General features: G+C 40.4%; 4 protein-coding genes across 10 annotated transcripts; 3 read left to right on the top strand and 1 right to left on the bottom strand.

Moving 5' to 3' along the window:
* Window positions 1-31,150: 31,150 nt before the first annotated feature.
* Window positions 31,151-35,989, top strand: LOC134843776 (cyclin-dependent kinase 8-like). Its single transcript, XM_063860047.1, has 2 exons — window positions 31,151-32,925; window positions 35,972-35,989. Exon 1 carries the CDS (start codon window positions 31,202-31,204, stop codon window positions 32,780-32,782), a length of 1,581 nt encoding a protein of 526 aa, XP_063716117.1. The 5' UTR covers window positions 31,151-31,201; the 3' UTR covers window positions 32,783-32,925; window positions 35,972-35,989.
* Window positions 35,990-39,318: 3,329 nt separating this feature from the next.
* On the bottom strand, window positions 39,319-57,068 carry LOC134844013 (uncharacterized). Of its 6 annotated transcripts, none has more exons than XM_063860464.1 (9): window positions 56,779-57,068; window positions 41,739-42,608; window positions 41,292-41,420; window positions 40,826-41,007; window positions 40,538-40,667; window positions 40,048-40,230; window positions 39,707-39,815; window positions 39,587-39,633; window positions 39,319-39,510 (listed from the first exon to the last, which is right to left on the bottom strand). In XM_063860464.1, the coding sequence occupies exons 2-9, from the start codon at window positions 42,532-42,534 to the stop codon at window positions 39,386-39,388; spliced, it is 1,701 nt and encodes a 566-aa protein (XP_063716534.1). In that variant the 5' UTR covers window positions 42,535-42,608; window positions 56,779-57,068; the 3' UTR covers window positions 39,319-39,385. The 6 variants fall into 6 exon arrangements, with proteins under 6 accessions (XP_063716534.1, XP_063716531.1, XP_063716528.1 ...); XM_063860461.1 differs by lacking the exon at window positions 56,779-57,068 and adding an exon at window positions 48,895-49,217; XM_063860458.1 differs by lacking the exon at window positions 56,779-57,068 and adding an exon at window positions 47,348-48,186 and having other exon boundaries at window positions 41,739-42,887.
* A 267-nt stretch (window positions 57,069-57,335) lies between these two features.
* LOC134843693 (phosphoglucomutase-1-like) lies at window positions 57,336-59,097 on the top strand. Its single transcript, XM_063859921.1, has one exon. The coding sequence runs from the start codon at window positions 57,337-57,339 to the stop codon at window positions 59,014-59,016; it is 1,680 nt and encodes a 559-aa protein (XP_063715991.1). The 5' UTR covers window position 57,336; the 3' UTR covers window positions 59,017-59,097.
* Window positions 59,098-62,264: 3,167 nt separating this feature from the next.
* Window positions 62,265-66,485, top strand: LOC134845164 (uncharacterized). 2 transcript variants are annotated; one of them, XM_063862047.1, is made up of 4 exons: window positions 62,265-63,399; window positions 64,093-64,302; window positions 65,070-65,163; window positions 65,322-66,485. In XM_063862047.1, exons 1-4 carry the CDS (start codon window positions 62,431-62,433, stop codon window positions 65,759-65,761), a joined length of 1,713 nt encoding a protein of 570 aa, XP_063718117.1. In that variant the 5' UTR covers window positions 62,265-62,430; the 3' UTR covers window positions 65,762-66,485. The 2 variants fall into 2 exon arrangements, with proteins under 2 accessions (XP_063718117.1, XP_063718116.1); XM_063862046.1 differs by having other exon boundaries at window positions 64,093-64,314.
* Window positions 66,486-70,834: the final 4,349 nt, after the last annotated feature.

The raw sequence follows: 70,834 nt of genomic DNA, 5'->3' as shown, positions 1-70,834 counted from the left end.
TTATTATGTCAGTTTGTGGAAAAAGCATAGACCTGCTGTGCTAGATCTTCGACTGAAAAGAAAGACGAGAGGTACGAAACGACAGCCAGTTTACTCGGAGGTAAGATACCATAACCTCCAGAACGGGCTGGTAGTGAAGCTTGCTGCTACACAGCAACATCTATCTTGATGTTTATGATGTTTTCCAAAACAGTGATAATTGTGTTCTCAAGCGTGAGAAGGAGGTCAGTTCTCCCATAGACTTCTGATGTTTGAAAGAAGTACATCAGCTTAGGAATGAGAAAACAATTCTTCAGCAGGAATAAAGCACAGTGAGAGAATACGTGTTTCAGCCGCTCTCTCATCAGTAGGATAGCTTTCAGCTTCTGGTTGAAAATAGTTTCAACCGAGATCGGTCCCAAGGCAGAGCCTAGAAGCTCAATTTCAGAGTACTGCACAGTCTTCATCCTGGGGCAGAGAAGCTTGACCTCGTTGGTATCCTTGGTGCGAAACTCATGATTAGAACTCAAGAAAACTATTTCACACTTTTCATCGTTCAAGGACCAGCCGACTTTGTTGATCTCAGCCATGACGAGGCGAAGATCTCCAATGACAAACTTCCAGTCGTCGCCTTTAGTGATGTCGTCAATGTAGGCAATTTTCAATCTGGCCTTCAATCTGACAAAAAATCTGTGGTTGGACAGACAGAAAAGGAAAACCGCTAGAATGTCTCCTTATTGGAACCCTTCCTCAGAGACAATGAGTCCTTCGCCGAAAGACAAGAAGCTTCCCTGTTCGTAGCAAATTCTGTAGAACGGAAGAAGTTCTAGCCTTTCTTCTGCAAGGAGTTTATTCTCTTCTATCGGTGTTGAACGCTGTGTCTTTCTGTGTCTTTCCTCTCTTTTTCAGTCAAAATGGCCGTTTTCTACATTTCCGGGAAATAATCTTTCGACAATCAAAATTTTACAATTTTAAAATTCCAGAACATTCTGACCCTCCTTTTATCACGAATTTGCCTTTCACGTCATTAACTTCCGTTTTCTTCTCGTCGGCAAGTTTGACCGCGCCAATCGGGCAGAATGGCACAAGTTATTTTTGAAATTTTTGTTTCCTCTTTCGATTTTCCGCCTGTATTGGCTTAACTTTTTTCATATCGACGTAGTTGCCTCATATTGAATCAATTGACGAGAAGTTTGACAAACAAGGGCCAAATATTGTTTGTGTTGACCAGTGCAGAAAGCTTGATTCTGCCTGTGTTTTGAGGTTGAGGTGGAGTTAATCGGTTTTTGTTAGTGTTAAAACTTTTGAATTTAATTTAGGCTTTTTTTCATTTTTTCCTTTTCATCATCCTAATTAGTGGCGGCCTTTTTTATATCGGCTTAGTGGCCTATACAAGTGGACTATAGGTTCGTATGAAGGGCAATTATAATTTTTTTTGTTTGTGTTGAGGGCGATGGGGTTTTTACATTAAGTTTTTATAAATCTGAAGTCTCGTTGATTTTGTTACGGCTTGAAGTTTCTGCTAAGGTATTTTTGTTGTTGTTGTTGTTGTTATTGTTGTTGTTGTTGTTGTGAATTTTCAGAAGGATACTGATGGGATGATATCCCCAAAGTTCTCAAAAATTTGTCCAGTTGTTTCGGCACACGGTCAAAAAACTTCCACATCATCTCTATCAATCCTCGCTTTAAGCCTCGCATTTCTCGAAATTCAATTTTCTGATTTAGTCGGTCTATTAGACGGCACGTCCTGAATGTATACTCTCCTCCAGCGTTTTCAGTTCTGGTCTTGTTTAGGTTGAAATATTCTTTCGTTCTTCCTGGATGTTCAATTTTTGCCTTAATGTGATCGTTTTCTTCATGCATGAATTTCGCCATCATCAGTAACTCGATCAGCTGGAGAAACAACGCCAGAGGCAGGATGTTTAACAATCGCAGCTGCTCTGTATAGTTAAAATCGTTTCCCGTGATCCATTTTAAGACTTTCTTTTGAAACCTTTCTAATCTCAATAAGTCGCTTCTTGAGATATTGCGAATAATTAGACCATACGGTAGAACAGGAAGTATAAAGGATTTGTACAGACCAAGTTTTATGCGCAATTTGACATTGAATTCTAAGTTTCTGCGGATGCAATAGAACGTTTTATTCGCTTTCGAAATTCTTGAGTCAATATGTGTTGTCCATGTTAAATGTTTGGACACATGTATTCCTAGATCCTCTATCACATTCGAGCTTTCCACTGCTGTTTCACGAAGAATGAATTCGTGTTGATTTACTCTAATTTCGACTTTAAAACATTTGTCCAGTGCCAGACTCATTTTGTTTTTGTCTACCCAGTTTTCAACGCTTTTTAGGTCCTGCTGGATGTCCTTTGTGTCTACATTCACTGCTAGTAATTTTAGGTCGTCTGCAAAGATATATGGGTCACTAAATTTTAATACTTCAGGAAGATCGTTTATGAAGATACAGAAGAATAGTGGACCAATCAACGATCCTTGTGGTACGTTGTAATTTCTAAAGTTTCTGATGAGAAATTGTCAGCACGAACAAATTGTTTCCTGTTGCTGAGATAGTCTGCGATTATTTCAAGGAAACAGACTCCAACTCCAATGTTGCTCATTTTCTTTAGTAGTTCGTTGTGCGGGACTTTGTCGAATGCCTTAGAGAAGTCGGTATAGAATGCGATCACATGGTTTTCAGCGTTCTTGTCAATTGGTTCGTAGATTTATTTCAAGAAAGATAACATGTTTGTAACAACTGAACGGTTTTTAAACAAAACCGTGCTGAGTTCTTGTGAGAAATTTGATGAAATGGTTATACAGCGCTGGATACATGCATTTTTCTAGGAGTTTACTGAAGATATTTAGGAGTGACATCGGCTGGTAGTTTTCCATTAGTCGTTTGTCATCTTTCCTGTAAATAGGCGACACAGCCCCAACTTTCCATTTATCTGGTATTTTCTTTACCCTCTTGATGTTTTTAAAAATGCACTGCAAAATTTTGGTCATTTCTCTGGTCGTTCGCTTGGAAGAAAATTGGTGGGCCCCGCAATTTTGTTATGCCCAGCTCTGATATAATTTGGTTTAAATAAGTTTTTGAGATGCTGAATTTACTCAATATCGTGTTTTCGCACTTCATGTCACTGAGGTTGAAGCTTGATTTGGGCAAAAAGACAGAGTGAAAACATTCATTCAAAAAGTTCACGTTTTCTTTGCCTTTGGAAACAGCTTTTTCGTCCTTGATCATAGTCTTTGGGAGTTTCTGATTTTTTCAGACTCTTAAAGTGTTTGAAAATTAATTGTGTGTTATGAGTGGACATCAAATTTTCCTGATAGGTTAATCTATCTTCCTTTACTGCTTCTTTCATCATTTTATCTAGAGATAGAATGAGATTTCTGCGGTAGCTTGTAGGTTTCAATTTGTATATTCTAGTTTGTGTTCGCAGTTTGTTCATGATGTTTGAGGTACTTGGCGTAATCCATGGCGGAAGTGATTGGCGACGTCTCGTTCTTCTGGGCACATGTTGGTTTACCAAGTTTTCCAAATAGTCGTAAAGTTCCTTGCACATTCTATTGATGTTTGTGTGTCATACTGATGAGAAAGGCTCACTTAGTATTGATTTCTTGATTTCGTTATAGTCCACGCTACCGAAGCTTCGAATGTGTTCAACAGCAACTTTTACCTCATGGTGAGGACATTCAATTAGAATGCTTATTGCTTTTTGGTCGGAGAGCAATTGTAAATTTTTGAGAAATTTTCGTCAGGAGTCGCATGAATGTGAAAATTTTTGAATTATGTAATGTCTAGGGTGTCTTGGCCCAAGTTGGAAAATCTATTGCCTGCTCGAACTGATGTTGTTCGATTAGTTTTCTTCATTTTCCGTGCTACTATAGTCAATCCAGTTTGCATTTGGAAAATTTGTATCTCCGCAAATAAGTGTTGCAGTTGATTGATTTGATTTCTCGATTTCGTTTAAAATTTGTGCTAAATCGCCTAGACAATAGCGATATTTGCTGCTCGAAGGTGGATTGTAAAAACAGCAGACAATAACTCGCTTATCGTTTATTTGGATGCTGCAAGTTAAACAACATTCAGGTTGCTTATTTGACAATAATTTAGATGAAAATATTTGTTTCACTGCCATTAGTACTCCACCGTGCAAATTTTGATCTTTGGCTGTTTGTCGTTCTGATCTATAAATACTGTTTTCATTTAGCATTAATTCAGATGATGCAATGTTTTCATTTAACCAAGTCTCGCAGAGACATATTATGCCATAGTTTAATGTTGCTATAGCATTTGCAAACTTCATTCGTCGTTCGAGATTTATGAGACTTCTTACATTCATTTGCAGGATGTTGAGAAAGCCTAGTCAAGCATCATCTGCCTGTTCTGCATCTATCATCTCTTTTTTCCCATCATTGAACAGCTCGAAATTCTTGATTTTGATTTTCTCCTTTGGAACTCTTTCGTCTAGAAGTTCTCTTCGTCTTGTTAGGCATAGGTTTTCCTTCCTCGCATCTTTTTTCGATAATGCTAGCAGAAGGTAAATTTCCTCATCTCGAAGTTCATCTCTTTTTTCGAAGCTCTTTGCCAGCATCAATTGTGCTTCATGTTCCGTTGACAGAGTTATTATTAAATTTCTTGACTTGATGCGCTCTTTGCTGAATTTCCCTAGCCTTTTTATTTCGTCAATTTATGGTTTAAATCCTACATTATTTAGTACCGCATGTACTTTTTCGGTTGTGAAGACAAAATTTTCGCCTTTTGATTTCTCGGGATCTTCTCTGATCTGTAACATTCGCCCAAATACTACACAGCGACGGAGCGTAGAAAAAGTACCTATTAACGACTGGCAGGCGTCAGTTACCTTAATCCTACTCGTTTTTCACCGTCTCGACCTTGCCAGTTGATTTTCTGGTCTGTTTAGGGCTAAGTAAAAAGTTACTATTTTTAGGCCATCAGTCAAACGACTTTTGATCAGCTTTCGTTTACATGCGAACACAACCACATAGCTGAGTCTCGGATCCTCAGACTACGTGATTGCCATTAAAAACACGGCTCGAACAACCTATTTTAATATGTTTTTGTGTGACAGTTCTATATTAAATCCGTTGGAGATGGATTCACCCTTTCCTCTTTCTAGCTACTCATATTCTAAAATATCAAACTATACCGGTGTTAATTCAGACTTCTACGACATCCAAGTAGCTACAAAGTTAGTTTTATATAGTCCCTTCACATAAAACAGTCTCTGGGGGACCAAGCCTCCGCTCCCGTAATTTTCCTGAGATAACGTTCTTATCTCTTCCAATTTGTGGCACGGGAGAGTTCCGTGGAATCTTCCTTCCCCACTGAAGCTTCCTTCTCCACTAATATCCACTGATAAGGGTCTTATCGTGTGTTGTTGCCACGATAAGAAGCTTCGTATTTCTCGTCTCTTGTGCGACTGTTTTTCACAATATTTGTCGTTGTTCTGTTTTTTCGTCGTTTTTCGTCAAAATGGCCTTCTTTTTTGTATTTCTGAGAAATATCCACAATTCAATCGAAATTTTGAAAATAAAAATTCCAGAATATTCCTACCCTCCTTCGCAATACTTTTTCGTTCATAAGGCCTTTATTTGTTTTATTTCGTGTCGCCGGAAGGTTGCGCTGTGTCAACCTGGCAGAATGGCACATACTCCCCGGACAGTCCCCATCAATGTCCCTATTGATCGCATAACACCGGGTTATCGTCAACTAGTTATCCAGTTTTCTGTAATCAATCTTACAAATCGCATAAGAAAATGAAATTTATCTACCCCACCTCAACTCACTACGTGTTCACAAATGGCATCGTACTACATCTCACTGCCTTTCAACATTTTCACAAAATTTGCACCATGAGGAGTGTCCTAGATAAAATTTCTTTTCTGACCACTTACGTCGTCTTGCCATAAAACTTCTTTTCGCTCTTTGTGATTAAAAAGTGGGACGTGGCACGGCCATGCACCCGTTAAAATTAACTTAACATCACTCACCAAGTATAATCAGTTATTTATGCGGTCCTTTCAATGTTAAAACTAAGAAACTCTGTGGCTAGGAAAGTTATTGAATTACCCACCCTTCTCGAGCGAGTTTACTCAAACTTACCATGTCGCCACACAGTGAAATGGTGTCTTACACAAGTTAAAAACTTCAGTCATGTTTAAATAGGTAAATATACTCACCTACGTTCTATATATATACATAAATAGTCATAACTAAAATTTTCTTTCAACAATTTTAACAATTGTAACAATTTTGAAAGTTTGGTTTGACCAAACTAAATCAAAACAAAAAGTTTAACAAGTTCATTAATCAAAACTTGGTTGATTGGTTCAAGTTTTAATACACAAAGACAATCTAGTTTTTTCTCCTTTTCTTCTCTTCTTTGCTCACGTCTTCACTTGTTCTCTTGATTCATAATTTTCATTCCATCGCTTCTCCATCCTGATCTTCAGCTTCGCTGTCTTCTAGGACTTTCTCCAGCATGTCCATGGAGTTGCGGGCCGTGCCATTAACATTTTGCTCCCGGTTCCTGCAAAAGCTGTTGTGAAGACATAGGCTCACATTTCGTTCTAGGTCAGCTCTTAAGACCTCTTTCTTCTCATCTTCAGTTACACAAGGCGCTCCAGCTACCCGCTTCACCGCCGTGGTGACCGCGTTTCTGTGCGTCAGGAATGCTCTCTTATAGAATCCTGGTCCTATATCTAGCTGGAAGGATTGATAGGCTTCCGTGTTCCTCGACATGTGACGCTTCGCGCGTTCATACATCCATGATGTCATCACTGCACGGAACCAAGGCATCAATCTTTGCCTTGACCATATTCTTTCAATGGCTTTGGGTATTCTCAGAACCTTGCAGGTGGTTCTGAAAAGATCTAGTTCACGACTCATCTTCACGTTTCTCAGCTGCTCAGGAGTCGGCACGGCCGTCTCCTGTTCACTTGTGTCCGCGTTAGCCTCCAACCATCTCACTGCCAGCATGGCACTAACCACCACGATTGACACCTGTTGATTCTGATCGGGCAACCCCGTAGAGTATAACTCCTCCACGTCCCATACTAGCATCAGATTCCCGCGTTTGGGGTACCACATCGTCTGCGCCAAGCAGTGGCAAGGATACTCCCCATGGGTTCTCACTATGTTCCTTCGGGTCCGATACCCTGAGGCTCCCAGCAACGGTTCCACCTCCATCAGAATTCTGTGTAAGTCGTCTTTCTCTTCTATGGTGGGGAATTCAGTGGGTAACGCTCCACTCGCTTTCTGCTTCTGGAACTCACTCACATTACCTTCGTTCAATCTCAGAAACTCTTCACCCACTACATCTTGCAACTCGCCTTCAGATCTCTTCGGGACTGCCCGAAAGATCTTTGCCAACAAATCATATGACCTCTCCGACATTCTGGCCAACCTCACGCACTTTGGCACGGAGAGAAGTTGGTCAATCAACACCTGCTGTGTCCTCGCATCCATCACCACCATGTGTGTAGGATACCTACTACTGCAATATGGTGCGGAGCTTGAACCCACCAGATATTTTGAACCAGTAGGTTTATGATAGGCTTCACTATCTTTCAGATTCATTTCGTTCTCCAGAGCTTCTCGCCAGCCTCCGATCTTCTGCTCCATCTGCAATGCTCCAGGGAATACTTCCACGCTGAGGGACGTCACTAGCTCATGGGCACGCTCCAGGCGCTCAAGCGATTCTATCGAACTCGTCATGCTACAAAATCCCAAGGCTGTGATCAAGTTTACATCCGTCACCCCATGACAGTCCGCGACCAACTCAATGCCACTCTTATCCGACATGCTCAATCTTCCGTACAATCGTGCCAGTTGTCGATGCTGCTCGCTCAGCGTAATCAGGCAGTGCCCCAAGTTACAAACATGTCCTTCCATCCCACTATGTTGAGCCAAGCATGTGCCTTGCTTCAACCAATTGCTCGATGGACCTTCCTCGGACAGCTCCGTGGATGGGTTGCTCTTCCGCTTCGTCAACCTCATGGCCAGCAGATGGTGTATCATGGCCAGATCATGTAAACTCGCGTCATCATCTAGGTCTAACGTGATATCCGCCGTCATGTCCCAGATTAAACCGGCGTTAGGATGAGGACACCAGGAAGGCTTCATGAGTTCCCACATCGTAACTAGACTGGTTTTCAAGGGACCGTCCCAAGAACCACAATCAAAACTCACTTGCCCCTTTAGCTCGGGAACCGAGGGTTCGACCACTCGTTCTTCTAAGATAATTCCCAGCTTGGGTTGTTCCACCATCAGCATTCCAGTTTCTTTAATCCGTTCAACCCAGAAATTGAGTACTATGACTTGCTCATAGTCGAAGTACGCTTCCCTGGCTTCTTCATTCACGAAGGGAATATACGCCATCCCCGGTATGCCAGACACATATTGGAACGACTTCAGTTTCCCTAGGGTTGCAAAGTCTTTTTGTCCCTTGACTGCTTCAATCAACTCCCGGCTCACTTTCAATTCTTTGTTGGAATATCTTCTCACTTCTTCCAACTTGCGATAGCTCTCCATGTCATTCGACTCCTTATTTGGTACAGTCAACGGCATGTCCTGATATAGTTCCAGGAGTGCCCTAAGGAAGTTCCTTTCGCAATCAACTCCCTTTTGCCGAATGATCTTTATACATTCTCCCAAAACAGGAGTGGGGATACGATCCACCACGAACCTGACAAAGCAAAGGACATCCTTACGCTTAGCCCATGCTATCGCAGAATCGTCTTTTGAAATCAACGCTCGCAGAGCTTCCATCAACTCCAGCTCCTGTTCCCGTGATTTCGAATCATTACTGGCTTCATATTCCGCCCTCTTGATGCCCATCAAGCACCAAGCCAACCGTACTTGCAGATCAGTTCTCATGCAAGGATGAGCCAGGTATGCTGCCACCGTCGCAGGTGCATGCATCGCCTCGTCGAAGTATCTCTGGAGGGCCGCCCTCCAGGAAATTTCTAGTAGTTTTTCCAATCCGATTTCGTTCGCTTCAGAGGACATTACCGTGCCGTATTCTCTTCGATTCAAGTTTGAATTCTCCGTAAGCTCTTTCAGATATTCCTGCATGGCTCGCTTCTCGCTCCAAGCCATCAGGTGCCCTCTCGCGGAGTTTCTCGCTTTCAACATCTCCACATAACCCCCTGCTGGATCTCCCATGTGGACCGATTCCGGAACAGTGACTCGACTGTACTCGACCACGTCGAGTTGTCCTTCCAGTTTCAACTTGGCCATGTTGGTCCGCGAGGGCCTGTAATCTTCAAGTCCTCCAGATCCACATTGACTGATAATCTCCATCTCTAATTTAGTGTCTGCCAGGGTTCGTGCTGTTTTCTTTGATCTCACGGCTGTCGTGGTCAGACCTGCCAAGAGCATAGGGGGTATCAGATTCTCTTTTTCTCCCCCTGCCAGTGTTGCACCATCTCCTTGCCCGCTCTCGCCTGAACGACCTGCGCTCGTTAAAGAGGCTACCACTGCGCTGGCTTTCGACTTCACCACTCTCTGGTTCACGGCTCGACTTCCTGTCTTCCCTTTTAGTCGCTTCAGCCCCTTTCTGGCTCGTCTAACAGGTAATTTCTTTGTGACCTGCTGATCATCGGCACTGTCTTCTGTAACTGACTCGGTCAGAACATCCGACTCCATGGAGTTCACTATTTTCTGCAGGACCTCACGCATGATGGGTTGGTTCAATCCCACCTTCATTATGGACTGCGTCCCATATCGTCGTATCATATCCCATGACCTTTCCATGAAGTTCACTCGGCTCCAGGTTGCCCCTGTCTTGCCTTCTAATTCACTTTGATATCTCTCCCATTCCTCTTCCGGTAGCGTACTCAGGAAGGATACCCTCATTGATTCCTCGATTTTTCTCCTCCTCGGTGACTCATGGAGCAATTTTTGCGGATCCCTGCTTCGGCATTCTCTCGCCTGGCTTATTGGGTCCATCGGGGATAAGTCGGCCGACGCCTCCTTTGTAGGGGACATGAAAGACGATGGCGTCATTAGCAATAGACTCCCATCGACTTTCCCATCGTCGTCTTCACTGAACCGGTATTCTAGCAAGTCTCTCTCCAACGCTCCTAGATCCGTCTCACCCGGTTTTCCCGTCTTTCCCTCGATGTCGTTATCGTTATCATCCTGATCCATCAATTCATCATCACCTGCGTCAGGTTTTGGCCTGGGTCCTGAAGGGCCTTGTCGTGTGTCTATGCCCAAGTCCGGCCGAGCCGGTACGGTCATGTCTCCTGCGTGATAAAACAATTCATCGTTCACCAGGAATTCTACGGACTCCTCGCCATGTGGTGCCAGATCCTCTATTTTTATGTATGAGCCTCCTCTGCTCTCCTTTGCCACTTCCAGCATCACTACTTTCACTTCTCCTGACCACTTCAATCTTGATAAACCATCTGTGGGAGAATACACTTCGTTCCACATTTCAGCCGAGACCTCTGGTCTCCTGGAAGGTAGTGCCTTGATCTTTTTCCTACTCCAAGCATCAGGAAATGAGAAGTCAAACGTGTGCGCGGCTGCAACATTCCAGCTGATGAAAGGCGGCTCCATCCCTTCACTCCACTTCAGCATTCTCTTCTCCGCATCACGAGCTGCTCCGATGCGAGGGGCAATGATGGGAGATGTGGCTCCCAACAACATCCTCCTTATCGGTGGATATCGAGGGCATTGGTCCGGCAGCGGCCTGGTCCCAGAAAGCCACGCTTGCTAGTTCTCTTTCGCGTGTGCATAGGCCTCTGGTAGGAGTGGGACTCCCATAGCCGCTCCTGTATCCTTCACTACTGGTCTCAAATTCCAAAGCTTCGGGTTAAACTGGATGTGAGAAAGGTCCTCTTGGCCCATTCGGCACTTGAAGTGGTTGTTGAAATCCATCAACACCCAACCTGGCTCCGCTATTCTTCCGAACAGCCTATCGTCACTGGCCAGCCCTCTCAACTCCCTCTGCTCTACCCAGTTCAGCACGGAACAGTCCACGACTGAGACCAGGTTGACATACAACACAGAATTCCTGTATGCCTTGGCCTGCACGTCCGGGAACGCGAAAGACATCACCGGTCCATACACCACCGTGACGAATTCCCGCAGTCCGTGAATCAGAGCCAACGGATCGACCCGCATCATTAAAGCCAAATCTGTCAGCAAGGGCATGCCACAATATTGCTTACACTCACCCGCATCCGTCGCCACCTTATCTTCTCCCGAAACGCTTCTGTTTTGTTGCAAGAGATATTGGAGCAGGAGAGTCCTCCAGTCTTTCATCTTCCTGAGCGAGGCGGTTTCCACCTGTGCATTGAACTCACGACTCGGTCCCTGTAGTTGTTCAGGGTAACGCAACAGCACAAGCAAATCACCCAGTCGACCGTAGGTCATGGAAATCAGAGTCAGGAGTCCATCCAATCTCAAATCTGCCAACGCTTGGGTGAAGAGATTCGCCGGTCCCTTCACGAAATTTTCATGACCAAATGTCACGTATAGGGCTAATATCAGGCCAATCGACAACTTCCTGATGTCCTTGACGAAACTCGCGATCAGGTTCCGGGATGCCCTAGGATAGCACGTCGACAGGAAGGATGGCGTCCATCCCACTCCCATTCCAACCAAGATGGCATCCGATCGTTCATACTGTGCCCTCGTGGCTAGCACGTCAGCTTGGAACTTGTCCAGTGACATCGTGTTTACGTCCTGCATCAATTTCAACATCATGCCCCCAGCTAACTCCCGGGCATCAAACAAGTTCTTCAGATACACGTGTATCTCTTTTATCACAGCCGGTGCATGCTCGAACGCGTCCTCACCCAAGGTGCACAGCCTTGGTGACAAGTACAACCATACGTTGTTGTGTGGCTTTGTGCGCAAAGCCATTGCCATGAGATCTTCTTCCGCTGACGTCATGTTCTTTCTGACTGTCCTGCCCTGCTCATTCTCGGCATGATCCATCTGTCTGAACCAGAGATCATCAGCCACCTGTTGTACTAACAGATGATCGTCATCTACCCCTGGTCTTAACTTCAGCAATCTGGCAAAGCTGGACAGCTCCAACCCCAGAACCTCATCCAGCACCAACCGAGTTGTGCTACAATTTTTGAGTCCCTGTATGGCATTGGAAATATCAGCCCAAACGGCGGGAAGCTCAGATCGGGACGGGTAGTAATTGTCTGGGTCTACCACTCTGTTCGGGGCAGGAATTATCACGTTGAACCTCCCCTCTGCTATCGTTATGACCATCGTGTACACAAACTGAAGAGGTTCTGGCAATGCAGCGTACCCTGGTGACAACACAAAGACCACCTTCGCTACATTTTGGGTGAAACGTTGTTTTGCTGCTGTTTCTACCTCAGCCATCGCCGAGAGCAGTGTCATTATCGCCTCCCCTATAACTTCGTTACTCGGGATCGATCCATCCGTCAGACGTGACAATAAGCCTCTGCTTTGTAGATGATCATTTGAGCCTGCAACCACTATTACCTGCGGCTCCATGCTGACCACTCTTCGTACACTTATCATCATGCCTATTGCTTGTCCCCAGTCCAATTTAGGCGCCGTCAAGAAAATCACGTCGGGCCAGAAGAGAGAACGGGGCGTATAGAGATAATCGGAACTGGTCACAATCAGATACTTTGCAGCTTTCATCTCTAAGGGATCGTAAGCTGCAAACAGGCCGTCGCCTATTGGGGCCTCCAGTTTCCCATATCTCTTGTCATCTCCATCCACCGTGGTCGTTCGGGGGTAGTCCCTTGAATACTCGCCAGGCGTCTGACCGGGTGGTTTAGCTAACTGCCTGTACATCTTGTGATGCTTGTTATTGGGCTTGTTCTCTGCCTGAAACTTGCCCTTGCGAGCAGGTGGCGTCAGTTCCCGGGCTCTCTGTCGGACGTCCGTAAGAGACCGGGTATTCAAAGGTCCAAAGGTATTGTCCTGAGGCAACCCATTCAAGTCTGCGTGCCGGAGCGTAGTCGTGGAACTGAACTGCTCCTGCTCTGCTAGCAGCCAATCCACGCCCGGTATCCGATATGGTCGCGACACTGTGGGACTTTCTCCGCCAATCATTTTCATTGCGTTCTCCCGACACGTCAGGGTATTCATGTTCAACTTCGCGGACATGTCCGTCTTGTACTGTCCCCAATGACTAGGGTCTGATCGGTTCCAAAGCAGCACGCTGCCTGGTTCAACTCCCTCCGCTGGCACGGCGCTCGTAGACGGTCCTGCTGCTGAAGCAGGGTTTGCCGTGGCGGGCGGATCGTTCCTCCTAGACACGGTCTGGGAGTTATTCCTGTTCTGAACCACTGATCTCCCGAGTCGGCTTTCGAGTGGTTGTGTTCTGGGAGGAGGAGCAGTCCCTAGCCTCTCTCTTACGTTTGAGCTCGGAGCGACGGGTGTGGCTGCAGCCGTCTCCATTGCCAAGGGCCCTAGGCGGTTGACGAGGTATTCGGGCACGCTTGCCTTTATTCTACTTCCTCCGGTCGAGCTGGTCCGAGCCAGAGAACTGGTCGCCCTCGACTCCTGCTCAATTTCCCTCAACTGCGTCTGAAATACATCATCGACCCAGTGTCTCCCTCGTTGGGTGTTGAAATGTATTCCATCTCTGGTAAGCGCGATGTGATCAATCATGCGCAGCATGTTCTCGAGATCCAGAAGTCGCAGCTCGTCAGGGTTGTTTCCCACCAGATTGCGGATCATTTCATTCCACCGTGTCACGTTGCCATTCATGAAATCTGCCACTGTGGTGCCCACCAGCGGGTTTTGTGGTATCGTGCACAGCACCACAAACCTGGGCCTGTACTTCTCCTTCAGTTCATTCAGGAGGCATACCAACAGAGGCTCCCACTTGCTCTCCGGAGTCACTGGGGCTCTCGAGACGTCGTTGGTTCCCAGCATTATCACCAGCGTATCCAGGTGATCCTCGCTCTGGAATTCCATCATCTTGGTGACCTGAGCCACTGAGGCTCCTCCAAAGGACAGAGTGGTAGTCTGACCATAGACAAAGATCTCATTCAGATCCCTCACCAAACTGTCTCCTATGATCAAGTGGCGACTCCCTGGGGGAATTACCTGGTCGCTCGTAGCGGGGTTCCAGCTCATGTCATTCAGGCAGGCTCGAGGATGCTCCGCAGCTACTTGCGTGAACTGGTGACGTGTCATCAGATTCTTCCTAATGTCTACCACGCGGGACTTTTGAAAGATTCTGCCATGCGCAGTCCCCGAGGACACTACCGTGCGGGGTGCTCACTCCGAGCTATTGGATGAATGATCACGACGTTGGGAAGGAACGATCCTACCCAATGTCCGTCCAGTGGTTCGGTTGATCTCATCCATTGTTGCTCTGGCCACTTGGTTGAACGATTCTTGGAACTGAGGAGCGAGGTATGTGTCAGAAGGGTCCGGTATCGTGTTCCTTTGACTGGAAGCAGACGGTTGAGTCTGCTGAGGAGCCTCGGGCCCTCTCGATGCACGTAAATCCAAAGCCTCGGGCCCTCTCGATGCACACAGCTCCTGTACTCTTGTCCTGGGGCATGTGTCGCTGGATCCCTCCGAGGATTTCATTGTCGCCAGAACTTCCTGTGACACTCGGCTCACCTTCGCCATACACAGCTCCTTCAGGTGCTTTATTTTATCCTCCTTGTAGGCCACCTGCAGATCTTCATACTTCTTCTTCCATTCGTCTCTTTCTCGAGCTATCGCCCTATACTCCTGGAGTTTGGCACACAGCTCGCTCTGATCTCTCTCCTTCTTCTCCAGCGTCTCGATCGTCTCGGACGTCCTGATCTCTATTTCACTCACCCTCACTCTCTTCGAAGGAGGAGCAGCTGTTGGAGAGTCGACCGAATGTGACGGGCCTGGCCCATCACGTTGTCTCTTCGCTCCGATGAGTGGCTGCGCCGGTTGGACTGGTAAGGGCATCTCACCTAGCCGGTGGTCCCTCTGTTCACCTAGTCCTGGCTCACGAGCCAGGTCGTGGCCAGACATTTCTCCACGCCGCCATCTCATCAGTCGATTTCGACCTCTCTCGGCGGTCCCGGACTCACCGAAGGCCAACATTAACACGACTTCCGTAGGGCGATTCCCTCGACCCTCTCGTCCTAATGCATTGAGGAGCGCGACCACAAACATCGCCAGCCCCGGGTCTTCTCGTGTAAAACCACAATCGATCAGCCGCTGATAGATCTCGTCTAGAGTCGCTCCTAGACTCGCTGAGAGGAATTCCATAAGTTCGTTTGTGTCACCCATTTCTTATCGTGTTGATTCTTGCTGTCGTGCACTGTCTTCCTGTCTCGTTTTGATTCAATGGATTCAACAAACAATTTCTGATCAATCAAGATCTAAAAAACAAGTCGCGACTTAAAACCATCATTTTTGGATACAACATCATTCAACTCTTTAAAACTCTCATTGAAATTCTCTTCTCAATTCTGATTTAAAAATTTAGCACCAAGGTGGATCGTCCACCTGTATCTTTGTCAGGGTAGCACGAATGAGCGCTGTCACCTTGATGACCTGGAGTACTCTAGGTCTTTCATGACACGAAACATAAAACAAATCATAACAATAACATAACACATAAACACATAAACATCACACATCTATATTATCACATAAAATCTAATCCCTAATATTGTACCTAAAACCTAACCTAATATAAAACCTGACACTAATTCTTGTCAAGTAACTTAATAAAAACCTATTATCGCCAAATGCAATTCCTAGCATATGCTCAGATAGTATTTTTTATGTAAGTAAACCTCTATGTCAGTTTCTGAAAATATCACATGTACAAGTGCGTACAACTCTCTCGGATGTAGCTTTCCCCTATTAGGATCATATACTGGTAACGAGAGAGAGGTCACTTCTCTCTCAACCAAAAAATCCCTAAGTCGAGTCAAGGCCAATACCAAGCTCTTTGGATCTACGTGTTGAATCAGCCAGTGCTGTTTTGAAGCTTACGTCCGCGGTTATCGCTATAGCGCACGTGCGTTCCGTGAGTATGAAATCGCTGTCGGTTATGACAATATTGTTTGAATAATGGTTCGGTAGATCAAAATACGATTCGAAAACTCGTCCAAAAGGTGGTTTTTTTAGCATTCTCGCCCTCTGTCTCTAGTTCTCCGGTTTCTCTTGCCGATTTCAATTTTTTTATTATCAGATTTTCGGTGTGGGTGAGTCCTACCCCCAATCCCCGGACAAAAATATCCATCGACGTCCCCGTCGATCGCCCAAAGTCCAGGAGATTGAGGTTGGATTGTTGAACACGTAGAGGACCATCTGGTGCGACCCAATTGGACTCAGTATTGTCATGACTGATGTATTTTATGCCGTCTTTATCGTCAGAATCGTTTTTTTTGGATATGTCGGCAGATCATGAAGCCATTCGAGCACGCGCAAGTTCGTTAGTTCTTGCTCATGAGTCTGTTCCGCTTCTGGTTCGAACTCCACTTCCGGTTCTGATCGATCGTCGATCCAATCTTGATCCATATCATTCACCAAGTCGATTTCTTCTAGCATCGCCACTGCGTCCAGTCCCACTAGCGAGTCCATGACGTCACTTACAACTATTCTGTCTACAACGAAATCCTCGCCGTACGGATTGTATTTCTTCTTGTTTCTTCCTCTTTTGCTCTGGCGTGTTTCCATTGTGAGCGGAAAGTCAGGCTGTATTCCGTTGTCAATTTTGATTTGTTCCGGGCAATCCCAGTCTTCCTCGGCATAAGGTAGAGTTTAATCGTCCACTTCTACTCGCTCGGTCAACACCAGATCCAGTGGTAGGTCGCAGTCGTCCAGCACCTCATTCCCATCGTTTTTGTCGCGAGTACCCCTTTCATTCACCTCACAAGCAGGATCCGATATCAAATAGTCTCCCTCTTGCATGTCCGCTGGGATGCACCAGTCCTCTGACGAGGCATTGTGTGGTTTGATATTTTCGTAATGAGCTGCTCTTCCAGTGCTCAATCGATAAAAACGACCTCCTTGGTGCACCTCTGTTATCTGAAATGGACCACGCCATTTCTTTAATAATTTCTTGGTTCCTTTTGGTGGAACCACTTCCTGGAACACCCAGACGTAGTCACCAACTGAGTAGGCTTTCGCATCGGCTGTCCTTTTATCAAACCTCCTTTTTGTCTAATTTGCGCCTGTTGCGTGTTCCTCCTGCATAAGTCATTGAGGTCCTGCTGTCTTCTAATAACATCCCGCACGTACGTTTGCGGTGCTGTCCTCTTCCCCTCATATTCAGGGTAGAAAAACGTCAACGGGAGCGCTTTTTCATGACCCGTTAGCATCATGTGCGGACTTATTCCCGTGGTGGAATGCTCCGTGCTGTTGTAAGCACCCATCACTTGCGGCAAGTGCTTGTCCCAGTCATCCATGTAGGCCATTCGTTTGTGGGTGATAAGTGGTCGAGTGGGCCTGCGCTACCTGCGACCTTTTCATTAACTCCTTCGTGAGATCACCCACGAATGCTTTGCCATTGTCCGATTGGAACGTGATGGGGCAGCCATGCCTCGCTATCCACACATTTATCAAATGATCGCATGTTTCTTCCGCCGATGCTGTCATGCAGGGTGCTGCCTCCGCATACTTCCTAAAATGGTCGATCATTACCAGCACCTGATTATAGCCCGTTGCTGTCATGCAGATTTTCTGATGATCAATTTGCACCACTTCGTTGAAACCTGACGATTCTATTGACTGTAGGGGGAACCTTAGTTTCCTGGGATCCTTCGCCTGCTGACATGATAGGCATGCGGCGATCCACTTCTCACAAGCCTTCTTCAATCCCGGCCATTCGAATCGTTTCTGTATCTTGTTATACACTTTGTCCACGCCTTGATGGCCCATCTGATCATGTGAGCGAAAGAGCAATTCGGTCTGGTACAACTGTGGTAACACTATTGAATTGTATTTATAAAGGACCTTGTCCTCCTCTTTACGTTTGCAGGCTACGATTCCGTCCTTGTTCAGGTACAACAAGTCGCTTCTCTTCAGATAGAATTGCTTCAAGATCTTGTAGCTATCTTCTTCCAAGTCTCCCTTGTCAGGTGCTCCATTCTCGATCCATCTCTTCAGACTGCTCGTCATTCTATCATTTCGTTGAGCCCTTAGGAGATCCGACAGCCTGTACCTGGCTTTCAAATACGTCTTTACCACGTTCATTTGTCCACTCATTATCTCCGGAGCATGAGCATCGTCCATCAACTTGACACACCATATCTTTTTCAAAGGCGTCGCTTCCTGCACAGATGGTTCCAGATTGGTACGGACGACCGTACCATGTGGCAGCAATCTGGTTGGGCGTTTCGAAACTGCTATCAGCTCGAGTTCGTCTGCGGCATTATCTACCACAGTGCCCTCTTCATCTGAGGTGTATCTGTCCCTGTCTGGATCCTGATGCGTTTCTCGGTCCAGCCCGCGCTGCTTCCAGTCTACCAATAAGGAGTGGATTGCGATCTCTGACATATCGGAATTGGAAGTTGTTTCAGATGTGTTGTCCCAGGACTGGGGCCTCGAGTCAACACTTGAGTCGACTGATTCCCCAACATCATATTCCGAGTTGTTTGAGATGTTTCTCGACTCCCCGGACAAAACTCTGTCCATTGGTCGCTTCGAACCCGACTCCCCGGACAAAACTCTGCCCCTAGGTGGTCTCGTCAACCTCTCCCCGGACAAGTCGTCCTGCACGGGCTCAAAGGTGTCTGACTCCTCGGACAAGTCGTCCTTGACTGGATCTAAGGTATCTGACTCCCCGGACATTGTCTCGTCCATTGACGAACAATCTGGGCTCGGCTCGTATTCTTCTTTCGCATCCGTGAAGTGCACTCTCCTCGCGAAGCTAGATTTTGACTTGATCCTGACTTCCTCAGTGGCTTGGGTCTGATTCAGTGTCCCATATTCAGTGAACGAAGTTCTCAACAAGACCTCCTTCGGCATCGAACTCACCAGCTGGTAGACTATCGACCTGCAATCCGGTTCAACGCCTCGGCTGCGAATGGACACTGGCCTCTTCTCTGTTCTCTCGGTGACAGTCAACCGCTGCATGGTCTCCATCCACTCACGATCATGCCTATCCACTTCCCTGTCCAACAAGTCACGGAGCTTTCCCATGACGTCCGGCGCCACGTTCACCGTCCCGTTGAATAGGGCCATGCTGTTTATACCCAGCCTGTTAAGTTCTTGTTGTACCAAATTGGATCGTACTAACAGATCCAACGGAACGGGCTCGCCTCTGGCTAAAACCTTTATCTCCGCGGCCGTTTCTACTGGAAGGTCAGGGTGTCCGGGTATAGGATGCCCTGACTTATCCAACCACCTAGTAAGTGGCAGTTTGTCGTAGGTTTCCTTGTCCAGAAATGAAAACCCGTCTTTGATTTCTGATTGGTTAGCCTGTTTCTCCTCGAGGCGCTCATAAAATTCTGTCTTTTACTGAGGCTATCTGCGTTCTGGTGCTTGTCACGGGTACGGTGCTCTATGATTATGTGGTATCCATCCAGGCGCACGATCCAATGACCAATATCACTTTGGTCCATCGAATAGGTTTTCAGCCAGGCAAGGGCACGATTATCCACACGTAACTTGAAGGGAGCACTCCCGAAGTAGGCCCTGTATTTTTCCACGAAAGTGATCACCGCAAACATCTCCGCTTTTGGTGCGCCGTACTTCATTTCAGTATCACTTAGGACTTTACTCCCGTAGGCTATCGGACGAAGAACCGTTCTCCCGTTCCACTCCTGCTCCTGGTGAAGTATGCCCGATATCGAAACCACTGAAGCATCCGTGTCCAGCACGAACATTCCCTTCTCTGTTGGCATGCCGAGGACCGGTGCCTCGCAAAGTTCACGTTTGATGTTTTCAAATGAAACTTGTGCCTCATCAGTCCAAGTGAACTTTTTGCCCTTGTTTCTCATCAACCTCTGCATGGGGTATATTTTGTCAGCATACCCCTTGATGAACTCTCGATAATAATTAGCGAATCCCAAAAAACTCATCAGCTGTGTATCTGTTTACACATCAATCCCGCCTTCTTCATGCAAGTAAACACCTCATCTAACCTCTCTATGTGATCCTCTAGGGTTGGCGTTGCAATCACGACATCATCAACGTAACACTTGATGAGATTTCCGTATTTCTTTGTCACACTCGTGAGTGCCTGGGCCATCAGTCGCTGAATGTGGCCGTCGCGTTGCACAATCCGAACGGCATCCTCTTCCACTGAAACAATCCCAGCTCGCACGCGAAGCCCGTCTTTTCACGATCTTGCTTTCTGAGTGGCACTTGCCAGAACGCAGAGCCCAAATCCAACGTCGTGAAGAACTTCGCGTCTCCCAGTTTGGATAGCTCTCATCGATGCGGGGAATCGGGTATGCGTCCTTTATAGTCACTGCGTTCAGATAACGGAAATCACAACAAAATCTGAGTTGTCCCCCTTTCTTTTTCGCCCTGACCACGCCACAAGCCCATGGGGACTTCGACGGCTCGATCATGTCGTACTCCATTAACATCTCGATTTTCTTCCTACACGCTTCTGACTTGTTTGGGGTCATTCTTCTCGCCCCTTCCCTATGAGGTACCGAGCCCTCTTCTATCTCAATCTCGTGTTCTACAAAATTACAACAACCTATGTCGGCCTTATTTTTCGAAAAAAACGTCTGCGTTCCGATTTAGCACCGCTCTGATCGAATCTAGTTCCTTGTCTGATATTTTACCCTTCAAATGTTCTATCTCAGGTAGGACAGGTTTATTCGCTGCTAACTCTGCTTCTGTCGGCCTCTCAGGAAAGTTGGAACAACTAGACAGCCCATCATCTGTTTTCGACTTCATTGAAAACAATTTCCTAGAAAATTTCAATTCATTCACTCTCTTCATTATACATTCTTGGTTCGCATGCAATGGACATTTAGTTACATCAAACTTTTTCAAGTTCTACACACTCTGAAAGTCTGTGTTCAGAGGCAAAGCGTAGCCAAGTTTCTTTCCCCTCTGTATTGTCACTGTTGTTGCTTCTGTGTTCAATAACACACTCACACACAGTCCGCTCTGAGTGAGTGAGAAGATTCTTCCTAAAATAGCCGAGCTTTTACTGTTTGGATTTGGTACCAGACACACCTGTCTGTCATTGCTGAGTTCATTCAAGTTCCTCATCCTAAACGTCGCTACTACGGCTTGGTTTGGTTTTAATCTAACTTTTCGATCCAGAAAAATCGGCACCTTGGCCTGGTTAATTAAGATCTTATTAAGGGGTCTCTTTTCATACTTTCTCTCAGGATCCTTGATCCTAATCAACCCGTCATTGAGATCGATCGTGACGTCAAAGTTGCGCACGAAATCCCTTCCTAAGATGAACTGATCGGATTCGTCCAAATTCTCCACAACCAGGAATTCATCCAAAGATGTCTTCCTCCGAGTTGCAGTGAAATGATCGGGGTTCGTCCAGTCACATAGATCGCTCCCTGATTGGCAGCTGCCAACCTGATGTTTGTCGGTATGAGATCCGACCTTTCGAAACCCCTATCGGTCCAAGTTTTGACTGGCATGACACTAACCACTGCTCCCGTGTCTAGCAATCCCTTTACTGAAAGTTGCCTTTCTTGCACGTCCAGCACGTGCGCAGCCAGATCGGCCTCGCAACCTATATGCACCGCATCTTGTTCGAGCATCGCGTTGTGTCCGATTCGTCTAACCTTCAGCTCCTCTTGACCAATGTATATCCGGCCAATCTGATCGTTCGCATCAGTTATGTGAGCTTTCGTGTAGATATTGATGCCATCCACATTCATTAGGATCGGGTAAGGGCCATGGACATCGATATAATGTCCATCCACTTTCATCAGCCTCGGACTCCCGTTGTGAGCAGCGCTCGCACTGCCCTGGAGTCCAGTTTGGGATCTTTCTCCTTCAGGTAGTCGGCATAGATGTCCAGGTGGACTAGTGTAATCTCGGATGGTTCACTCAAGTTCTTGACCACCTGGTGCCCTGCGACTGAGTTAATGGACATGATTTTTGTCCCCTCTTTCGTCATGCCGAAAGTTTTACCAGATATAACGTTCAGTTTTAGTCCTTGTTTCCTGGGTTCCTCTTTGTCTTCTACTTTCGTCGTTTTACCCAGAATATTAAAACTTTCCCGAAGATCTGTGCTCTCCAGCTCCGACTTTACCCATTGCTCCACTTCTTTCGTGGCTAGGTCTTGTTTGACATTCTGCAGCGCTGTCCTTGCCGCCAGGCCGTAATCCACCTTGAGTGGGCTAGACGACTCTGCCTCGAGGTTCGAGGCTACCACCTCGTCAGGCATTGTCTTTACCTTTTTGGTCGTGAAGGTGCTCGGTGTCGTCTCCTTCCTCCGAGATTCAGCCTCGTTCATCAGACGTGCTCGACTGGCCTTGACACCCGAAAGCGCCTCTTCGTGGCGGGGATGTTTCGCGTCCGCTACTGCATCCCAAAATTGAGTACAATCCGACTTGAAGTGTCCCTCCAAATTACAGAAGAAACACCTCGGACAATATTTCATGATGAGCCCTCTGACGTACTCTTCATGATCCTCGTCGATCGCGTCGGCGTCCTCGAGAAAGTAGCCTATCGCCTCCATGTTCTGTTTGTATGCAGAACACGCGGAAACGTGATGGTCCATCGAACCACAATTCGCACACGACCTCCTCTTATCCATGTCATCGCGAGGTTTGTACCAACTGGAATTCGCACCAGTGTTTGTCCCGCTATAGTTGCCATAATTGCTGTAACGGTTTTGCGCCCTCGGTTTTATCAGTAATTACTCGCGTGACTTCATACGCAAATCGTCGGGCGTGGGTACCTGGTCAAGTGACAGGGTGAAGTGTGTGGCCAACATCGTCTTCAACTCCTCACTCCTTACTCCGTCCATGAACTTCGAAGCAATCGCCAAGTTTCGCTCGGATATTCTCTCATCTGGGTTGCTTCTTCTCCTAAGCAATTCAAGGTCGTCCAAAAATTTATCTATGGATTCGTCATCTCTTTGACGCCTCTTTTCGAACTTCACCATAGCCTGGTGCTCTTGTACTCCAGAGCCGAAACGATTCAGCAGGATGTCGAATATCTTGCGAGCGCTGTCTCTCTCATTGGCTCTTTTCGCCATTACACAACTTAGTGCAGTACCCTCTAGGTTGCTTGTTAGCGCGCTGCACTCTTGTTTCTTGGAGAGATTCTCTTCCTCAAAGTGGAACTTCATCACCTCTATCCAAGTATCAATGCAGCCGTCTGACTCGTCTTTATATGACTTCGGCTTTTTCAGTGTCCTTCTTGACCTCTCTCCTCTCTCGGTCGACTTCGAGAGCTTGGTGATGAATGTTTCGAGATATCTGTTCAGAGGCTCAAACATCGAGGCATACATCGTTGTGTCCTGTGAGACTGTAGTCAGATCTGGTGCTGAACTGACTTGTGGCACAGTTGGCAACCTTGTCTCCGGGATAGCACCTGCCTCTGGCGGGACTGGGTTCGTCCAGCCAGGCCTCGACGGGGCTGCCCTTGGCCGCTCCTTGTTTTTAGGTTCGTAGTTCGTTCTCGAGCTTTGCTGGGCTCTGGCATTAATGCCCGTACCATCCCCATCATTCGCATGGCGTGAGCGCTCCCTTGGGTTGGAATGCTCCTGCCAATTGCTCCCATTCAGGATCGCGTCGAGCTTCCGCATCATTAAGTCAGACTTTGCATCTAACCTTTTCTCCAGGCTAGTCATCGTGTGGGCGTAGGTACTATCATGATCGTTCAACAATCGTTCGATCTCCCTAGTCATCCTAGCCTCTCTTTCGTATGACTCCTTGTTTGCCTGTGCCAGGCTCTCCGCCAGGCATTGATCGGTGTTGCGAATCAACTGAGCCTGATCAACCCTCGCCTGCGACTTCACGTGCCTTAGTTCGTCTCTCAGATTCTCTTGACCTTTGTGAGCTCTCTCGTTAACCTGATCTATTCTCTTAGTCATGTCCCGTCTCAGTTCATCCAGATCATTCATTACCCCAGCGAACATGTCACTTATGTCGCCAGTGGCCCCAAATGACGGGGTTAGTTCCCAAAGAAGATGAGGTCAACTGCGGCTGCAGCCTGGTGCTTGATGACGCACCGCCTTTTTGCTTGCTCATCGACGTCATCAATCTGTCGAACGTTGATGACGCTCTCATCGTTATCCCATCTGACATGGGCCTGGTCGGCGAGGCGGACGACGCCTTCCTGCTCATGTCGTTCCTTGGGCACTGTGTGAAGTTCACATCCGGATGGGTTATCTCCGGGTAGTCATAACTGGAAGATAAACCTTCAGTTCGTAGTGACGCCATGCGCTCATCGTACAAAGACTTCCAACTCTTCTTGGCCTTCGAACCCGGTTGTTCTTCACTCGGGCTTATACTCGACATCATCGCGTTGTTACTCTGCTTGGCCAGAGATGAGTGGGTATTAGCCGAATGTGAATATTCTCTCCTCCACCTATGACTCTTGGTCTCCGATTTGGACATTCCCTTGAATAACACTTCCTCTCGCGGCTCGACCTCGGAACGCTCCGAGGTCTCCTCCGTCCTCTCGACTTCCTCCCGCTCGAGGTCCTCGCTTGGCTCAAAGTCGGGTCGAATAAGCGTCCGTTCTCCTTCGTCAAAGGGGTCCACAAGCGTTTCGCTCGCGGTTCGGGCTTCGGCGCTCCGCCTTTGATTGCCATCGAGGTTTTTCTCGCTCCTTAATTTAATTTCGCTCTCTGAAAGATCAGGTTGACCTTTAGTCGATTCGGTTTCGGCAAACACGTCGGAGGCGCTGCTAAACGAGGACTGACTACGCCTAGTTTTGAATTTTCGCGTGCTGCACTTGCTCAGCCTGGGAATCTTAGTAGTCGATCCTAACGAGTCCCTGCGCTGCATGCTTTGTGACAAAAAACAATATTCGTATGATTTAATGGCGATGCACACGTACCGCAAACAAGTTCAAGTTGAATTACTTAACGCTACCTCTTTGATCTCGTAAGTATCAAGAATGTCTTTTAGGTTTCTCAATGACAATCTTAGTGACTCAGCTAGAGTTACACACACAGGGCCTGCTCAGTATTGATATAATGCTAACTCAACCCTGTTGTATAGTATGATAGTATCACAAAATTTTCACAAGGTATAATCAACACACCAAACACAATGGATAATCAGATAAGAATATCCTACAGGTGACAGCGACCTTTTGTCAGTTACAATTTATCGCCACACAATTTATCAAGTCACTGCTTTGTTAAAAAGCAGTGATGATTCAGAAACAGATCAAAAAAACTTAGTCTTAAAGAAAAAGACTTCCCTCAATCGGAACGATCCGAAAGAACGAAGCCCAGGACACAGTCTTCTCAAGTGATGGTGTATTTGCCTAATACACCCACTGAGGTCTTCTTTTAGGTGTCCTGCGATTGCCCGAGCTGTCCTATTAAGTAGCTCAAGGCAACCTCTGATCGAAAATTTCTTAAGTCTAAGAAAAAGCTCCCGCACACCCGGACTGCTCCAAGTGCACGAGAGTAGGGAACAACTTTTCTTTTCAAGTGAGTGTGTATTTGCCTAATACACTCACCGAGGTAATCCTTTACTTGTTCCCGGATTGTCCGAACTTTCCTATTAAGTAACTCAAGGCAACCACACAACCAAAATCACAATAAAAAAAATTTTTTGTTCGGTTACTTCTGATACACCCGATCTAGAATCCAAAGTTGATCACGAATTTCCGGGTCAAGATGGGCTCCTATGATCCTAATAAGCACGCCTAATACCCTAATATGATCTTTATTAAATGGATATTTCCCGTCTCCCAAATTGCCACACTAGGTTTCCACAAGTTTCTAACAAGGAGGGTTGCTAAGAAGTTTAAGTCACTCCGAAGGGTTACCTCGGAGGGTTGTTAAGACACTTAGCCTACCTCGGAGGGTTACTTCGGAGGGTACCTTAGTCACCCAGGTTACTTCGGAGGGTCCCCCTAAACTTACTAAGGAGGGTCAATAAGATGCTTAATATGCTCCGGAGGGTTTCAAATTTCTGAACCTCACTTAGAAGGGCCTTCAATTAACTTCAGGAAGCGTCAAAACAAGCTAAATTCTCTATGGGAGGCTGTTTTAACTTCTTTTGATGATCTCGTGGAAATTTTTCACTAAGGAGGGTTGCTAAGGGGTTTAGCTGACTCCGGAGGGTTACTTCGGAGGGTTCCCCAAAAATCAAGAAAAAAGGTTATGTTACCGCGATAAAGTCTCCAAAAGCGGTCCACCTGACTTAAAACTAGGTTGGCTGACACGGTCAACCTTCCCAGTTGGATAAAAAGGTGTTCTGATAAAATTTTCTGCCGCTCGGAGGGTTACCTGTAATTTGGACCCTCCGAACCAACAAATTCTAAAAAAATTTTCTTTTCCGAGATTATCAACCCAAAAACAGTTGCGGTCCGGAAAAGTGGTCCAAAACGTCGACTTATGGTACCAAAATTATCCCAATCGGTTGGCTAGTCTTTGAGAAATTGCCAAAAACGTGTTTATCCAAACGGCCTTTTTTCACCACCTATATAGGTTCCGAGAAACTTTTTCCGCAATTCCTATTGAAAGTGCCTAAAAATAATTGAAACGAGCGTAGTAGCCCTGTACGGCACTGGAATAATGCAAAAAAACCGGATCAAATTGGTTTGGAGACAAAAATTTGGCCAATAACTATCAAATTTGGACCCTCCGATTCCTTCCTTTTCCAATCCTTAAGTCGTTAGCTCTATCCACGGAGCTAATCGGAGGGTTACTCAAGAAATTTTCTGGCAGCCGAGCACTTTATGCTAGCACGCTCCTAACACAAAAAATTTTATTACTCTAACTCTAAAAACTCAAAAACTCGATCCCCAAAACAGATTGACAAATTTCAGAAAATTATCAAAAATTTGATCGAAAAATTTTGGTTTTTTCCAACTTTTACTGAGTCTTTTCTCACGCGGTTTCTTTAGTTAGGGGTATTGAACTAGGTAGCTACTCCCTAAATAAAAGCTTTTTGCTGTTCGGAAAAGCTCGGATACCCAAAAATTTGGGGGTCTATAGTTTGTCAAAAATCAGTAATTTTCGACAAACTTTGGTGTTTCTTGGGTCTAAATAGGAGATAAGTAATATATAGTAAGGACAATAATCTATTAATAGTCGTTAATGAATAGTACTATACCCTCCTTTGCACCAAAATACCCGAATTAAGACCCTTAACTCGGAAACTTGTAATCGATGGAGGGTACAATCGGACCGCGCCAATCGTGCCCCCCTCCACTTAAGTTTTAATGAAATAGTACCCGAACGATACTAAAATTGCTTCAACGATACCCAACAGTCGTTGTGGATGTTGTCCCTATGTCCCTGTTGAGTGTGGAACACGTCGGTCAGCTTGCCACTCTACCCTCCGGTCACCGGCAAAATCACCATTAACGTGCTTAAACACTCAAATTACACCCAACAACAAATAGGAAGGTCAGATCACATCTCGTCCGGAAACAACATATAAACTGTCACTTTACGTTTTTTACTGTTTTTGGTCTTTTTTGGACTTTTTACTGTTTTTTGTACTTTTTTGTTTTCAAATAAATTTGTTTTTGGCTTTTTGTTGGTTATACACTATTTTTGTTTGGTTTCACGCTTTCTCTTTAATTGTTTTTGGTCCCGGGACCTTGGGACAAGCGGGCTCATGACTTCCCACCTAACCCTCCGGCCCCCGGAATTTTCGGTGTTAACTAAGTTAAAAAGCTAAATAGTACTGGACGGAGGGTACGCGCCTTCCCCCTAGTACAATATCGGTCATTAAGGCCTCTAACTCGGGCTTACGCCCGGAGCGGAGGGTTCGTCGCTGAAATGCTTGCCGATCATGATGGTCTTATGCGTTTGACAGGCCCACCCAGGAGCGCCATAAAAACGTCTATGTAACATTCGCCCAAATACTACACAGCGACGGAGCGTAGAAAAAGTACCTATTAACGACTGGCAGGCGTCAGTTACCTTAATTCTACTCGTTTTTCACCGTCTCGACCTTGCCAGTTGATTTTCTGGTCTGTTTAGGGCTAAGTAAAAAGTTACTATTTTTAGGCCATCAGTCAAACGACTTTTCATCAGCTTTCGTTTACATGCGAACACAACCACATAGCTGAGTCTCGGATCCTCAGACTACGTGATTGCCATTAAAAACACGGCTCGAACCACCTATTTTAATATGTTTTTGTGTGACAGTTCTATATTAAATCCATTGGAGATGGATTGACCCTTTCCTCTTTCTAGCTACTCATTTTCTAAAATATCAAACTATACCGGTATTAATTCAGACTTCTACGACATCCAAGTAGCTACAAAGTTAGTTTTATATAGTCCCTTCACATAAAACAGTCTTTGGGGGACCAAGCCTCCGCTCCCGTAATTTTCCTGAGATAACGTTCTTATCTCTTCCAATTTCTGGCACGGGAGGGTTCCGTGGAATCTTCCTTCCCCACTGAAGCTTCCTTCTCCACTAATATCCACTGATAAGGGTCTTATCGTGTGTTGTTGCCACGATAAGAAGCTTCGTATTTCTCGTCTCTTGTTCGACTGTTTTTCACAATATTTGTCGTTGTTCTGTTTTTTCGTCGTTTTTCGTCAAAATGGCCGTCTTTTTTGTATTTCTGAGAAATATCCACAATTCAATCGAAATTTTGAAAATAAAAATTCCAGAATATTCCTACCCTCCTTCGCAATACTTTTTCGTTCATAAGGCCTTTATTCGTTTTATTTCGTGTCGCTGGAAGGTTGCGCTGTGTCAATCTGGCAGAATGGCACAATCCCCTGTATACGGAAGTTCTTATTGATATTATGTTGTATTTCTTGTTTTACTTCTTTTCCAGCTCCTGGTTGAGCTTTCATATCTTCAACAGGTTTCACACTGAGTACATCTGCATAGCTTTTTTTCCAGTTTTTCGCATGTGGTTTTTGTAGCGTTTTCGACTATTTCATCAACCAATGCCGTCAGCCTTTTTTTCATATTTTCAAGACAGGCTTGTATTCCCTCACTCTCTTTTTCAATTTTCTCGTTCATTTGCATCATGATCCTACACTTTATGAAGTTATCTCTTTCGTTATTAGTGACACATGTGTCGCATAGAAGCATTGCGTTTAAACCCAAGTCTTTTATGCCATTGATGGTGGTGTTAGTAAAACCAGTGCAGGGGCTCTCAAGATGCATTTGAGCATTGCAAGATACAGAACTGAAACATCTGTCCCTGGCCTTTATGGGTTTTTTGCATGTTTTGCAATTTTTAGTCAGATTGGTGGATACAGAGAGAAGGAGAAAATGGGATAGAGAAAATTTTTTTACAATTTGATTTATAATCTGCTTAGGTTCGTATGAAGGGCAATTAAAAATTTTTGTTTGTTTGTGTTGAGGGCAATGGGGTTTTTACATAAAGTTTTTATAAATCTTAAGTCTCGTTGATTTTGTTACGGCTTGAAGTTTCTGCTAAGGTATTTCTGGCGTTGTTACCGATTGGTAAGTCTTCTTCGATTTCTAATATCAGATTCTTTTGCTTTGTATAATTGTTGTATCGCAAGTGGTGCGAAACTCAGCTTCTTCTCTGTGCGTTATTTGAAAGACAAATGCAATGTACTTTTTAGAACACAACCAAAACAATTCACACTAGTGGACAAAATTATGCGCAAATTAAGGATTTTTCTGGAAAATGTCTTGTCAAAGTTTCTTTCGAAATTCAACGATCGAATTTCAGTAAATTTTTTTACAGTCACCAAGAGCAAATGATCAGAGCTTCTTGAACAAAAACACCATTTTGGTTTGAAAAGCTTTTCGGAGAAATACTCCATCATCAGTTACCAAAACCCTAAAACCAAATAACTGCTGAGTTGAATGTAAAAAGGTAGATTGTGAAGAAAAAATGATACAAGGAATGAGAGACTGATCAACAGTCAAACAAGAGTTCTGTTCTGGAGAATACCTCAGAGGGCATACGTCAGCGCGCGGCTCCGATACTCATCTTTCGTATTGAGACTGGGACGGATGGCGCGAATATGCAGGGTTTCTAATGCTAGTAAAATCTTGAGAGAAGGTGACGATTCCAGCACTTTGACGTCGTCCAGAGAAACTTGTGAAGACGTGCAATCAGTGAACTATTCATGAACTGGCATTCCTGCTCTTCCAGGTTCTTCAATCCTTGTTGGGAGGTGTCGCACTGAGCTTCCATCTATGAAAATATCAATATTTGTTTTTAATGACACAATGAAATCCGGGTCTGAAAATGCCAGTTTTCGTCATCTGCACTGTTTTACTTTGTATTGAACTCTTTCGTGAATAATAGGAGTAAAAAAGTCTTAGCGGCCAAAATTTGATAGTTTCTTAAAGGGTAGCTCTGATCATTTGCTCTTGTCTATGTTAAAATTTCACTACAAATCTAAGTAAATGTTGCCTCAAATGGACATTAGAGAAAGGCAGTTTGGAGAATTAAAACATTAATTTGCGCTGAATTTTGTCCACTAGTGTAGAAAGAAAAATGCGTTTTAGAGAAAACTTTTGGAAATGTGTGTTTTGTTAGATTTTTTCACAAAATTTCTCGATGCAATATATGGCCGGTGTTTGTCTGCTACATAAACAACGCATATCGTAGTGTGTAACTCAGAAAAAAGACTAGTCATATTGCATCAAGTGCCGTTAGTTTTTCTCTAAATAGAAGAGATTTTTGATAAAAAGTAAATTTCAAACGTTTTCGCAACTATGTGCGTTGTCAGGATTTTTACAATAAACTAATCTGAATGACGATAAAACATCAATTCACAAATGTTATTTACAATAATTCACTTACATTTTGCAAACAACCTACATTTACATTACAGCAAAATTTATGACAACAATTTTTTCGGGGAGTTTTCTTTGCTCAAGGCTTAATGGGCATCTACTCATGTTTTGTCGGCTTATTGGCAGCTCAATAAATACTATATGCGTATTCAACTCTTTTTTCTTTTTGACAGTTATCTGAAACAGTATTTTTGAGCGTATACATTGTTTTTGACTCCGTTGTTTCCGTCTCTCATTTTCTATTTGCGAGCTTGCAATGCTACGCTCGCGTTGTATCGCAAGAGATGCAAAGCTCCGGTACCTCCTTCGGTTAAATTTTTCAAACTCATTAATTTCTGTAATTTTATAGGAAATTGAATTGAGACATTTGAATTCGAATCAATTGCTCCGATATTTAATGGATACAGAATTTAGAGCAGAACTCACGAGAAGACGCGAAAACGTTGAAGATGTTTTTGATTTCGAGGGACAAAAAATTGGTAGAGGAACTTACGGTCATGTTTATAAAGCTACTAAGAAAAATCATCCGATGACGACAGATGTTTACGCGCTGAAACAAATCGAAGGGCAAGGTGTAACGATGTCTGCCTGTAGAGAGATAGAGCTTCTGCGAGAACTAGAACACCCAAATGTTATTACAATTTTGCGCGTTTTCCTTTCGCATGCGGATCGGCGTGTTTGGCTTTTGTTCCATTATGCTGAGCATGATTTGTGGCATATTATCAAGTACCACCGAACAGCAAAGGCGGCGAACAAACATAAAAATCCCTTTGGAGCTCAAAACCCTGCTGCGACTATGCGACCGACAATGGTTAAAAGTTTGTTGTATCAAATTTTGGCAGGTATATGTTACCTTCATGATAATTGGATTTTACACCGTGACCTGAAACCTGCAAACATTTTGGTGATGGGCACCGGAAACGAGAGAGGCAGGGTCAAAATTGCAGACATGGGATTTGCGAGGTTATTCCACAATCCTTTGAAGCCTTTAGCTGATTGTGATCCAGTTGTTGTCACTTTTTGGTACAGAGCCCCAGAACTTCTATTGGGGGCTAGGCATTATACTAAGGCTATCGATATATGGGCGATAGGTTGCATATACGCTGAGCTCCTTATCTCAGAACCTTTGTTCCATTGTCGACAAGAAGATAATAAGTCAAATAATCCCTACCACAGAGATCAATTGGAAAGGATTTTTTCTGTCATGGGGTTTCCCAATGAAAGAGACTGGGAAGATATCAGAAGAATGCCTGAAAATAATAAACTTACTAAGGAGTTTCACAAAGCGAACTACGCGAACAGTTCACTGGCTAAATATATGGATAAACATAGAGTAAGGCACGATTCAATAGAGTTTTTCCTGCTTCATAAGTTGCTTACAATGGACCCGACGAAGCGAGTCACATGCAAAGATGCATTGGACGATATTTATTTCCGAGAACAACCCTTGCCACACTCAGATGTGTTTGATGGGATGGATATTCCTTATCCGAATCGAGTTGTGCTTACTGAGGATGAGTCGGATAACAAGTCAAATTTAACTACTAATGCTGCTTCCAAAGCACAACACCATGCCTCGCAAATGCAAAACAATGGTGGCCAAAATCATGCAACAGTCACTGTTACCACGTCCAATCACAATCACCAGTTGACAGCCACGGTGGCAGCAGCTGCTAAGCGCATGCGAATGATGGACGGAACGAGTGGAGAACAGGTTCTGTCTCAGCCGAGGCAGCATGGCGCGCCGCCTCCAGTTTACCAGCAACCGCCACACCGAGAAACTCAGCAACATCAACTCTACCGACAGCAGCAGCAGCAGCAACAACAACAACAACAGCAGCAGCAGCATCAACTCACTTCTCATCATCACATGCAGCAGCAAGGTGCGAGCGGTGTTTCTCATTTGCAGCAAAATCATCAGCAGCAACAGCAGAGGTTGAGTCAAATGCAGCAGCGGTATTACACCGTAAATCAATGATATTGACTGATGTATTGATCCGCGAAGCTCCACACGCTTTGTTAAATGACCTGGGTAGTAATGTCTTAGATGAAGAATAGAGTGCGAATTGCTGAGGGGTATATATAGACATTGCCAACTCACAGTATGAAGAGGAAGCGAAGGTAAACGACGGGGTTTGCTCTAGACACTCAAGTCGATTGCGATTAGGCGTTATAAAATCTGGATTAGACTTTTTTAGGTTAACGTGTTTAAAAAATCATTTGATAGCTTAGCTTATAATAAATTCATTTTTATGTGCTCCTCCGGAACACCTGGCCTAGAGACAACCGACTACGTCTGTGTTGTTCGAATTTGACTTGAGGCATTTTGTTTGTATTATATTTTGTGGGCTTAGTTGGCACACAAGGATTTTTCTTGTGCTCTGAGAAATTTTCAAAGTTATCGAATAGTTGTAAAATTTCAGAAATTCAGTACTTTCAAAAAAAATTTCTCGACAACAGGTTTGACCTTCCGGGAGTTTACCTAGCATTGTCGGCGTATTTGCTCGCTAGTTGTTACCAAATAGTTATTTCTCGCCGAATGTATTGCTGGACGTGTGTTTCTCGAATTGAACATCATTCGAGACAAAGTTTTTATATTTGGTTTTTCGACAGTTTTTCATTTTTTTAATTAGTGTTTTTCGTTGCCTTTTTGTGTGTCAGCTTGCAATGCTATGTTTGTAAGGTATCGCAAATGGTGCGAATATTACAGTGCTGATTTAAATTAACCGGACAAAACGCGTTAAACTTGAAATTTAAAACCCGTTTTTCTCAAATTGGGTTGAGTTTAGGTGAAAACTTATGAATACAAAACTTGCTTAAAATTTTAGCAGAATTAATATGGTGTAATTTATTTTGCGAAGTTCGGGCCCGAAATTTTAACCAAAAAAATGGGTCATTTTGGCTTTTCTTAGTTAATCAAAAATTACGCCGAAAATACCCAGTCGATCACAGACATAATTATATCAAAGTGAGCCCCTTACGTAGTCCAACAAACTTTAAGAAGGGTATGATCTCCAAAATATTGTATAAAATAATTTATTTTTGTTTGATAGCCAAAAAAAGTCGTTTTTACTATAAAAAATACCAACTATTTATTTAAATACAATTTTTAAACGATTTGCAATTTTTTTTGGAGAATATACCCTGCTTAAAGTTTGTTGGACTACGTAAGTGGCTCACTTTGATATAATTATGTCTGTGATCGACTGGGTATTTCCGTCGTAATTTTTGATTAACTAAGAAAAGCCAAAATGATCCATTTTTGGGGTAAAATTTTGGGCCCGAATTTCGTAAAAACAACTTACACCATATTAATTCTGCTAAAATTTTAAGCAAGTTTTGTCTTCATAAGTTTTCACCTAAACTCAACCCAATTTGAGAAAAACGGGTTTTAAATTTCAAGTTTAAAACGTTTTGTCCGGTTAATTTAAATCAGCTCTGTAGCTTTGTCTCTGAACTAATTGGAGATTTTCCCGTCTGTTGCAATTGTTGTTTTTTTTTGCTTATTAGCAAGCTCAGCGTCTAGCGCAGACTCATTTAGTTGAAGCTAGTATTAAAATTAAAGTTATCCAATTTTTTGAAAATGACATTTTTTGCAAGATCAGTTGCTTGACAACTGAAAGGTGCGAAGTGTTTCAGATGGACTTTTTCCATTTGAAATCGAGTGTAAATTAGAAAATGAGTGCAGGTCGTAGGACCCAATACCTTAAGATAGTTTCGTAGATCCTATGTGGGCGGTACATGTAATGTTGTATCCGTTTTCTAGTTCCGTGTTCAACGGTAACATTGTTTGAAATCCTCGGTGCTACCTCTTGAGCGACAAGCTTGTTTAATTCTATCCTCGTTGTATCTCAAGTAGCGCGAAGCATAGCTTCGCCATTTGCAAGCGAGAGAAGTAGTGACTTGTAATCAGGACTAGGCGTTGTCCCATAGACAACTTTTTTTCCAGACGACAGGTCTGCGGTTATAGTCACGGCCGGGCAGTTTTCCTTTTCGTCAACTATGTATGTTTTTTTAACCTGCTGTTTTAAGAAAACTTAAATTTTTTCTGGACCTTTCTGAATTGGCTCAGAGGTAAAGCACACGGCTAGTAACATAAGCGCTCTGGGGTTCGAGTCCCGGCGAACAGTTTTTGTATGTCTGTATGAAATTGACATTGCTTTATTTTGGAACCTAAAAGTTTTTCAGGCCCTTCTCAGGTAAAGCATGCGTTTTTAGACCCTAAGATTTATGTGATCCTGTTGTTAGTGCGCAAGCATTATCAAATCAGAATTCAGACTTTTTTCCGTTCAACAACAAAATCTCTTTCTAGGTAAAGTTTCCATGTTCCAACCCGGAGAGTACCTGTTTTTTTGTCATGCTGAAAGTTTCGCGTTAAAAACTTTTCTACCTAACATCTGTCTTTCTGTGTTTCTTCACGCCTAGTTGCAACAGCACGGTATTTTCATGTGCTGTAAGCAATTGCCTTGTATTTGAAAGTTTTTTTGACTTTTTCCAATAATTAATGTACAGACACCTAAATTGGCATAATATTCTCTATTTTTTTCGCTCAAAAGCTTTACTCGGCTTTTATGGTTTCGGCTTATGTAATAAACGGTCTGTTTTTTTTTTATTTCCAGAGGGGGCGTAGAATATCAGTACGTTATAGCTCAAAAGTTTTAGTTTTTATGGCAACATCTTAGTTTTCGGATCAACGAACATCTTAGTTTTTGGATCAACTCAATTATTATCAACCTAGCCCTCGATCGGTTGTTTCTCTGCACATAGTCATTGCAGATGACTCATGCTCAAATTGTTTTTCTTAAATCCGACAAGCACTTGAAGCCATGATACAATCTAGAAATCTAGACAACTATCAGGACGCTACTACAAATACCATATTTATCTGCAACGTGCGCATGAGTTGAAAAAACTGAACAAAGTCAAGTTAAAGTCAAGTTCCCAGCTTTGAAACAGCATAACTTTTAACTTTAAACTGAAAATGCAATGCAACTAACTTGGCTGAATTAAAATCTCAGAAATGTCTCCGAATCAAACGCTAAGTATTTCAAATGTCACCCTTTTTCTAAACGTTCTTATTTCTTGTTTTTCTAGTTAATTCATAAGTGCCTCCATCCAGATAACTTAACCTTTCTTTTTACCCTACTAATCTTAGTGTTGTTGCCAGGTACGAGCATAAAGACGGAGACATTGGCGTCCAACTACGAGAAAGAATCTACGACTTTTTTTGATTTCGACTTTTATTTGGTTTGTTTGTTAAATTTGTTTGTTCTTTGGATTGGTTTGTGTGTTACTAGATTTGGACTGGTTTTTTGGACCTTCTCGTCAAATTGTTACTAAGAACTACGTTATTGTTTTGTTTTGTTAAATTTAATGCCTGTTACAAGATCACAATTTTCGAAAATGAACTCAAATAGAGACGTCACTGAAATTGTTTTTGAAACCGCCTTACTAGACGATACTCATTTGAAAGTGATTGAGACACGTTATTTTATACAATCAATGGTTTAGATACTATTCTCAATAGTCTCAATATTATTTGATGAGCGAACGTAATGGAAAAATGCAACAACAGTTACTGCCCCGATTGAAAACAGTAAATTTGGACTAAAGAAAAACCGAGATTGAGTACAAACGCTATGCAATGAGGCAACGCTCAACTTGCAATATTTCAATGACATCTTCGCGGGCTCAAATTTATGTTTCGACCCCGTCGCTCGATCGATATGCCCTTACTGCTAACTAGCATGCAAAATCACACACACAGCACCGCGAACATGAATAGACTTCTTTGGACCCTTTGCCGTACGCAATAATAGTGAATTTAGCAAGCGATATGTTCTCTTCTTCACCTGCCTAGTGACGCGCGTCGTTCACTCTGAAATTTGCTACAGTATTGGTGGAGACTCAACTCTTCAAGCCCTACGCAGCTTCATAGCCCGACGCGGAAAACCTAACCTGATCTTCTTGGACAATGGAAAATGTTTCGTTGAAGCCTACAACGAAATGCAACAGAGCCTCGCCGAATTACAACAAATTGACCACCTCAAACAGCAATGCCAACACACTGGAATCACCTGGAAATTCAACTTAACTTCAGTCTCTCATTTTTTTGGTTCTTGTGAAAGACTAATCTAGCTTTTCAAAGACTCTTACAAAGTTATTGGAACTAGGATACTCAAAGACGAAACTTTGTCAACCTTCACTTGCGAAGTTGAAGCCCGAATGAACTCGAGACAACTGACAACTGTCTCATCTGACCCTACCGACACTGAAGCCTTGTCGCCGAATCACATTCTGCTAGGACGACCTTCAATAATCTTGCCCCCTGTTTTGTTTTTAACTCGCACCCTCACTCAAAAGAAAACTTGGAAACAAGCTCAAGTTCTGACCCAGCAATGCTGGAACCGCTACCTCAAAGACTACCTGCCAACACTGACTACGCGAACTAAGTGGACACAGCCAACTCAGAATATTCAAACTGGAGATTTAGTTTGGTTACTCGATGACTTGACACCTCGCGGTCTTTGGCCCCTGGGATAGGTACTACGTGCTCTTCCCGGATCGGACGGAATTGTTCGCTCATGCGAGATTCAGACAAGCCGTGGACTCCTGACGCGACCAGCCGGTAAACTTTCCAAAAGTTTTAGAAGAAGATACATCACGAACTGTTTAACTACGATGACAACTAAGCCATGATACAACCTAGAAATATAGACAATATCAGGACACTACTACATTTACCATATCTATTAGCGCATGAATTGAAAAAACTGAGCAAAGTCAAGTTAAAGTCAAGTTCCCAAATTTGAAACAGCATAACTGTAAACTGAAAACGCAATGCAACTAACTTGGCCGAATTACAATCTCAGAAACGTCTTCAAATCAAAAGCTAATAATTTCAATGTCACCCTTTTTCTAAACGTTCTTATTTCTTGTTTCTTCTGTTTCTTTAGTTAATTCATGATTACCCCATTCTAGATAACGTAACCCTTACGTTTCCCCTACTAATTATAGTGTTGTTGCCAGGTACGGGCATATAGATGGGAACATGGAACTTTGGTAGATGTGGATTTTTCGACATTTTTACTCCCGCGATTAGCAGCAAGCGTTTTGAAATTGGAATATAGACTTTTCGGGTTAACATTTTGTTTAACAAAATCACTGAATCATTTGTGCAATTATCATTTGTGCAGCATCCATTTCTGCAGCAAACATGCTCATTTTTTTGGAAATTCAAATTTAACTTTTGGTTACGAAAAGTAGTTGACGGCTAAGGGCCTAGGCTTGAATCCGGTCAGCACCGGGTTTTTTTAAGCCCAAAATATTTCATTTTTAAGAAATTATTGGCGTATCAGTTGTCTGCTTATGTTATGTGAGGTTAGTTTCCACCTTCTTACCTTTCTTGTGCTATAAGAGCTAATTTTATTATAATTGAAGGTGTTTTTGATTCTTAATTGTAATTTGTAAAATTAAAAACATTTTATTTATATATTTTTAAAAACTTCAGACTTTGTCCTTTTGTTTCATTTTGCTGCTAGCTTGCAATGGTTGTTTTTTGGGGGCGTAGCAAGTGAAGTTAAGATCTGCTTCGCCTGTGTTTCAATTAATTGATTGCAATTTCAATGCAATTATAATTATTGCAATAAATTTTTGGTAGCCCTTTATTATTTTCAAATCAGACCAAACGACATTTTTGAATGAGTATCGAAAGGCTTGGTTGGTGGGTATTTGTCCGCTCCAAAATTTCTAATTTTTTTTAGCGACTGGGAAGGCTTTAAATTGACATCGCTCTCGATCTACTGCCAACCTTCTTGAAGTATCTGAAGTTGTGTTCAAACTCAACTCGAGATCAAAGTTCGTTCCCACCTCCTAAATCAATATTGAAATTGAACAATTGTTGTTTCCTTACACCTACGATTTGAATCTTGTGCACTCGGGGTGTAAAAAAGTCTAACTTTTACTCAGTTTCAAATGGAATGAAAGTTTTTCAGATAAGTCCTGGTCAAATTCAAGCAACTATGAATCATGACATATTAATTGAGGCCATGATAAAGAAAATTGTGTTGTTTTTTTTTGATCATGGTGTAACGAGAAGACCTGAAAAAAGCCGTGGTGTAATGAGAGGAACTGGAATAAATTTGAGTTTTCATGTCTTAAATCTCGACATTGAGAAACATTTTGAGAATTTTTAAATGTAGTTCGAATCACGACTGAAATGGCTTTTGTATAACCTGATCTATTTCGATGTTGGTTTGTGATGCCTGATTTTGCTTGCAAAAAATACTTTAAAAAATTAACCCACCAATCCCCCCCACCCCGAAAACAAAATTTCTCCTCTGTCAATGGGCGGAACAGCAACCATTCCCCCCGATAAACGTTTTCAGATCATAACTTAGCCTTGTTTTTTTTTGAAATTTGCCCATTATTTGTTGCAACGAATTTTTGGTTGTCCTGGTCTATCTTTAATAGCCACTTAAAAACAAGATTATAACATTTTTTACTGAATCAGGCTACATACATCTTTACTGAGTTAACTTTATTTATAAAATTAGCTTTTGCTGTTTTTGGTTTAGTGTTTTTAGTATTGTGAATTTCTTGAGCTAGAGCTGTAATAAGCTTTGACGTTTTTGGCCCATTTGGATTCCCGGAAATTTGACATAATTGATCGCCAAGTTTTCTGCCTTGTAGTTGCGTCTCGTAACTCTGAAATATATTTAAAAACAGATCATTGAAGCCTCAGCAAACAGCGGATAATTGATTGAAATTACTAGCAATTTACTTTCTGGTGACAACAGGTCCTCACACTTCTGGTCCTCCAACTCCTCACTGAAATAGGCGCATTAAATTATAATAAGGATTATGTTTTTCATATAGAAGCCACTGGTTTTTCGTGACTTACTTGAGTCGATCCTGTTCCAATATTTGCACGATTCCATTCCTCTTTTCGACCACCTGGAGTAAGTTGGCCAACAGTCTTTCTTCTTCAGCTGTTTCGACCTCCGTTTTGGCTAAAACCAAACACTGTTGTCAACTCTCACCAATTTAGTTAAAGTGAAGCCAACACGAAAAGATATTACTGGCGTAACAGTAACGTGACAAGGGTTCTTCTTAGTTGTACATTGTGTGTTGTTCATGTGAATTTCACAGTTTTGTGAGCATATAATTATATTTTTAATGCAGTCAGTCTTGGCCCCCTGAAATGTAGTAAAAATGTAGCACTGTGTTGATTAATAATCTGACGTTGTGCTGTCATGAGGTGTCTGAGTTTGTCGGTGATGGCCTCTTGGATCTCCTCCAGTTCCCTCTGGTTCAGAATGTGCATCAACTCATTCTCCCTCCTGACTATCCTGTTCTTACTCCTCACCAACTCCAGCCACTCTCCCAGCAATACACTCTCCTCACATCTAGTCTTAGCACCCGACTCTAAACAATTTCAATAGAGAAATGTTTTTTTTTCCAGTCACTCGATCGTCAGATTCAGAAAAATGGGTCAGTTCCCATATAAAAGACATCAAATTGAATGAGTCGCGATCAGCATTTATCTGTCTTCTTTTGTCAGATGATGACTATGTCTTGCGATGACTGGAACACATCTTTTCTAATAGATGTCTAATTGAAAGATTGGCCGAGTTTAATAGGGTTTAAAATGTGCAATTCAAGTTTTTCCGGCGTTTCTCGTTTTGAATTTTAATGAATCTTTTGTTTTGAATTTAAAAAGTCTTTTGTTCACCTTTGGCAATGCAATGTAGCACATGTTCGATCTGGGTTCCCTTGTGCTGCAGCTCCTTAAGCATTTCCTCCAGTTGGTGTAGCTCCACGTATATCTGGTGCTCCGGCATGTTATCCGTTTTGCCATATTTCTAGAAGAACAAGTAATGTAGCATCCAGTCAATCAAGTCATTAAAGTAACAAATGTTTATATTTTTGTTTTGTTTTTTTTCAGCGATAAAAAATTTTTCGGCATAAATACAATTGCTGATCTTTTTTCCTGTCTTTTTTTTTACTCCTTGGAACTGACCTTGGGATAGAGATGTGCCTTCTCGTATCTGGGTTCCACGCGTGGCTGTTGGCTCCTTAGCTGACTAGATGTGTCAGAAGATGACTTGGTCTTGCGTCTTGTGGAATTATGTTTGGCTTTGGCTGGGATGTTATTGTTGTTGTTGCTTGCATTGCTATTTGTTGGGCTAGTAAGTTGGCAACCTGAAGTCATTTTGAAACGTAGTTTTTTTATGAGTTCCAATACAATGCTTAAATATTAGTAGTTGCTTATTTGCATGCATATGATTATCCGGAGAAAAATTTTCTTTGTTCCTATTTTAGTGTTTGGACTCCTTTTGAGATAGTGCCATTTCATACGGAAACTAGCTTACTGACTTTCGTGTTTTTTTCTAGGCAACTGTAGGCAATCATTTTGTTCTTATCTCTTCTCAAGCGAATCAGTTCGAAGACTGAAAAAAGGTTTAAAAAAGGATGCTGACTCTGACCTTGGAGGAGGGTGAAGGGGTTGTCCTCATAGAAGCCATCGAAGCAGTAAGTGAGAGTGGACTCTTGTGCATCTGAAGATGTGCATCCGTCGTCGAGGTAGATGTTTAATTGTGACAAGGAATTCGAGCCTAAAGCGGAAGTTATGCAGTTTCACCGAAGTCATTGTAAAATTTTAAAAACAATCGGCAGGTAGTTCTTAATGAAGGCAGTGAAATTTTCAAAAAAATTGTCAGGAAATTCTTAATTGAGTGTTCTAGTTGATAAGAATATCAAGCCAAGGCATTGAGCGATTTTGCCTTACAATTTTGAAAGAGTGTTGTTTTTTTTCTAGATTTAGTATCCTGAATCAAACGCTTGGAACATAATTGCTATTTTGTAATTTATTTTTTCGTCCAATTAACCGAAACCGTGTTCATAGCCAGATCAATTATTATTTTTCTACTCACTTTCATCGACGTTAAGCGCTTCCACGCTGTCGCATTCAATCGACGATATTCGTCTTCGGTTATGCTGGCTACTTCTCCGGTGGTTGTCATATTTGTAGGAATCTCCAGGGCTTGTAGGACTGAAGTGAAACTGCTTTCTAGGACTATTGCTTAGTGAAGTGGATTGATTAACAAGTTTCTTGGCTGGCGTAGGCGTGGTTTCCTCGCATTTTAAACGTACAGTGAAGTTTGGATCCTCGCCAGTGCTTCGATAAGTGGAAGCGTAGCTATCGAATGACAGTAAATCGATGGAATTCGGTCGCATAAAATTAGGAGGATGATTTTTATTAGATGTTGACTTTTCGTCAATTTTTATTTCAACCGATGATGTTGAGCCATCAGATTGCGTCTTAAGTGTGTCTTGTTTTTGTGGAGCATCATTTTTAGAGCTGTTTTTGGCTTCGTCGGGACTTGAATTATTATCTCGCCATGAGTCAAGCATATAAAGCGGGTTCATACATGCCTCCAGTTGCTCAGGTGATTCCGCTTGCTCCGATTCTGATACCCGGTTCCGCGGAGCTGGTGACGAGAATGAAAGCAAAGGATTGTTTGGATCTCCAAATAGCTCAGAGTCAGAAGAATCAGATTTTGAGATGACGTCTTCAAAGACCCCGCTGTCATCTGTGAGAACTGAGTTTCGGTTGGACATCGAAAGATTTCCCATCAGCCGGGTCCCGGTGAAAAAGGTTCCGGGACTGCTGCATGCATGAGAGGCTTCTGAAGCCTCGTGCTTGTCGAAGTAAGAATATCGTTCCATGTTTATAGAAGCAAGACTGAATTTTGAGGTCGTCGTTTGTTGCAAGTAGAAATTTTTTCTACGCAGCTATCAGTCTACAAATAAAAGTAAATCTTGATATAATTGAAGGTAACAACGGCAAGATCAAAAATGGTATAAAAAAACATAAGTTTCTAGTTCACCTATTGCTAATCAGAATGGCTAAATTTAGAAAATAAATTGAAAGGAAAAAATATGCGAGTGCAAACTTATTTCTTCTGAGGATTGAGTTCGTATTTAGGGAAGAGCGAATTATGAGGTAATGAGGATTGACGCGAGATAATCCGGAAATTAATGCAAGTTTGTAGATTTAGAGGTTTTCCCATCTAATACTTCTATGATGATTTATATTGAACATAATAATCTACGTTTTGCTTGAAAATTGTCCATCCTTTTCCATAGAGCATTACGCAATTGAAATGTATTGTTTTTAACATGTCTGTATGAGGAAAAATGTCCCAAATTTCCGCTTCTTAAAAAAATAACAGACTGGTGCACAATTGATTACATTGGATTATACTGAACACCGTTTGCTTAGATTTTGCTGCGTTATTTTTATTATTTCCCCGCTATCTAGGCATGGAAATTGATGGCAGCGTTGAAATTCTTTTGGGCGAGTTTTATTACTTTTTTGTGACCTACCTGTGTGAAATGGGGAGAAAATTTAAGGGATAAAACCGCAGGCACTTTAGTCAAAACTGAGCCTTAGCGTGGAAACTGGCCGCAGTGTAGCGCAGGTGAAAATGCGCTTTATTGCAGTGGTTAGATTGGAAATGGGGAGCGCTATTTGCTGTAATAAGAGAAGGAAAATGAATGTGTTCGTTGTGAGGGACGTCTGAGTTGTATTTATTTACTGTTATTGTTCTGCCTGAAAAGCTGCAACAAATGACGGCCTCGCGTTCAAAATTTCCTACCAGTTTTTGACTACCTGGTCTGATAAGAGTATACTAGTATCCCCTCCCATTGCGCTGCTGCAAAAAACTTCCTTTTTTGCAGGATTGTCTTGTGAAGATTATATAATCAAAATTATTAGTTGAAGTGTTCATGAAACATATTTTGTATTTTGTTCTTTCTCCTCCATAATTTGTCTTTTTAGAGGAAAAAGTATTTTTGGCGAATTTAGATATAGAAGTTTCGAAATTTTAGTCATTTTGATAGATCGATCGATTTTCCGAGCGGTCCTCAAACTAAATGCAGACTAATAGACTAAAATGCAGGCAGCCTTGTGAGAAAGCAAGCCAAAAATTTTCATTTTGGGGCACATTGTTAAGATAAAGATTTAAAAAATTTGTTTTTTTTTGTGAGTGCTTTGCCCTTCAGAATTAGTATGCAAAGGTGCTTCAGACAGTTTGTTGGTTGGTTTCCATCCCTTGTGTCTAATCTGCACCTGTATAAGTCTATAAATTACCGACTTGGGAGAAAATAAGGCTTTTTAATAGTAAAATGGTGGCTACCTATAAAGTCATTATCATTGCTGCATGGAGTAAATGCAATCGAATGGTCCATCGCTCAAAGAAAATATAGCCATTAAACAAAGCAATTGTTATGGTTTGTCTGAACAGTGTTGAAACTTATGGTATATATTGTGTATAATGATATCTTAATTCAGCCCCAACATATTTGATCATATTTGAAGACGGGTAGTTTTTATGGTTCAACTATGCTAACATCAACAGAAGGGTATTTCTATAGTTGGGAGTCTGGGATATAATACAAATGGATAGTTGTTCCATTCTTAATCAAAGACCGTTAGATCAATATTTTTTCTTTTATTCTATTCCCGCTGCTGATTCCATGTAATAGATATGGTGTTATTTGATAGTGCGAATTTCTACTAATCCTTACTTGGTTAGTATAAATGCTAGTGTGGTGATATTGATATGCCTGCTTTTGATTCATTTATTTCCCTATGTGTTTCCTACAGACACTAGTTGTCTAAGTGGAGCATAAATAATGGGTTTGGTTCTCAAGAGACACTTTTGCAACCCATTTCCCCCATTAAAACCGGGGATTGAGGCAGTAGTTGTCAGGAATTGTCGCAAGAAAAGAAAGCGATGCTAATTTTGAAGAACCCGGTTTGAAGCAGGGAAGTAAGATGAGAAAGTTGCTTTTTGTCGTCGAATATCAGATCAAGCGTACTGACAAGAATGATGTTATTTGAAGTGATTTTTCACTTAGGTAGGTTTTTTTAGGTGGAGCTTACAACCGAATCAAAAATTAAAGTATAGAAAAGTAAATAAAAAAATAAATCAGGCAAAGGTTAATAAATTGTTCCGGTCACCGAGAATTGATTGGAACTGGTCTTTGAGTGTTTTAGTGATTTTTTCACGTTTTTTTTTTCACATAAAATCAGATAGCTGCAGATTGTCTCAACTGATATATCCATAATCAAGCCCTTTCAGTTGTGGTTCGAATTTAAAAAAAAACCCCACAAAACTTTATGTTGAGCAAAACCGGTCCGAATTTTTTTGATTTTTAGTCCAATTTACCTTGAATAAAGCAAGCGGCACAAACGGCGCAAAAGAAAGGTTATGAATTTTTTAAAAAAAATGTATCTGCTTTTTGTGTCTGGATTTTTTTTGTGCTACCTACGCAGAAACTACAGGTTTTTGTGAAGCATTCTTCGATGTAAAGGCTACTGCTGCAGCAGTGTCGCCTAATGTTAAATACCTTTGTAAATATCATTAAATTTATCCGTTGACAGTGATTTCAATTTTAAAATTTTAGCAAATTTTTTAACCAATAACCATGCGAACATTTCAAAGTCGAAACTGGTTAAACCAATTTTGCCATTTCATTTTGCTGGGGCCAATTATAAGAGCTTTTCCACATTCTGCTATATGCATGTTTTTGAAGTTCTAAATTGCACAAAAAATATCGAGTCATCGGGTTAGAAAATGTTTAGCGTTGGTTTAACTTGATATGAATACCTGGCCTAAATTCAAACTCTTCTTTAAAAGAGACTTGAGCTGGAAAAGTTAGATTAAGCAAGGTCTGTTTTAAACCAATTTAGTTTAACCAATTGGTTAATGGTCAAATCGTTTCAACAAACCAACTTTTGAAACCAATTGGTCGAAACACTCGTTGATTAAATGGCTAGATTGGGCATTACTGTCCTTTCAATCAATGCGCATTCAATGTTCCCGTTTTTTTGTACTGACAGGCAGCATTGCGCAGTGGTTCAGACAAATGAGTTGCTCAGTTCGGCAACTTGGTTTGCGTCGAAAGCGGAGATTTGAACACTTTTTTGTGCACTTGGAAAACCATTGTTTTGAGGTACATATGGTTGCCATTAGATACAAATCTGTTTATTGCTCCACCGCTGAAAGTGGGCAGGAACTTTGTTTCTGAGTATTTTACTTTTTGTAAAAAAAAAACTTCTTTTGAGTTTTTTCCCACGCAAAATCAGGTGCGACAAACAGTCATCGGAATGGGTCGAGTCATATATCAATGGAAAGCCCTTTCAGCTATGATTCAAACAACATTTAAACATTTTCAATGAGAATTTTTAGCTTTCAGAAAAACCAGTTTGATTTTAGACTTTTTAAACTCTGTTTTCACGCTTGCAATTCGGAAAAGAAAATATTTTTTGTTCCGACTTTCGAAACGAAAGTAACGGAATATTTGTGCTCGGGGTGGGTTTTTTTTCTTCAGACAAATTTCGACTTCTTAACTAGCCATTTTTGACGGAAGTTTTTAAATATCATTCGAAAGCTATTGTTGTCCTGAGCTTAAATTTGAAAAGATATTTCACTTGTGATCCTTTTTCGCAAAGTTATGAGGGTTTAAAGATTGCCATTTTGACCAATTTGGGACAATAAACGCGCGATATAATTCGCGCTATTAACGCGTAAGCAGAGATTTAATCCGTCTTAGAAATTTTTCCAAATTGGTTGAAAGAAGCTTATTTGCCATAATTGATTTGTTACAAGGAGCGAAATCTATTGTTTTGTACTTTATATGGCGTGTGGGGGGATGATTTTCATAGAAAAATTTTCAAATTTTAGAATTTTTTTTTTTTTTCATTTTATTTTATTTCATTTATTTTTTTTTATGTTGTGCATGTTATTACTGCTCCATAAACGTTAAAAGGCAGTCGTAACTTTCAGGGCTTCGCCCTGATACGAGCAGTCTTGTTAGGTTAAGAATTAGTTCAGCAAAATCACTTGAATCATTTTTCGACAGCAGCTGGCATATATGTTCTGCTAGACTGTTTAACCTACAGATTTTGTGAGCATATCTGTTTTTCAAATTGCAGTTTTATTTGAAATTTTTTAATGTTGGTTGGAAACCTACTCTTGGTTCTTGGTTCATTGTTTTAATTTGTTTTTTCGCGTTAAGTTTTTTCTTCGGAACAAGTGGTGGCGGCTGATGTTAGATCTGCTTAGTTCTGTTTTAAAGACCAAGTTTTGTTTTAAATAATCTGTTTTTCGGTGGGCGTTAAACTTGGGGGTGTTCGTTTTAAGTATTTTCAGATTTTTCCATTTTTAGCCTGGCTTTTATCCCATTTTTTCGGCAAGCTGCCGTGCTATTTTGTGTTATATCTCAAGCAGCGCGAAACTCCGCTTTGCCTGTAAGAAAGTAACAAAGTTATAGAAGGTCTTATTTCAGCCCTAGAATATCAGCTCAAATGACAGGCTGGACTGATCTCGCCTGGTTGTGAAAATAGATAATTTTTGGGGCAACAAAATTATACAATTTTTCCCCAAATGTTGGCTACTGAGTAGAATTTTGTAAGACACTAATTTAATCAAAATCAAAGGCGTAGTCTTGATAAAATAAATTAGAAACTAACCTCGATTACTATAAGTCTCTGTTGAGTATCCGTGACGGATCGCCAACTTCATATGATTGAAGAAGGTATAAAAAAGACTTCTACGGACTATTAGTGACTTGCTAAATCAGATAGAACAAGCGCGTTAACACTTTGATTTGAGCTAAGCTCCCCAACTTCAAAGAAACTCCAATCACGACTTGATTACTGTCTAGTTTTTATTCAATTTTCCTAGCCAAATCTTCAAGAAGGAATCAGCTCCTCGCAATGTATATGCAAGTCTACTCTGTTTGAAAGTTAATGGTTTTGCATTTAGATTTGAGAAGAGATTAAATGTGGCTCCATGTTTTACGAGTAAATCAAAATCAGCGGGGAAAAGGTAATCGCAGGTCGGCCAAATTAGCTCAAGACTCGACTAAGTCGATTGTTGTAACTTCAAACTTACTCATTTTCGTTATCTCTTTGTGCTGTGTTCTCCAAATTGAATAAATGGTAGAAAAGTGGTCTGGTGATAATAAACAGTGGATTATCAGTTATATTATAATGCAACTCAAATTATAATAATCTAGCCTGCCCTCTCTCCGATCGCCAAACCGCCACTTCAGTTAGAACTTGATTCTATTGTATACATTACCACCCACATTTTAGTTCATGCCATTTTTGCGACCCATGAAAATGCCCAATGATTAACACGTGATATGAAAACGAATGCTTTCTGCTATATGCTACTATGGTGATGCTTTTTTAGTCCCCGTTTTTGAGTTGTTGGAGTAACAATTGCACGACTTGCATAAAACCGATAAGCTAATAATACTTGTGTATGGTTTACTATAATTTGAAAGAGACAGAAACTTAGATATTTTTAATGTGTTTCGTTATAATGCAAGTCTAGTTAGAATCCACCATAATAAATTTTAAAGGCGTATAATACTTCACAGAAATATGTTACAGGCTTTCGATATAATTCATTGAAATATAAGCTTTTTTTCATAGTATCTTTTTTAGTACCATTTTTATGCCATTTGGTCTTTATGTTATTAGACACAGTGGCATTCGTGGTTTTCCTTTCTCCCATTATTCGTGCAGCTCACTTTTTGTGGCTTCCTGCTGCTACGGTGCTATGGACAGACCAGTAGAATTAATATCATCTATACCCGTTGTGAAAAAGTGGCAATGACGTTGCCTGCCAAACACACAGGAAATTGGTAATCGATGAAGTTAGCTGAGCTCGGTTGTGTAAATGCGTGAAAAAATTTCGCAATCGAGGGGTATTTTTCAACCATAAAAAGGTAGTTTTATCCTTAACTGGAGTGCGGAATAAGCTCTGTGAAAGCTGTTTTTTTTAACTTAAATTTTGGAGATTACCTCAATTCAAACGGTGATGAATTCAAATAAGTTCTTGAAAATCCGGCTGCCCCGTGGAAAAGCCTAGATCAGTCCCTCTTCTGGGTATCGGAGGATTAGTTGCTTGTTTTTTTTTCATCCCCAGAGTTCTGTGTGCGTATGTGCTAAAAACTTGAACCGACCGATGGTTTTCTCCAAAAAACAATGACGAAATTCTAACTAACCTCTTGAAGTCTGTTTGCAAAAGGTGGCTTTGGTGTAAATGAACTCTTAGGAAATCTCGAATTATTTTGAATCTGTGCAGTAGATTATACGGCCAATTTCAGCTATAATTTCAGGCCAATTATGTCTGAACTGGGAGTCTATTTTGACTGCCTTTCGATTTTAAATTCGCAACAGAAGGTACAACTTTCAATGAACTGATTTCGCTATTGTTTTGACATGTGGCTGTTTATGTTGCTACACCTATAAATAAGCCTATCCTAAATAACTCTCAAAATGAAATTTCCAATATTTCACTAAGCGCTTTACTCGAATATCAAATAGAGGGTCTTATTGGATTCAAGTTAGAAAAACACGTTTCGCGAAGTACGGAGGCTTATTTTGCGCCCGCTTGACCGGAGTAATCTTGTTCTTACCTTGGGCAATGTTTTGTTCCACCAATCCCTCTGAATTGATATTATGGTAGGAATAGTACCCTTATAAATTTACTCTTGCTGAGGGTAATTGTTGTGTGACCTGTTGAACACTAAAAAAGAGTTAAATTGCTCTGAACAAATTTTTTCCTGTGGCAGAAAATAATGAGTTAAATAAAGAGGGCTGTTCGATCGATAAAATGATAATCATTTCGATTTAACTTCATTTGCCTTTTTGTTCTGATTGGCAAAACGCGATTGTTTTAAAGTGCCAATGAATAAAGTGGAGACACTAATTTAGGTCATGCTTTTTTTTTAGTTCTTTCAAGAAAAATAGTTTTGCTCGCGCTCAGATTTGATTTTTCGCGGTTTGGCTTTTGATTTTTTTTAAATCAAAAGAAAGGCAAATTGCAAGAGCGAATGTCTTGTAATCGGGAACTAGACTGAAGTTGAACTTGCTTATGTTGGGACCTAAACAATGAAGCCTTCCTCCCAACGTGGCATGGAGGTAACGCGGTCGCTTTTTCACCCTAAGGTTTAGGCTTCGAGTCCCTTTGAAAAAGTGTCATGGCTATCAAAAAAGTCAAAGTTTTGAAGCTATGATCATTTCTTCTTGGAAATTATTAAATTTTCTCGAGACTTACCATGCGATTTTTAAGTTGAGTGTTCAATAGAGAAACCTGTGTTTGGAAATCTCATCTTTTTGGGCGGTTCTGAAATACTGTTTGCAGAAAAATGTTAAGGATTTCGGAAAGTCAAGTTTTTGAACGTTTTTTTTTTAGTGTTTCTTAAAAACTACCCTATCAAATGTAAGATGAAAAGTTCAATCGATGAAACTGAATGCGAGAGTTCTTTCTGCAGAAGTGACGACGTCTTAGTTTTTTTGTAAGAAAAATGTTATGTCCTTAGGAAAATTCAAATGTCTTTTACTCTTCTCACTTGTTTTAGTGGAAAATTAGCTATATTTTCTCAACATTTTTTAAACGTTTTCTTATGTTTTTTTGTTTGTTTGCTCCTATTCGCCTCTGTTAATTTTTTTACTGTTGTCATAACGCCATGAGACTTGGTATGATGGTCAAACTAACAATTGTGAATAGTTTTGTTCTTCATACGTGACATCGTAAAATTACGCATTCAGCAGTTTTTATTTTTTCTCGACTTCCGATTTTTTTAGGATTGTGTTGTATCGCTTCTCTTGGCCTCTGTGTTATTGTTATTTTGATTCCGAAAAAGTTCGAAAATTGTCTATGTCGAGATAAAAATTGCTCTGAGCTCCTGAGTTAGTTTTGTTGCTATATTTTTTTCTCAAATTGTGATGGTTGGAACTTTCTTTACTGGTTGCATAGTAATCGGCTATCCTTATTGTTCCGATCATTTCACGCGATGAGAGATTCAATTATCGATTAAATTTTCCTTATTGAACTCTCAATTAACTTTTCACAAAAACGTCACAAGTTTTCACAATTGAAAGGCTATTATTGCCTCTCATTCTTGCATTGTTTCAACCTATTCATGCGTACTCGGTCTAAAAAATACAGGTTATATTGGCAGAGAAGTTGACAAAGAAATTTTTTTCTTTTCGATGATTTTCGCATATTCAAGCGTTAGCGTACGTGTTGTTGCTGTTTGTAGATGCAAACGGAGTAATTGTCCAACTTGTTTGTTCTGTATTTCCTTTAATTCACTATGCATGATTGTGGAGATCCATACACAATGACAAGGGGAAAAGCTACGGTACAAATATCCTTCTTAACTGACGAATTCTGCAACTTCAGAAAAAAGCGGAAGAAAACAGCCTTCCGAAAGCTTCGATGTATACTCTTGCTCAGCTACGCTATGTAGACCACACAACTGAATCGCATATCTCTCCGGAATTGATAAAAACATCGAAAACAAATGCCTAGACTGTAACGTAGTCAACGTGACGTCGTACGTCATGTCTTTAATTGTCATTTGAAGCTGACCAACTTAAAAATTGACCTGTGGGACAACCCCGTTGAGTTTGCAAAATTGCTCAATTTACAATAATGGCTTGCTCATTTAGATATTATCTCGTATTTCTCTTATATCACACCTCGACATGGTTAACATGATTCTTTTCATTTGCAATAGTCATCTTCCTGTAATCGGGAACTTTTTCCCTGAAAACGTGCTACAAACGTACAAGTGCCAAAAATAAATTGCAGGCTCTTTCTCAAATGGTCTAGGGGCTGCACCCTAAAATCTGGGGTTCGATTCTCTGTCGGATTTTACATTGTTTCAGTTTGAATTTCAAAATTTTTCCGCGTAAAACTGAATTTTTTATCTGTGCTTATTCTTTTTTTGCTTATATTTGCTAGCTCTCCTTCAAAAGGTTGATTTTTTTATAGTTTAAACAATTTCTCTTATTATTGGCAGTCGTACTCTTATTTCATCAATTTACCGACTCGTAATGTGATTAATTTTTTTATTTTATCAAAATGCGTTTGGCCTAGTTAACTTTTTTTATCTCGTTTGAGATGCACATATTTAATGTATTTTTTGAATAATTAGGGCGGTTGTGGTGTAAACGTTTCAAATTTTTTGAAAACTTATTCTCTTGAAATTTTTATTTACAATATTTGCATATGACATCGGTTTCAGCTCAGTGCTCATCTTCCGTTGTATTGTTGGCCTAGTTTCTGCTCGGTATAAGATATTTAAAACATATTTAATGTTGGTGGTTACGCTTTCTGTTTTTCTGAAACCCAGTTTTATTTTTTATGTAAACTTAGTATTTTCTGTCTGATATTCTTTTTTGCTATATTGCAATGCTTGGCTTGTAAAGTTGTGTAAATTTCCGCTGCGCCTCCCTTGAAATTTTTTGGTTTTGCTATCTATCGCTATTTTTTCATTTAGCAACAAAGTTTCGAATCAGCAACCGTTTCTATATCTATCTAGTATATTTTTGAATGCTTCTATCACTATCTCCCTATATGTGGTCAGAACAGTTTGCGCTACTTGTCAACATCCTGTGTACCAGGTTTTGAGTGTTCTGTAAATTATCTCGAAAAGTCTTCATAGTTCTAATTAAGTGGTGCTGTGACGCCTAATCTATTATATATTTAAATGCGGGCTTCACTATCTCGCCATGTTTAAGCTTTTTCAACATATTATTTTTGCATGTTTAAGCTATGTCGTATATTGTAATGGTTAAGATTTTTTTTTCGATTTTCCAATTCAATTTTAGTGATTTTTCTTACCGAGTTTGAATGAAGCAGCCCAATATCGAATTAGTCGTTGCGAATTTGGCTTCCATTTTTGACTGCCCGAATCATTTTAGTTAACGAGATAAGACGATTTTTGAGAATTAACTGACGAATTCTGCAACTTCAGAAAAAAGCGGAAGAAAACAGCCTTCCGAAAGCTTCGATGTATACTCTTGCTCAGCTACGCTATGTAGACCACACAACTGAATCGCATATCTCTCCGGAATTGATAAAAACATCGTAAACAAATGCCTAGACTGTAACGTAGTCAACGTGACGTCGTACGTCATGTCTTTAATTGTCATTTGAAGCTGACCAACTTAAAAATTGACCTGTGGGACAACCCCGTTGAGTTTGCAAAATTGCTCAATTTACAATAATGGCTTGCTCATTTAGATATTATCTCGTATTTCTCTTATATCACACCTCGACATGGTTAACATGATTCTTTTCATTTGCAATAGTCATCTTCCTGTAATCGGGAACTTTTTCCCTGAAAACGTGCTACAAACGTACAAGTGCCAAAAATAAATTGCAGGCTCTTTCTCAAATGGTCTAGGGGCTGCACCCTAAAATCTGGGGTTCGATTCTCTGTCGGATTTTATATTGTTTCAGTTTGAATTTCAAAATTTTTCCGCATAAAACTGAATTTTTTATCTGTGCTTATTCTTTTTTTGCTTATATTTGCTAGCTCTCCTTCAAAAGGTTGATTTTTTTATAGTTTAAACAATTTCTCTTATTATTGGCAGTCGTACTCTTATTTCATCAATTTACCGACTCGTAATGAGATTAATTTTTTTATTTTATCAAAATGCGTTTGGCCTAGTTAACTTTTTTTATCTCGTTTGAGATGCACATATTTAATGTATTTTTTGAATAATTAGGGCGGTTGTGGTGTAAACGTTTCAAATTTTTTGAAAACTTATTCTCTTGAAATTTTTATTTACAATATTTGCATATGACATCGGTTTCAGCTCAGTGCTCATCTTACGTGGTATTGTTGGCCTAGTTTCTGCTCGGTATAAGATATTTAAAACATATTTAATGTTGGTGGTTACGCTTTCTGTTTTTCTGAAACCCAGTTTTATTTTTTATGTAAACTTAGTATTTTCTGTCTGATATTCTTTTTTGCTATATTGCAATGCTTGGCTTGTAAAGTTGTGTAAATTTCCGCTGCGCCTCCCTTGAAATTTTTTGGTTTTGCTATCTATCGCTATTTTTTCATTTAGCAACAAAGTTTCGAATCAGCAACCGTTTCTATATCTATCTAGTATATTTTTGAATGCTTCTATCACTATCTCCCTATATGTGGTCAGAACAGTTTGCGCTACTTGTCAACATCCTGTGTACCAGGTTTTGAGTGTTCTGTAAATTATCTCGAAAAGTCTTCATAGTTCTAATTAAGTGGTGCTGTGACGCCTAATCTATTATATATTTAAATGCGGGCTTCACTATCTCGCCATGTTTAAGCTTTTTCAACATATTATTTTTGCATGTTTAAGCTATGTCGTATATTGTAATGGTTAAGATTTTTTTTTCGATTTTCCAATTCAATTTTAGTGATTTTTCTTACCGAGTTTGAATGAAGCAGCCCAATATCGAATTAGGCGTTGCGAATTTGGCTTCCATTTTTGACTGCCCGAATCATTTTAGTTAACGAGATAAGACGATTTTTGAGATTTTTAAAAAAAATTGTTAGAATTTTCAAATAAAAAATTTATTTTCAAAACTTGAAGTTTCCAACCCTGTAGTTGGATCCTTTCAGACTGATCTCAAAGATTGCGAATCTTGCCTCCAAATATGACTGCTCAATTCTTTGTAGTTTTCGAGATATGACGTTTTGTTGGTGATTTTTTCAAAACTTTTCAGAAAATTTTAATTAATTATTTCTCAAAATTTGAAACTCCCAACCTTAAAGTTGCGTGCTGTCAGAGTACTCTTAGGAGTTACAAATCTTGCCTCCAAATATATCTGTTCAACTCTTTGTAGTTTTCGAGATATGACGTTTTTTGTGATTTTTGCAAAAAATTTTCAGACAACTTATAATAAATTTTTTAAGCAAAATCTGAAACTCCCAACCCTGTAGTTGGGCACTGTCAGAGTGATCTCAAAGATTGCGAATCTTGCCTCCAAATATAACTGCTCAATTCTTTGTAGTTTTTGAGATGTGACGTTTTCTGTGATTTTTTCAAAAATTTTCAGAAAGTTTAAATTATTTTTCAAAATTTGAAACTCCCAACGCTATACTGCGGTGTTGTCAGGGTGCTCTAAAAAGTTACAAATCTTGCTACATGTGAGTGCTAAACGGGAGTGCTCAATTCATTGTAGTTTTCGAGATATGACGTTTTTTGTGATTTTTTCAAAATTTTTCAGAAAACTTAAATTATTATGATTATTTAAAAATCTGAAATTCCTAACCTTGTAATTAGGTCTCGTCAGAGTACTTTCAAGGATTGCGAATCTTGCCTTCAAATTGGACTGCTCAAATTCTTGTAGTTTTCGAGACCTCATGTTTTTTGTGATTTTTCAAAAAAAATTTCGGAAAATTTTAATTAAATACTTTTTTTTAAAAATCTGAAATTCCCAACCCTGTAACTGGGTACTGTCAGAGTACTATAAAGGGTCGCGAATCTTGCCTCCAATTATGATTGCTCAATTCTCTGCAGTTTTCGAGATGTGACATTTTTCTGATTTTTTCAAAATTTTTAGAAAGTTTAAATTAATTATTTTTAAAAATTCCCAACGCTATACTTCGGTGTTGTCAGGGTACTCTAAAGAGTTGCAAATCTTGCTACATGCGACTGCTAAACGCGACTGCTCAAATGCTTTTAGTTTTCGAGATTGACGTTGTTTGATTTCTTCAAAATTTCTCTAGGAACTTAGCTACAAAGAAATTCAAAAAAATTGAAACTACCAACTTGATGAAGATAAAACCTTAATGTCAGCGTACACTCAGGCGTCTCAAATCTTGCCTCTTAATATCAATGCTCAAATCCTTTTAGTTTCCGAGCTAAGACGTTTTTTTTAAATTTTTTTCGGGAAACTTAGGTTTAAAAAAAATTCAAAAAATTTTGGATTCCTAACCCTATAGTAGGGTGCTCTCAGGGACTCTCAGTGGTTGCAAATCTGGCCTCCAAAATTCTCCAGAGGCCCATTAAGTTTTCGAGATGACGTTCTTAAAATGGGAATTAAAAAAGTTTGAAAGTTCGAAATTACCAACCCTGTAATTGGGTGCTGTCAGAGTACACTAAAAGTTTGCAGATGTTTTTCCAATGTATGCGGTTTTTTTCGTGAGTTCTCGAAAAATTTCGAAGCACCGAAGGTGCGTTAAGCGCTAGTAACGTTTAACTGATATGTGCTTGTCAAGAGAGTCGGATTTCAAGATTAATGACAATCCCGCCCCTATCAACCTTGAATAGTAAAGGTTATTAGGTTTGTTGAGTAAATAATATCCTCAGAGTTTTGCTGGTAGCTAGTTTTCATGTCGATATGGCACAAAGACAGCATAATTCTGCAAATTAGAGGTTACCTTCAGACTGTCATTTGGCTTTAGGGGCCAGGCCTCTAGCCTCTCTTAACGAAGGCTGAAGGCTTGTCCTCCTTTAGAGAGGCAATTTCATTAAATTGACACAAAGAATATCGCTAAATTGAAGAGTTAAAAGAAAAGTGAGTACGGCTAGGTTGTTCATTTAATCGCAAGGTAGGACTAGATTGTTCAGTAATGTGTCCTTTCTGTCCTCATAAAATGATCAGAAAATTTCACACAATAATCAGACAACAATTTTTCTGTCAAGAAATCAAAAATATATTTGTTTTTGACTTCACAGAATAATCAGACAATAATTTTTCGGTGAAGAAATCAAAAATATATTTATTGAATAATATATATTTGATGGGACAGTAAATAAGAAGTTATGATAGGGTTTTTAGCACATTCATTTGTTAATTTATAGTGCTGAAATATATCAGTGAGTCATGAAAAATTTGGGAAGTGAAATTCGCATCCCATATTTCTCGATGCAGAGCCCTTTATTGAACATGATACTGCTATCGGAACCTTGAATAAAAATTTAAATTCAACAGTTGAAAAACTTCAAAGCTACCACTAGATTGTATATTCTGAAAGGAATCTGATAGAGTTGGGCTTTTCGCTTTAAGGCAAAGTTTTTAAAGTCAAAAAGATTGCCGATCCATCTTTCAAATTGTCAAAAATTAAGAGGCTAAAAGATTCTCGGTGTGTTCTTACCTGTTCGTGTGCTCTTATTTTAAAACCTCATGTGTTTTCTGCTGTCATGGCTTTCAATTCAGCAAATAGACAACCAAATAAATCTAATGTGAAGGTTACTGTAACAACTGAACAGAAAAAGGAGCAAATGGACAACGGAACTAATGAAATGTGAAGGTTACTGTAACAACTAAGGAACATGTGAATTCTTTAACGGAATGTTTTTCGTATCATTGTAAGTAAAAATGAAGTTTCAGCTGTTTTATGACGTGTGCCTGTTAGAAAAACTATCGTTTTGTTATTTACAACTTAAGAAATTAGATCGGTTAGTCATTTGATAAGCCTGGTTAATTAAAGCGTATTTGTTTTCTTTATTTGGTTATAAAGCGAGAGTGACTCGAAAGTAATTAGAGCTCAAAGTTTTTATAATTTTGTGAAAATTATGTAATCAATTTTTTTGTGTTCAAGATACTGTGTACTTGTGGCTGACTATCAAAAGGTAATGGAAAAAATATTTATTGAATTGAAAACAAAACTTGATAATTATCGTGAATTAAAACTTGTTGATTTTCAGATAGTATGAGTTTAACCGTTCAGACCGTCTCTACCACACCATTTGCTGACCAGAAGCCGGGCACTAGCGGACTACGCAAGAAAGTCAAGGTCTTCCAGCAAACCAACTACCTCGAGAACTTTGTCCAATCAACATTCAATGCCGTCGGAGAATCTGTCATTAAAGGAGGACACTTGGTGTTAGGTGGTGACGGAAGATACTTCAACAAACATGCAGTCGAGGTCATCCTGAAAATGAGTGCTGCCAATGGTGTCAAAAAGGTCACTGTAGGTCAACACGGGATCTTCTCAACGCCGGCTGTATCTGCAACTATTCGGAAACTGGGAGCATCTTCAGGAGGAATTATTTTAACTGCCAGCCACAACCCAGGTGGTCCAGATAATGATTTTGGAATCAAGTATAATATCACGAACGGAGGACCGGCGCCTGAAAAAATTACAAGTGCTATTTTTGCGCAGTCTAAAGAGATTGCAGAATACAAAATATGCCCTGACTTGACGGTGGATGTTTCGAAAATCGGAAGTTGCAGTTTGCAGATCGAGGGTCTGTCTTCTTTCGAAGTTGAAATTGTTGATAGTTGTGACATCTATGTGGCACTGATGAAAGAAATCTTCAATTTTGAGCAAATCGAGTCATTTTTGAAGAACTTCAAACTGAACATTGATTGTCTGAACGGAGTAACTGGACCCTACGCAAAAAGAATTTTCGTCAAAGAACTGAAATGTGACGCGAAAAGCGTAGTGAACTCTGAGTCTCTTGAAGACTTCGGTGGTCTTCATCCGGATCCAAATTTGACATACGCAAAAAGCCTCTTAGATATGATGAAACTAGGAGAGCATGATTTTGGCGCGGCCTTTGACGGAGACGGAGATCGAAACATGATTCTGGGAAAAAATGGATTCTTCGTCAACCCAAATGACTCATTAGCGGTCATAGCTGCAAACCAAGACTGTATACCTTATTTTAAGAATAAAGCAGCAGCCGGTTTCGCAAGATCAATGCCAACAGGTGCTGCTGTTGATTTGGTCGCCCAAAAAAAAGGTAAAAAGTGTTTCGAAGTTCCGACAGGCTGGAAGTTTTTCGGAAATTTGATGGACGCCGGCTTGATCAACCTCTGTGGCGAGGAGAGTTTTGGAACCGGTTCGGACCACATTCGTGAAAAGGATGGAATTTGGGCTGCTCTTGCCTGGCTGCAAATTTTATCCTCACAGAGTGCAGAGAAACAGTCGGTCGAAAAGGTCGTGCGAGGCCATTGGAATGAATTTGGGAGAAATTTCTTCACGAGGTACGATTACGAAGAGGTTGAATCATCCGCGGGGGCCAAGGTCATGTCTAACGTGGAACAGCAGTTGACCTCTCTCAAAGGTCAAAGTTTTGAAGCTATGGGCGTTAAATATACTGTTGCACTAGCCGATAATTTCTCCTACAAGGATCCAGTTGATGGAAGTCTGACTGAGAAACAGGGCCTGAGAATTGTTATGATGGATGGATCTAGAATCATATTTCGTCTTAGTGGAACCGGTAGTAGTGGGGCTACGATTCGATTGTACGTCGACTGTTTTTCGAGTGATGCTGAGTTGTTTGACCAGGATTCGGTAGTTCTGAAACCGCTGGTCGAGATTGCACTGAAAATATCCGACTTGGTTCAGGTTACTGGCCGACAGGAACCATCCGTGATCACTTGATTGACTTATAACTGATACCTAAAAAAACAAGGCATAAATTTCAAATAACCAGCAGAAATATTTTGAGCACCTCCGCGTTTTAAATTAACTATTCCGATTCATTTTAATTTCCGTTTCTTCGCTTCTTTCCTTTGTTTTTTTTTATTAGTCTACTCAAAAGTTTTCGTTTATTTCACATCTGCTTGACTACTTCACATTTCGTCGTTTGACGACCGAAAAAGATTTCTGATGCGTAAGTGGTTTTTGAGGATGGACTCAAAAACGTTTATTCACGGCAAATTGAGCCAAAGATATGAAAATTTTGGTAGATTATTTTTTTTCCATTTTTTTTCTTCAAAAAAATCGAATTTGCCGCTTTTGCCTCATTTTTTATCGGCTAGTTTGTCTACTGTGTGTGTTTTATTGCATATGGCTCGAAGCACAGTTTTACCTCGAAGCACAGTTTTACCTCGAAGCACAGGGTGAAAAAGTTATGCCTAGTTTTTTATGATGAACTGAGTGTAGTTTGTATTGAAATATTAACTGTAATTGGTTTGAAACTATTTTTTCTATTCGCCTACTTCATTGGAGCTAGGAATTTATCTTGTGCACTATTATTTTGCATTGGATTTGTAATCAGCTACTTGCAATAACCATGATTGGAATCTAATCTTCATAAAGTTCTAATTAATAAGCTGGTGCTACACTCACTAAATCTATAATCAAGTTTATTAATTCGTTGTTTTTTCTTCTGTGAGTGATGATTGTGGCGTTTTCTCGACTGTAAGTGCTTTAATTATGATATATCTCTCGACCCACTCTGATGATTTTTTATGGTATCTGATCTTGCGTGGAACAGAAAAAGAAAAAAAACTAAAACACCCGAATACAAAGTTCCTCCCGATTTTCAATGGTCGGAACAATAAAATAATAATAATATGAAATGAAATAATATAAAATGATAATAAAAGTTATAATAAAAAAGCAATATGGAATATGAGTTTATATTCAAAAGTGGATTTTTAGTTTTTAAGATTTTGCGACAAAAAAACTTTCTCAATTGATCCAGTTTTCTTACTTTGGCTACTAGTGTTATGGAGAAATCAGTAATAATTATTGCGTAAAATTTTTGTAATTTCCTCTATTAAACTCAATAATTGAAATCGAAAAAGTCTTATCTTTCGGTTTGTTGAGCTCATTGAACTTATGTATAATGTCTCTTTTTTTCTCAAATAAACTGATAGCAGTTTTTCCTTGAAATGTGTTTGTGTTCCGCAAATGTGTTGTGTTCCGCTCACATATAGCATTGCATTTTGTTTTCAGGTAATTTTTTACGATGATTCGGGCCCTTAAAAGACTTATGAGGTTGAGCGATCTATCATGTTTCAGCGTTTTCAGAGTTAATTTAGGCTGAAAACTTTTTTATTACCCCGAAAAAAACAGCCTGAACTATTTTGCGTTCAAGGTTGATGTTATAAAATGGCAAATAATTTGGTGAATTTTGCTACCTTAATAATTTTGTTCCTTACGCAAACAAGCGTTTGTTTTTTAATACGAGTCCACTTTTTTCAACTGAACTTGCATAATTTTTTGCTCAATTTCATAGACCAGCATTTTAAAAGCATGTTTTGTTCAAAGCTCATTCACTAGCTTGTATTATCTTGACTTTTTAAAGCTCCCATTCACCATTTTAAAGATTATTTGCAAATTACAGCTTCTTTTCGTTGTTATTGATGCTTGTGTTATTTAGTTCTTCTGAACCCAAATTTCCTTATCTCACAGTTTCAAAACAGTAGACTAAAAACTTTTAAAAACTCGGAAAAAAGGAATAGGAAGTGTGGTTTTATCGTATCGAGTGATATATTTACTTACGATCGCAATTAATTTTTAGGGTAAATAACTAGTTAAACAAAGTATTTGGGCCAGCAGTTGATATGTATGGGGGTTTGGGAAATTAGACGACAAGCAAATTAGACGACCAGAAAATAACGGAGTTTAGACGATAACTTGCGTACAAATTGCTTGAAGTTTGCTTACAGACTTCAATGAATTTTTGAGAAAAGACTGGTTGTCCAACCACAAATTAGGTTATTAATTTCACAGTTGTATAATTTATGCAATCCAAAAATGTAATTTACTGTTTCGATTTAATGTTTTCTGCTTCACTTACAATCACATTTTTGATCAGTTTTTTTTATTATATAGTTTTTTGTTTTTGTGTAATTTCATTCTAAATAAAAAAAATTTGTTGGCCCGGTTCTTATTGTCTAAATTCACAAATAGTTATCATCTATTTTCTGTTTTTTACGGTCGTCTAATTTGCTTGTCTAGCTTCCTAGGCCCAATATGTATGTTTTGATGGACTGTCTGGCCAACAGATAATGTTTCTGTAATTTAAATAGCCGTTCTATTCGAAACTCTTTTCTTTTTAATTAAAAATCTGCTTAGTTTGGATATCGCCTTTTAAACGACCGAAATATTTCAATTCATTTGTGCTTCGTTGAGTGGAAAGGGGCTTCAAACTTTGGAAATTCAAAATTTTTGATACCTATAAATTTTCATAACATTTTTTTTCGACTAAGCGGTTGTATACCGAATTATTGCCTAGTTACCATTCCATTACACTAGCGAACAGCTTAGCTTATAATTACGAACCTTCTTCTTTTCTAAGCTAACTCGCAAATAAAATTGTTCACAGCATCTGTTCATAGCATCTGTTCTGTGAGTTATTTGAGGCTAGTGTTTGTGATTAATTGAGCGTCCGTGGCTGAGTGGATAGTGCGTGATACTCATTATATGTAGGTCGCAGATCGAATCAGAGCACGAGCCGAATTTTACTAGTTTGAGGCTTATTTCGACTTCTTATTGCACTTTACAGAGCTGCTTTTTGTCGTGTTCTCGCTATTTTTTGGGAAGCGAAGCCTCGCCTCTATGTAAATTTTGTTTCAATATTATTTTAACATTGGCAATTGTGGTTTTTTTTTGTTGTTTTTTTCACTCCCGATTTCTAGCTGCCGTGCTATTTTGTATTGTATCGCTAGAGGAGTGAAGAAGATCCGCTGCGCTTCTGTGCTAAAGCTCCGTCAGGAGTCACATAGAGGAGGTACTTGGGTTAGTTTTATCTTAAAAGAGGTGATCATTGAATACTGTTGAAATTCGAAAAAATTGCGTGTTGTCAATCTTTTTTTTCCGTTTTTTAGTTCATTGAAACTTTTACTGTTGATTATGTGTTTCCTCACCCTTAAATCACAATATTTTATTTCAGTTGTAGAATGTAGATGTAGCAAAACGTTTTGTTGGTATATTTAGCATATAATTTTATAAAGTCGCAATACCTGGTCACATCACAAGTAAAAGAAAACTTAATTGATCGCATAGTTAGAATATCATATCAAATAATACATTCCTAGACAGTTAAGGACCAAATTTGTACAAATGACCATGAAAGACGAGCTTTTGCATGATCTTAAAAAGTGTATCGTCAACCTCAAAACGAAAACAGACTTACTTCAAGCATCCAATGAGCCGAACAATCAGTGGTCTTTGCAGATAGCCGAAAACAAAGCCAGTGAGACAATTAACTCAGGAAAAGAGGAGACCAATTTGTTAATTGATATAACACCAGATGACCAAAATTTAGTTCCAGCAGGTGATATTGCTGAGAACTCAGTTTCAGATAGTTTCCGACAAGCTTCAGAGCTTGAATCAAACTTGGCATCGAACCAATCACAAAAAGTGCCTTTAAACGAAAAACTATCCCAAAATGTAAACGGGTCGCCCAATAAAAACAGATACTGTCCACCTCATATAAAAAAGCTGGGCATTATCCGAGATTCGGAACCGGATTTGAGGAAGCTCTGCGTTATGATCGAAAAAGTGTTTCGACGTGGACTGAGACAACAGAACACAGTGTTTGGTATTGTGAAAAAAGACTACTGGTCCTGGATCGAGTTGTTAGCTGAGAGCAGAATAAATGTGAATCCTCATTTGCAGATCATAGTGAGCAAAATCAAAGACTCTGGTAAGTTTCTAACCGCGCAAGGACGTGGTAGATGTTTTATCAGAGCTGCCCTGAACAAGAAAATCTTAGCTCTTCCAATTCAGTTGCTTTATAAAAGTGGCGAGTTGTTGTACTCATTATATGATCCTCTGACAGCTATTTTCACTAACGAGGATTCAAGAGAGTTCATAATTGGAGTGTTTTCGCTGTTGAACAACATGGAGTTCGATTTGAGAATCAGGAATGCGAGCTTCTTAGATGAGACGTGGGAGTTGCCGATGTTTAGACAAATTGAACTGGTTCCCTCAGAGGATTTGGGGCTCACTATTAGGTATGTCCAAGCGAGGGCCCTAGTAGTGGACTTGGATGAGTATGGTGTGGCGGCCGAGGATGGAAAAGTTCAGGTGTGTAAGAATGGAACCTTTCTTCGAAAAATTAATTATATAGAAAAAATTTGCGCCCGTAAAAACAATCAATTTTGCAGAAATTCTTGACAAAGAAGTTTTACCAAATTAAGTCTGGTTCCAAGAAATTTTCTACTTTGCTGCAAGTTTTATCGCCACCATGGTGACCCCTTGGTCTTTTAAAAGGAGACCAGTCTTTGAATGGTCTCCAATTGGTCTCTTTTTTCTTGAAAATTGCTCTAAGTCTCTTTTTCTGTGTCGGTTTTTATGTGAATTCCTTGTTCTTTTGTTTTCACCGTTTAACACTTAATGTTTTTCTTTCCGAAAACGGTTTTTATTATCGCTTTCCGTGTTAAAACACAGGTCTCTTTTTTCCGCGTAAAATTGGTCACCCTGATCGCCACCTTTAAGCGTAAAAGTACGATATGCGTACAATGTAGAAGGGTTTCTATGGTTGACATTACCCGCTGAATACTGACTCAAAACAAGAGTACAGAAAAGGATAATTTAAATTAATAATCAGTAAACATATAAACAGAATTCTTTAATCGGATACTTGAGGTTTGGAGCATGCCTACAACCCCACCCCCTTCCCCATATGTATACAAAGTGAGCATTCTCCCCCTAAAGTTAAATGGCAAATTCAAGCTATAAGGCTATTATCTTTTTAATCTTTTGTTCCATTCGTTGAAGGTGGGAGATGTGCTTGACGAAGTGCATCAGGTGTCCGTGTATGACTCCAAGCCAGGGGCCATACATCAGATACTTCAGGACCACTCTGGCTGGCCAATCACCATAGGTGTCGTCAAGTCCAGAGTAGCCGTGCCCACGTCGGACAGGAACAGCGGGGGCGGTGAGATGGAGTGGCACTTCTTCCCGCCCATCGAGAAGAGACTGAATGAGGTTTCCCGAGGGGTATTCTCATGATGAAAAGAACGAATGGTGGAAAAGTTTTAACCAATCAGAGTCGTTAAACGTTCCTATTGGCTAAATGACTTTGCTCAACCAAAACATTTTTAAAAGAAATTGAATTTTATCCTCCAAAACAATGTAAAACTTAACCCATTTTTGTTTGATAGACAAAAAATGTCTTTTTCACTAAATAAAACGCCCGTTTTTTATTTGAAACCGTTTTTAAAAGTTTTCGGAAATTTTTAGGAGATCATACTTTTTAAAACTTCTTGCTACGTAAGAGACTAACTTCGATTTAATTTAGTCAGTAAATGGTTAGGTATTTTTTTGCGTTGTTTTTGATTAACTATAAAAGGCAAAAATGATCCGTTTTGGGGGTAAATTTTACGATCCAATTTTTGCAAAACAAATTGCAACATGATTTCTGTTGAAATTAGTTTTGTCCTCATCGTTTTTCACCTTAACCAGTTTGAGAAAAACGCGTTTTAAATTCCAAGTTTTTTTGCGTTTTGGTTAATTGAAATAAGCACTAGCAGCAGAGCGAAGTTGAAATTAATTTTTGTTAAAATGTTCCTTTTTTCTCATCATTTTAAGGTTCTATCCAATACCGACTTCGATTTCGCAATATTTGAAGATGCATGGATCTGCTAGTTTTTAAATCAATTCTGATTTTTTGATTTCTTTGAGAATACTCAATTTTGATGGGCTGAAAACTACTTTCCAGCATTCGGTCCCTTCATCATGAGCGACGTTAACAGGTGTCCCACGCTTTCCCGAAAGTGAAAAAACTCTTGGATTCCCAAGGAAAAGACCAAAATGGGGCTTCAGTTGAGACTACTGTTTGTATTGAAGGTACATATAAAGAGTCAAAATATACTCTCATTGAATGAAGACAAAGCAATATTACGCTAACAAAGTTCTAGCTGTTATGACTATTAGCCAATATATTCAATAAGCATTACAATTAACAGCTTTAGATACATTTGGATGTTGATTTTTTTTAAATTTAGGGAAGCAATACTGGCGCTGTAATTTCATCGGCAAACGAGAAATAGGGTCACAAGGGGGCTCACAGCTGATCGAACCGACAATCCAGTCCATGCTCAAAGAGAGACAAAAGAAAAACGACCAACAAGTCTTCCTCGCAGCATACGAAGCCGACGTCACAGTTCTCGCTTCCCGCAAGGATCAGTCAGATCCGAACTCGACGGCGTCATCACTGCCGACTACTACTAGTGACCTTTTATGGAACCACTCGTTTCCCGAAATTAGTTCGTGTGGACGAAGAGTTGACTCTTCGGAATGCTTTGCTTACATAGTGGGAAATGATATTTGCAATGTTGCTACTCAGTTCACAGCTTATTTATTTGAAGCTCCTACCTCCGAAATCAGCCGAGAGATCCTGCAGAATATTGCACAGGGGTTCAAGCGTACGACTTGGCTTACATAGTTCTTCCACAAAACAAGAATTGTTTGAATAAACTCAAGGCTCTTCTTAAATATTGAGTTCAATTTTTTTCAATGTTCAATTGACATTATGGTTTTGTTTTCATTGAAACAGAAACTCGAATTTTAATATTCGAAAGTAAATTTAAGAAAAGCCACAGAGTCGACAGCATTAATTTTGCTTCGCAATTTATCAGCCCAGTCATCCTCACTTGTATTATCATCTAGTAACTTATCTTATAATAATATGTCTTCTGCATGACTCAGCTATTTTCTGTGTTAAAGATCAAAAATGGTCAAACATGAATTTATGTGACGAAGAAAATTTAACCTATTGATTCACCTCATTAGCAGCTTTGATAACACATACGAGAGCAAGTATATTGTAACCGTGAGCTAGATTTTTTTCTATGAACAACTCTGTTACAAATCTCGCGTGGAGGCTGAAGTTGTGAATTCATGGTGACATGCAGAGACACGTGCAAGCTGATGTTCAAAAGTTTTTCTGGATTTTTGAAATTCATCTACTGATTTTGAATATTTTTCTGTTATTTTATTGAAAAAATGTTCTAGTTCTTTTTGATTTTATGCCTTCAGCCTATGCTAACTTGCTTAAGACAGCTCCTTTGCGTAAATTGGAAGGCAGATTAAATTTTGACTTCTGCGGTGTTTCTAGGGGGATGGGTTTCAAGTTTGCCTTTCTATGGCAAAAATCTTGCTTCCGGCCGAATGGGGGTCGACCCAAGTCAATTGGTTTTGATTTTCTTTGTTAAGAAAAAAAAAATTTTGTTATTTTTGATTTTGCTTTCAGCCTATGCTAACTTGCTGAAGACAACTCTTTTTGGTAAATTGGAAGGTAGATTAGTTTTTGATTTTTGCAATTTTTCAAGGGGGATGAGTTTCAAGTTTACCTTTCTGTGGCCAAAATCTTGCTTCCCGCCACACTGCTTATTAAACCTAAATGATACAAACGAAACTGAATTGAGACAAACGCTTCAAGTTTTGTAGGAATTTTTTATTTTCAATGTTTTTCATGTAGTTTTTCATTAATGCCGTAGACGAAGACAGATTGTTTTGCAGGGAATATACCATAATCGTTAGCAAACTTTTCTCAAACAAAATAATTTGGTTGGTAGTGCATTAACAACCCAAAAAAAGGCATCTGAATTGATTGAGGGCAGCTTATTAGCTTTGCCCGAAAGCCTTCGACCATCTACGATAACTCGCCGGATGATATCAAGCAACTTGGGACGAGTTTTGGATCCCTGTAACGATATTGCCGAAGATTTTTCTCGAAAAACATGGGATTGAGATTTGGAATGAGATGTCGATTTTGGGGGCAAATACAGCGTACCAATTCCATTACTGGATGGATACCTTAGCTCTTTCGTCTTCTCTGGCTGTTTATTGGTACTTGGTCAACGAGAGCTTTCAGCAAGGCGATACATTGGAGATGACTCATAGAAAAATGAAATCAGTTCATCTGGACGAAGATTTGACTTTTCGGAATGCTTTGCTTCGATTTTGGGAAATCATATTCGCAATGTTGTTACTCAGTTCGCAGCTTATTTGTTTGAAACAACTACATCCGAAATCAGCCGAGAGATCCTGCAGAGTGTTTCACAGTGATTGAAGTGTACGACTAGGCTGACATAGTTTTTCCACAAAACACGAATCATTTGAATAAATACGAGGCAATTCTTAAATCTTGAGTTCATTTTTTTTAATTGCTCCATTGACATGGTTCAATTTTTGTTGATGCAACAGAAACGCGCATTTTCTAATTTGAAAAGAAAGGCCATGTAGTCAACAGCATTGGTTGTGCTTCGCAATTCATCTGCCCGTTCATCCACACTTGTGTTATCATCTAGTAACTTAGCGTATAATGATTTTTCTACTTTACTCAGCTTGTTAAAGAATATAAATCGGCACACCTGAATTTTTGTTCAACCTATTTAATAGTCGATTAGCCACTTTTGCCACCTTCTTCACAATCTCCCCTTTCCTCGCAATCAGCATCGACAATTTCACCTCATCCGTCTTTTTCTCACAAAACCGAATTTCAACTTCATCTGAAATATAAAAAGATTGATCAAAGATCAATGGGGCGCTAAAACTTTCAGTTTGAAAAAAAAGTGTTTTAATGCGATTTTTTGTTAAGAAAGGTTGAAAGATTTTTGAAGCTTCTTTTTCGGTTTGTAGTGGTTTAAGTAGTTTTGTTCCGGACATTTGCTCCGGAAGACGAAGAAAGATAAAACAACATTAAATTATATAAACAAAGCAGATCACAGACAAAAAACTAAATTAAAAGCATTCATCAGCCATCCAACTAATATTCTCAGCATCCACCCAAGATCATCTTTCCGACACTTCCAAAAACGATGTCTCAGGGGCTTCGTCCACCATCTCCAGCCGCCTGAGGACCACCCGACGCTCCCAGTTCACTTTGCCATCTTCACAATCTCTCCCTTCCCCGCAATCAGCCTCGGCAATTGCACCTCAGCCGCCCTTTTCTTACAACAATCGAATTTAATCTCCATATCAAATATGAAAAGACTGATCAAAGATCAACGGGTGGCTTAAGTTTCAGTATAAAAATAAATTGTTTTAAAGTAAAGAAAGGTTGAAATATTTTGAAAGCCTATTTTTAGGTTTTTAGTCGTACAAGTAATTTTGTTTCAGATGCTTGTTCCGAAAGACGACGAAAGATAAAAGAAAAAATATTTTATAAAAACAGATCAGTCAAAAACAAAATTTAAAAGCATTCGTCAGTCATCCAATTGCTATCCTCGTCATCATCCGAAATTTATTCTCCCGCACTTCCGATAACGATGTTTCCCATTCATCTCCTTTTTCATCGCAGGATCAGGGGCTGCATCCACCAAGTCCAGCCGCCTGAAGACCACCTGACACTCCCAGTTCTTTTTCGCCACCTTCTTCTCAATATCCACCTTCCTCGCAATCAGTCCGTATAATTTCACCCCATCAGCCTTTTTCTGACAAAAACCGAATTTCATCTCCATATGAATTGTGAAACGATTGATCAAAGATCAACGGGTTGCTAAAGTTTCAGAATAAAAATAAATTGTTTTAAAGCGATGTTTTGTAAAGAAAGGTTGAAATGTTTTAAAAGCGTATTTTTAGGTTTTAGTGGTACAAGTAATTTTGTTTCGGATGTTTGTTCCCAAAGACGACGAAAGTTAAAAGAAAAATTATTTTATATAAACAAAACAGATCACAGTCAAAAACAAAATTTAAAAACATTCGTCAGTCATCCAATTGCTATCCTCATCATCATCCGAAACTTATTCTCCCGACACTTCCGATAACGATGTTTCCCATTCATCTTCTTTTTCATCACAGGATCAGGGGCTGCATCCACCAAGTCCAGCCGCCTGGGGACCAGCCGACACTCCCAGTTCGTTTTTGCCACCTTGTTCCCAATCTCCACCTTTCCCGCAATCAGACCCATAATTTCCTCTCACCAGCTTTTTTCTTACAACAACCGAATTTCATCTCCATCTGAAATGTGAAAAGACTGATCAAAGATCAACGGGCACTTAAACTTTGTTTGAAAACCAAATGTTTTAAAGCAATTGTTTATTCAGAAAGATTGAAAGGTTTCTAAAGTTTCTTTTTCAGTTTTTAGTGGTACAAGTAATTTTGTTCCTGACATTTGCTCCGGAAGACTACGAAAAATAAAAAAAGCAATAAATTATATAAATAAAGCAGATCACAAACAAAACAAAAATTAAAAACTTTCTTCAGTCATCCAACTGCTATCCTCATCATCCTCCCAAACTCATGCTTCCGACACTTCCGAAAGCGATGTTTCCGGTTCATCTTGTTTTTCAGGGGCTGCGTCCAAAATCTCAAGCCGCTGAGGACCACCCGACATTCCCAGTTCATTTTCGCCACCTTCATCACAATCTCCCGCTTCCACGCTATCAGCCTCGTCAATTTCGTTCACCTCGCCCGCCTTTTTCTCACAACAACCGAATTTAATCTCCATATGAATTGTGAAACAATTGATCAAAGATCAACAGGGCGCTAAAATTATCAGTTTGAAAATAAAATGTTGTAAAGCGTCTTCTTGTTAAGAAAAGTTGAAAGGTTTTTTAAGCTTTTTTCTAGTTTTTAGTAATACAAGTAGTTTTGTTTCGCACCTTTGCTCCGGAAGACGACGAAAAATAAAACAAAAAACAAATTTGATAAACAAAGCAGATCACACACAAAAACAAAGTTTAAAAACTTTTATCAGTCATCAAAGTACCATTCTCAGCATCCCCCAGACTCATCCTTCTGATACTTCCAAAAATGTTGTTTTCGAATCATCTTGTGTTTCACCACAGGACCAGGGACTGCGTCCACCAACACTTACCGCCTGAAGACCACTCGACACTCCTCTCTCTCTCTCTCTCTCTCTCTCTCTCTCTCGGGTATTCACCCTGTTAGGGTCCCCCATGTCGCTTTCTACAGCTTCTGGTCATATGTCTCGCTAGGTTGGTTGCTGAGAACAATTTATTGCACAGTGAAATTCCTTTGTTGCCGGGACGTACTTGGTAGGGCTTGTTGTTCCTCGACATTTCTTTTCGTGATTCTTCAGGTTTGTTTTCGTTGGGAATTTGGCGTGGCATTTGATGCACGTATGTTCTGCGTTGTTCTCTCTGTGCATTCTTCTTATATGCACTGCCTGACCAGCTCTAGATTTGCAGACTTCCTCGCATTGGCTACATCCGAGATTGGCGCTTTCCTTTCTTTGGGAGCGTTCTATCATGCCTCCTTTCCATCCATTCTCTTGGGATTCCTCCCATCTTTCCAGATGTGTCATTCTGTTCTTTATAATCTTTTTCCATTGCTTTCTGTCTTTTGCCATCTCTTCGATATCTAGTTGGTCAATTCCTGCTTCGCACATCAATTTGATCCATTGTCTGGGAGTACAACGGTACTTCGCTCTCGGTTTTTCAGTTTCTTCTAACTTGCTTAACCAACCAAAAGTTACTTTCTTCACTCTTCTGTCGTCGGGCATACGTATCATATGTCCTAGGCGTTCCATACTCCGTTTTTCGATTTTACT

This window comes from Symsagittifera roscoffensis, chromosome 4 (genome assembly GCF_963678635.1).
Source record: "Symsagittifera roscoffensis chromosome 4, txSymRosc1.1, whole genome shotgun sequence".
NCBI lineage: Eukaryota > Metazoa > Xenacoelomorpha > Acoela > Convolutidae > Symsagittifera > Symsagittifera roscoffensis.
Note: the sequence above shows the minus strand (reverse complement) of the source record. Positions and strands in the feature narration are given on the sequence as shown.

What these genes read in the sequence shown, in the direction of transcription:
- LOC134845164 (XM_063862046.1), top strand. Translation starts at nt 62,431, where the DNA reads ATGACCATGAAAGACGAGCTTTTGCATGATCTTAAAAAGTGTATCGTC. An exon ending in CCGAGGATGGAAAAGTTCAG is followed by an intron (nt 63,400 to 64,092) that starts GTGTGTAAGAAT and finishes CATTCGTTGAAG; the next exon opens with GTGGGAGATGTGCTTGACGA. An exon ending in GACTACTGTTTGTATTGAAG is followed by an intron (nt 65,164 to 65,321) that starts GTACATATAAAG and finishes TTTTAAATTTAG; the next exon opens with GGAAGCAATACTGGCGCTGT.
- LOC134843776 (XM_063860047.1), top strand. Translation starts at nt 31,202, where the DNA reads ATGGATACAGAATTTAGAGCAGAACTCACGAGAAGACGCGAAAACGTT.
- LOC134844013 (XM_063860464.1), bottom strand. Translation starts at nt 42,534, where the DNA reads ATGGAACGATATTCTTACTTCGACAAGCACGAGGCTTCAGAAGCCTCT. An exon ending in GCTACATTGCATTGCCAAAG is followed by an intron (nt 40,231 to 40,537) that starts GTGAACAAAAGA and finishes GAAATTGTTTAG; the next exon opens with AGTCGGGTGCTAAGACTAGA. An exon ending in TTGGAACAGGATCGACTCAA is followed by an intron (nt 39,634 to 39,706) that starts GTAAGTCACGAA and finishes CGCCTATTTCAG; the next exon opens with TGAGGAGTTGGAGGACCAGA.
- LOC134843693 (XM_063859921.1), top strand. Translation starts at nt 57,337, where the DNA reads ATGAGTTTAACCGTTCAGACCGTCTCTACCACACCATTTGCTGACCAG.